This window comes from Bos mutus, chromosome 13, assembly GCF_027580195.1.
Source record: "Bos mutus isolate GX-2022 chromosome 13, NWIPB_WYAK_1.1, whole genome shotgun sequence".
NCBI lineage: Eukaryota > Metazoa > Chordata > Mammalia > Artiodactyla > Bovidae > Bos > Bos mutus.
This window is the reverse complement of record NC_091629.1, coordinates 38,240,034-38,300,981: the sequence shown is the minus strand read 5'-3', so window position 1 is coordinate 38,300,981 and position 60,948 is coordinate 38,240,034. Positions and strand designations below refer to the sequence as shown.

The 60,948-nt window shown below is 59.1% G+C and overlaps 5 protein-coding genes across 11 annotated transcripts; 2 read left to right on the top strand and 3 right to left on the bottom strand.

Moving 5' to 3' along the window:
- Positions 1–1,384: 1,384 nt before the first annotated feature.
- On the top strand, positions 1,385–8,862 carry TCEA2 (transcription elongation factor A2). 3 transcript variants are annotated; one of them, XM_070381357.1, is made up of 11 exons: positions 1,479–1,615; positions 2,140–2,297; positions 4,427–4,489; positions 4,799–4,904; positions 5,624–5,714; positions 6,721–6,866; positions 7,079–7,135; positions 7,476–7,630; positions 7,699–7,845; positions 8,419–8,490; positions 8,666–8,862. In XM_070381357.1, exons 3-11 carry the CDS (start codon positions 4,436–4,438, stop codon positions 8,672–8,674), a joined length of 837 nt encoding a protein of 278 aa, XP_070237458.1. In that variant the 5' UTR covers positions 1,479–1,615; positions 2,140–2,297; positions 4,427–4,435; the 3' UTR covers positions 8,675–8,862. The 3 variants fall into 3 exon arrangements, with proteins under 3 accessions (XP_070237456.1, XP_070237457.1, XP_070237458.1); XM_070381355.1 differs by lacking the exon at positions 2,140–2,297 and having other exon boundaries at positions 1,385–1,615; XM_070381356.1 differs by lacking the exon at positions 2,140–2,297 and having other exon boundaries at positions 1,387–1,615; positions 6,736–6,866.
- An 807-nt stretch (positions 8,863–9,669) lies between these two features.
- Positions 9,670–15,847, bottom strand: RGS19 (regulator of G protein signaling 19). Of its 5 annotated transcripts, XM_070381351.1 has the most exons (7): positions 15,720–15,790; positions 15,142–15,218; positions 12,516–12,622; positions 12,186–12,307; positions 10,865–10,939; positions 10,534–10,786; positions 9,670–10,462 (listed from the first exon to the last, which is right to left on the bottom strand). In XM_070381351.1, exons 3-7 carry the CDS (start codon positions 12,543–12,545, stop codon positions 10,271–10,273), a joined length of 672 nt encoding a protein of 223 aa, XP_070237452.1. In that variant the 5' UTR covers positions 12,546–12,622; positions 15,142–15,218; positions 15,720–15,790; the 3' UTR covers positions 9,670–10,270. The 5 variants fall into 5 exon arrangements, with proteins under 5 accessions (XP_070237452.1, XP_070237453.1, XP_070237451.1 ...); XM_070381352.1 differs by lacking the exon at positions 15,142–15,218 and having other exon boundaries at positions 15,720–15,847; XM_070381350.1 differs by lacking the exons at positions 15,142–15,218; positions 15,720–15,790 and adding an exon at positions 13,090–13,313.
- A 1,968-nt stretch (positions 15,848–17,815) lies between these two features.
- On the top strand, positions 17,816–34,472 carry OPRL1 (opioid related nociceptin receptor 1). Its single transcript, XM_070382080.1, has 5 exons — positions 17,816–17,944; positions 22,856–24,021; positions 26,172–26,427; positions 32,052–32,407; positions 32,506–34,472. The coding sequence occupies exons 3-5, from the start codon at positions 26,195–26,197 to the stop codon at positions 33,027–33,029; spliced, it is 1,113 nt and encodes a 370-aa protein (XP_070238181.1). The 5' UTR covers positions 17,816–17,944; positions 22,856–24,021; positions 26,172–26,194; the 3' UTR covers positions 33,030–34,472.
- LKAAEAR1 (LKAAEAR motif containing 1) lies at positions 18,030–20,218 on the bottom strand. Its single transcript, XM_070382082.1, has 3 exons — positions 19,734–20,218; positions 19,491–19,613; positions 18,030–19,403 (listed from the first exon to the last, which is right to left on the bottom strand). The coding sequence occupies exons 1-3, from the start codon at positions 20,124–20,126 to the stop codon at positions 19,344–19,346; spliced, it is 576 nt and encodes a 191-aa protein (XP_070238183.1). The 5' UTR covers positions 20,127–20,218; the 3' UTR covers positions 18,030–19,343.
- Positions 34,473–37,745: 3,273 nt separating the features above from the next.
- On the bottom strand, positions 37,746–39,074 carry NPBWR2 (neuropeptides B and W receptor 2). Its single transcript, XM_005908551.2, has one exon. The coding sequence runs from the start codon at positions 39,072–39,074 to the stop codon at positions 38,064–38,066; it is 1,011 nt and encodes a 336-aa protein (XP_005908613.1). The 3' UTR covers positions 37,746–38,063.
- Between the last annotated feature and the right edge of the window lie 21,874 nt (positions 39,075–60,948).

Here is a 60,948-nt window from a genome sequence, read left to right as displayed (position 1 = left end):
ACATGGAACAACAGACTGGTTCCAAATAGGGAAAGGAGTACGTCAAGGCTGTATATTGTCACCCTGCTTATTTAACTTATATGCAAAGTGCATCATGAGAAATGCTGGGCTGGATGAAGCACAAGCTGGAATGAAGATTGCTGGGAGAAATGTCAATAACCTCAGATATGCAGATGACACCATCCTTATGGCAGAAAGTGAAGAACTAAAGAGCCTCTTGATGAAAGTGAAAAAAGAGTGTGAAAAAGTTGGCTTAAAACTCAACATTCAGAAAACTTAAGATCATGGCATCTGGTTCTATCACTTCATGGCAAATAGATGGGGAAAGAGTGGAAACAGTGATAGACTTTAGTTTTTTGGGCTCCAAAATCATTGCAGATGATGACTATAGCCATGAAATTAAAAGACGCTTGCTTCTTGAAAGAAAAGTTAGGACCAACCTAGACAGCATATTAAAAAGCAGAGACATTACTTTGCCAACAAAGGTCCGTCTAGTCAAAGCTATGGTTTTTCCAGTAGTGATGTATGGATGTGAGAGTCGGACTTTAAAGAAAGCTGAGCACTGAAGAATTGATGCTTTTGAACTGTGATGTTGGAGAAGACTCTTGGAAGTCCCTTGACTGCAAGGAGATCAAACTAGTCAATCCTAAAGGAAATCAGTCCTGAATATTCATTGGAAGGACTGATGCTGAAACTGAAATTCCAATACTTTGGCCACCTGATGCAAAGAACTGACTGATTTGAAAAGACACTGATGCTGGGAAAGATTGAAGGCGGGGGAAGGAGACGACAGAGGATGAGATGGTTGGATGGCATCAGCGACTCAATGGACATGAGTTTGACTAAACTTCCGGAGTTGGTGATGGACAGGGAGGCCTGCCGTGCTGCAGTCCATGGGGTCGCAAAGAGTCGGACAGGACTGAACGACTGAAGTGACTGAGTGACTGAGGCCTCCAGGGTCCCCGAGACCACAATTCCGGCCAGAGCGCTCAGGGGTTCCGCGCAGGACTGGGGTCGGGCAGCGGCCCCCTGGACTGAAGAAGGTGGCGAAGGAGGGCTCAAGGGGTGGGGAGAGGGGACCGACCCCAGCGTGCCTTAGCGGCCTCTTGCAGTCGGACTCGGGTCGCCCCCGCGCGGTGTCCGGAGGAAAGTGCAGCGTTCGGCGCTGCGGCCCCTATGCACGGCCGGGTCCCGCGCTGCCGCAGCGCCCTCCTCCGACTAACCGGCCCGCGCGTGTTCAGGCCTTGGGCGGCGGCCCGCATCAGAACTACACTTCCCAGGATGCCTTGCGCGCCTACCTGGCTCCTGGGAGTTGTGGTCGGGAGCGGGGCCGGCTCCTGCAGGGTGGGCGGGAGCGGGAACTACATGTCCCAAGATGCAGCGCGGCGTCGCGGGGGCCGGGGGTTTGAACGGAGGGTCTCCCGCCCGTGGCGGGGCTGCGTCTACTGCGGAGGGTGCGGGAGGCTGCGGCTGCCGGGGCCGGGGTCCGGGCCGGGAGGCTGAGGCTGGCACGGCGGGCACTGGGGGCCCTGCCCCCAAGGCGATGATGGGCAAGGAGGAGGAGATAGCGCGGATCGCCCGGAGGCTGGACAAGATGGTGACCAAGAAGAGCGCGGTGAGGGGCGCGGGCCGTCAGGACCCCGGGACCCCCGCCCCGCCGAGCCCCCGCCGAGCCTGCCGAGCCCCCGTCAGGGTCGCGGTGACCATTCGAAGGGCAGGACGAGGCTCCGCCCTGGCAGAGACTCTCAGGACGCGGGGAGACCCCCGCCAGAGGCCGAGACCCCCATCCTGGGCCAGCCCTACCCTTCACCTCGCACCCACGGCAGAGGCCGCGATCCGACCTGGACCTTGTCCCGGGAACCACCCGGTTTGGACTCAGACCCCAACTGTCAGGCTGAGACCCCGCAGGCCTGGGCTTCGCCGCTTCCACCCCTCACTCCAGACCCCCTTGGGAGGCCGGGCTGGCGGAGACCCTCCTCGGCCCCGCCCCTCCAGGCCTCGCTGAAGTCCGGGCCTGTACAGCCCTGACTGGCCGCCCGCCGCCTTGGCCTTCCTCCTGCCCATCCTAGGCATCCTCGGAGTCCCCCAGAACTCCCTGCCAAGGCCCACCCCGACTCAGAGCCCTCTGTCCCACCTTAGGTCTCCCACATCCTTTCTCCGCCTTCAAGAGTTTGGAGTGTGAGATTGGACCCCTTGTTCCCTGGAGCTGTGGCGCCTCCCCTACCTCTGCCTGGTCTGGGGCTGCGGCGGCCCCGACGTCTCATTTCTCCAGCCAGCCGGCCAGAGGGCTTTCTTGGGTGGGAAGGCCTTTTTTTTCCTTGTCTGTTCAGTCACCCAAGAACCAGGTTGCCCAAATAAATTCTTTCCCTTCCATAGCCATGGCTCAGCCAGCAGCTCCTGGGGAGTGGGTAAATGCGTAGGCACCTCGGGAAAGAGCCCTTGGAGGCCCTGAGCCTGCCCTGGGAATCCCGGGGCTGCGGACTCCAGCCAGCCATGCTCGCTGTGGGGCTGGTCCTCCGTTGTCCCTAGGACAGTGAATCTTTGGGAAAAACTGAGCTGGGGCTCAGAGGGCCTAGAATTGGGCCTCCAGTTCCAGGCCCCTCTCAGTTTTGGGCCTAGGTGACCCGCGTACCCTCACAGGAAGCATCTTTACTCAGTGGTACCTGCCTCGAGGGGTGGAGGGGGTCCTGCTGCTCCTAGAGAGGCTCAATAAACAAAACGTGCTCTCTCCCCAGACTCAGCTCCTGGGGTGGGCGAGTGGTGGTGGGAGTTGTGGGGGAGGTTCAGCTTGGAGCTTAAGATGCCTGCCCAACCACCCCAGGGCTGTGTGCCTTCACTGGTGGTTTGGGGCTGGCTTTTGGGCTGAGCATGGTTGAGTTGGTCTTTGGACAGGGTTCTCCACCCAGGCGGTGGAGGGGGCTGGTCCCCGTGCTGTCATTCATCCATCAAGCAACAGCACTGCCTCATCCCCAAACCCTGCACCATGTTCACACCCCTGGGAGGCAGTGGGCAGCCCAGAGCAGGGGTGTGGGAACGTCTATGGCTGTTTCCAGAGATGCCAAGAGAAAAAAGTTGCTTTCCCCAGAGGAGACAAAACAAATGTCCCCCAGGTCGGGGCAGAGATGGGTCAGGGGACCCACGGAGGACTGAGTGGGGCCAGGCAGGGCTAGGGGAGGGGATACCTAGGTGGAACACCGCGTGGATGGAAGCCCAGGGGAAAATGAGGAGGGGGGACAGGTATAGACTGGGAAGGGCGTGAGGAGGTTTGAGGCACCATGGACCGGTGAGTGAGAGCCGGCAGAGACTTCTGGTGGGTCCCAGTGCCTTCAAGGCCCCTTGGGGAGTAGGGGGCCATGACTGGGAATCCTGTTTTATGCCTCCCTGTTCCGGAGGCATCAGAAAGCTGGTATCCTGCAGCCTGGGGCTCCATTTTGGGGAAGATGATTGCTAAGTTGCGCTGTGCCCTTGTCTCTGGTGACCGTTTGTCCCCTGTGAGGAGCTTACCATAGGGCTGGACTCTGCAGCCCGAGGGGCAGGACTTGCCAAGGGTGATGAGGGGGAGGCTGCAGCCTGAGCAGAGATGCCATCCAGTTTGGGGAGGGGCAGGTTGTGCCTCTCCCACAGCTAGGCTGCCTTGGGTGGCTGCCTCCCCCATGTCCTCAGACACACACACGTGAAACCTCACTGGTGGGTTCCCTGAGGCTTCTGTGGAGGAAGGCAAAGCCCAGAGCGGGTGGGGTGGTGCAAGGCCTCCCCCTCACTACAGACCTGTGGTTTCAGCAGAGCTCTACGAGGAGATGGGGGCAGGTGTGTTGCTGGTGGTGGGAGGAGCAGGGCCAGAGGTCCTGAAGGGCCCCAGGGAGCTGTCTGCGTGGCGTCCTGTGGCTCGTGTGTGTGTGTGTGTGTGTGTGTGTGTGTGTGTGTGTGCGTGTGTGTGTGCGCGCCCTGGAGGAAGCAGACGTGGGCGAGAGTGCTGGTCAGAGAAGGGAGACAGGGCTCTGTTGGGCCAGGCGAGGTGACACAGCTGGAGGGAGTGAGTAGGGTGTGGGGGTTGATGTGAGGAGAGGAGAGGCCCCTGAGGTCTTGGCCTCAGCAAGGGGCGCTGAGGAGAGGCTGCCAGAGTTACGTGGGTGGAGGACATGGGACCAGGCAGGAGTGGGCACTTCTCAGGGCTGTGTTTCTTCCTGGTATGGCGCCCCTGCCAGGGAGGGCTGGGGCCCTTTCCCCTGTTGGCCCTGCGGTGGTGGGTTGGGATTAAGTGCAAAGCCGCTTCCTATATCATGCCTGCGTTCCCGGGGCATCTGACCCAGGTGGGTCTCCAAATTGTCACTGCCTGTGTTTGTTCCCCCAACCCTCATGTGTAGGATGAGGTGGGCTCGCCCACCGAGAGTTGAGAGTCATTTACGTGGGTCCTCCCTTCTTCCAGGAGGGAGCCATGGACCTGCTGCGGGAGCTGAAGGCCATGCCTGTCACACTGCATCTGCTGCAGGTAGGGCCCCACGAGCCCCCCAGCTCCCAGCACCTGGCGGGGCTTCCTGCCCCCGCCCTGCTTTCGGTTGGCATGAATCCCTGCCCCTGAGGAAACGGTCCCTGCCTTTCTCTGTTGCCCCATGAGATAGGAATGGGCATTCATGAGAAACCGACGGTGTTTCTCACTGAGACTCATGCAAATGGAACGGTCACCCTCAGGAACGGCGCCCCCTCCCCTCACTGGTCCCCAGCCTTGCCCTGTGGGAGTCACCATGGGTCTGTGGGGAGGGTTTGCCCGCTGCCCCCAGCCTGGCCACTTGCCTTGCAGTCCACCCGTGTTGGCATGTCCGTCAATGCCCTGCGGAAGCAGAGCTCGGACGAGGAGGTCGTCACACTAGCCAAGTCCCTCATCAAGTCCTGGAAGAAGCTCCTGGGTATGGGTCAAGCAGCCTGGGCTGAGTTCGGGGGCAAGGGGCACCCAAGACTCTGGCCCTTCGCTGGGCAGCATTGGGTAGGGTGCTAGCTGTGCTGTCCTGGAGCAGGGAGTGACCAGTCTAGGAAGCACCAGGAGGAGAGGGGCCCCATGAGGAGGGAGGGGAGAGGTGGAGGGGGACTGCTCTGAGCCCTGGAGGGGGAACCTGAGGGGGAGCTGGGGGAGGTCACGTGGGGAAAAGTGTCAGGGCAGCCAGGGGGCAGCCCCGGACCTGAGGCAGGAGAGCTTGGAGGGGAGATGGAGGAGGAACAGGTAGGAAGGACATGGGGTTAAGAGGAGGATGGGGGGTGGTCTGCAGCCATTCAGAGGAAGTGGGGCTGTGGGGCGACTGGGATGCCACCACCAGACCCCGAGGTGCCCCTACCTTCCCAGCTCCTCCTGGGCTCTGTCCAAACCCTCAGGAAAGAGAGCTGCATGTCCTGGGCTCCATCTCTGGGGACTGTCACTCTATGGAGAGTTTCTGTACTCAGGAGGCCTTTCCAGGACCTTCATTGGCCGGGGAGAGAGGACCCTGGTCTTCAGCAGGAAGCTGGGGTTGGAGGCAGGGTCCGAGGGCTGGGGCGGTGCCTTGGTGGTGGTCTGCCCGCCTCGCTGGCCCTGCGCTGCCCTCCTGGTCTGCCTTCTCCCGGCCAGCCCTTCCTTCTTTCCTGGCACCTGTAGATGCTTCAGACGCCAAAGCCAGGGAGCGGAGGAGGGGCGGGTCTCTGCCCACGTCGTCCTCCAAGGAGGCCTCCGAGGCCCAGGACCCCAGGTAGCGCGTCCAGAAGGCACATGCCTCCCCTCCATGGCCCCGCTTTCTCGGCAGACCAAGGTGCTGAGTTCTGGGAGCCCTGGGGTGGGGGAGCTGAGGTCCCTAAAACACATTGGTTCTTCCCACTCCTTGGAAGGGACTCTCCCTGGGGTTAGCCTCTTGCTGCACACTGACCCCCTAGAGATTCCTCTGGGTCTTTTCAGCCCCGAGCATCTGAGGGGAGGCTGAGTCTGCCTGGGTGCACACAGCTGACACACACCCTGAGCAGGCCTGGGGGAGCCTGCTGCTCTCATCCCCAGCTCCAGACCAAGTCCAGGGGTGGTTCTCACTGGCCAGCTCTGGATATCCGCCTTGGCCTGGTGTCTGTTGATGCTGGTCCCTCCTTCCCTGGGGATGCCCCAGCCTGTGGCGTGATGCAGGTTCTGGAGCCATGAGGCCTCTCTGCCGCCCTGGTGATGGCTGTGGCTGAGAGGCAGCTGTGCTCTTGACTTCACTGGGCAGCAGTGGCCAAGGGCCAGGAAAAGCTGACCCTGAATCCATGGCATGGCCTTGTAGAGATGTGGGCTCATCCGCCCACCTGCACATGTTTTTCCTCCAGGAAGCTGCCTGCTTCCACTGACTTCCATGGAGATCATGGGGTCACGAGATCCAGGAGTGTGAGAGGAGGGCTGGCTGGATACAGGGGGTGCCCAGACCTGCAAGGGGTGGGGCTACCTGTGTAGTGGTACCAGGTTTTGGATGACCCCTAGCCCCGACCTGGCAGTCTGCTTCAGGCACTGTGGCCCCATGTTCCAGGCCTCCCTGAGGCAGAGACCCTATCTGGGATTGTGCCCCACTCAGTGAGCCTCACTGCCTCTGGCTGGACTGCATGACACACTGGAGCTGACTGCAGATGGGCAGGGTTGTGGGCTGCTGTCAGAGTGGAGCAGACGAGGTCTGGGGGCATCGTGGCTGTGACGTTGGCTTTTCTGGGGACTGCATCTCATGGGGGTGCATGTGGCCCGAGTGGGCCTCTCTCCAGCCGCAAGAGGCCAGAGCTGCCTAGGATGCCCTCGACACCAAGGATCACCACATTTCCCCCGGTGCCAGTCACCTGTGACGCTGTGCGAACCAAGTGTCGTGAGATGCTGACCGCTGCTCTGCAGACAGACCGTGAGTGCTTGGGTTGGGGCCACCCAGCACACCTCAGGGTCCTGGCTCCTGACACACACTCCATTCCCAGGCCTGGGCCCTGCCTGCCTGCAGAGGCCTGAATCCAGCTGGTGGCTGCTGCCCTTGGGGGTGGGGATCCCACACAGGTTGAGGTGTTGGGGTTAGAGCTGGCAGGGCTCTTTCTTAGAGCTTATCAGGGCTCTTTCTTACAGATGACCACGTGGCCATTGGTGCAGACTGCGAGTGCCTGGCGGGCCAGATCGAAGAATATATCCTTTGTATGGGGGCTGGGCGCTGGGTGGGCTGCAGTTTCTGGGGGTTGCAGGGTTAACCAGGCCCAGTTCCCTTGGCAGCCACTGCTTGGTCCCCTTAACAGGGAGTTGGGCAGTCGGGGGCCCTCCTAGACCCTATGGAGTCTGACCACGCCTGCAGTGGACTTGGGTCCCAGACCCTGCGCCTGCAGTTGGGCCTCAGCCAGGAATGTGTCAGTGTCCGGACCCCGTGTTGCTGGCTTTTCTGACACGGTCCCCATGGAGAGGCCCTCAATAGCCCAGGGACAGGTTGGAGGGCAGGGCGTTGGCTTTGGGACAGGTCCTTAAACACCCGTACGTATCTTCCGGGATGTGGGAAACACAGACATGAAGTACAAGAACCGTGTGCGGAGCCGCCTCTCCAACCTGAAGGATGCCAAGAACCCCGGCCTGCGGCGCAAGGTGCTGTGTGGCGCCATCACGCCCCAGCAGATTGCTGTCATGACCTCAGAGGTGAGCCTACCAGGGGCACAGGGGGCTGCCCTGGGGGCTGCGGGCTAAGCATGTGCCCCTCGCCCTAGGAGATGGCTAGCGATGAGCTGAAGGAGATCCGCAAGGCCATGACCAAGGAGGCCATCCGTGAGCACCAGATGGCGCGCACAGGTGGCACACAGACGGACCTGTTTACCTGTGGCAAGTGCAGAAAGAAGAACTGCACCTACACGCAGGTAAGCGCTGGTTGCCTCTGGGGCCCTGCCCTGCCCTTGCTGACAGCTGGGTCCCACTTGCATAGACGCATATGGGGTACGCTGTGTGAGAGATGCTGAGGTTCGGGTCTGACTTTAGCCTCTGACGGGGCTGGAAGCTGCCTTCACCCTTAAGGCCTCCTCCTTGCCAAGGTCCCCAGTAAGCAGCCTTCAGTGGTGGGTATAGTGTGCTCTGAGTCACTAAAGTTGGCGGGGCCTGGCCCAACTGTGTTGCTGCTGGCAGGGGGATGGGTGCCCGGTAGTGGCAGTGGGAATACACTGAGTCATGGAGGTAGACACTGATGGGGCCCCAAGAGATGTCAGGGGGCCCTGTAAGCAGAAAGCAGTTGGGGTGGCTCCAAGGTTGGGGTCGCTGGGTAGGCTCAGCCCAGGTCATCCAAGAGGGCCAAGGTGTCATGAGGCCAGTGCTGCCTGAGGATGTAGGGGGTGCTCCCCAGGTTGTGACTCCAGGGAAGTCCTGCTCCCAGGGCCCTCCAGCTGCCAGTAACTGAGGTCCTGGGGCTGGGTACCCCGCCATCATGACCCTCCCCACAGGTGCAGACCCGCAGCTCTGATGAGCCCATGACCACCTTCGTTGTCTGCAATGAGTGTGGGAACCGCTGGAAGGTAGGGGTGAGCCCAGGCCGTCCTGTTCTTTGGAGGTGGTTGTCTGAAGTGTGAATTCGGGGATGGCCATGCCGACCAGTCTCTTGGGAGCTGTGAAGGTGGTGGATAGCCCTGCCTCCTGCCCTCCGGGGTCCTGCAGGCCACATGGATGCTGCCTCTTGTCTGTTTCTTGCAGTTCTGCTGAGCCCTTGTGCACGTGTGCCTGCAGCCTTGGGCCATGGCCAGTGCTGGCCAGTGCCCTTTCCCCATCCTCTGCTGACAGATACAGACACAGCTTCTTGGAAACCTGCCCTCAGAAGGCAGCACACCCTGCCCTCTGTCCTACCTGCAGTGCACCTTTCCCCTCAAATCATTAAATGTTTCTTTTTGCCACCGTTTTGTCCCTAGCCATTGGTCCTGGTGGGCCACGCACAAACTTGGGCTTCAAGCTGGGTCCCCATCCCCTCACTTCTGGTCTGTAACCCCCACCACCCGCTGCTGTAGGAACAGTCCATCTGGGGCCATGTGACACAGGCTTGGCCTGGTGGGACAGCCCTGGAGGGAAGAGCCAGTGTGTGCCCATGGCGGGGCAGGGCTGGGCATGCATAGCATGAATGGGGGGAGGGGTCTTGGGTGCACAGAGGACCAGGGTCTCAGGATCTCTCCAGGTACTGCAGCTTAGGGTCAAGGGATCATGCAGGGAGGTGAAATCTGGGCCCACAGCTGTGCCTGCCTGCAACCCTTCAGGATGCCCCTGCCCCACTGCTTGTGGAGGCAGTGTGGATGGGGGTGGACCCCTGATGAGGGTCCTGGGCCCTGGTGCAGCTCTGAATTGCTTACCAACTGGAAATTCAGGGATCAGAGGGGCAAGCCTGTGCCTTGTGGGGCCTCTGACACAGTATAGGTGCCACTGCCTGGCACCCAGGTTCTCAGAGACGTCACCTCGTCAGTGTCCTGCCCCGGCCTCTGGAGACAATCTTTGATACCTGCCAGGGACCTTGCCTGCTGAGGACCTGGCCAGTACCTCTTGTGTTGCCAGCTTTGATGGCAAGGTGCCTTGGGGGCTGCACTTGCCTGATCACAGGCCCTCAAATGGGGAGGGCTGAGCACCTGGTCCCTGCACTGGGCAGGGCTGCTCCCCTGCTGGGGGTCCCAGACAACTCATCCTCTCAGAGAGGAAAGACTTTTGCTTTAAAAATATCTTCAATAATATTCTATTTTGGGAGTAAGAGGAGCGGAGTTAAATACGAAAACATTTTCTTTTTTTTATAAGACACACAGTGCCATATTTCCTGGTTTAAACTCAATGACCATATAAAAGAGAAATCCGGTCCTGCTGCCTTGAGCCTAGTTCTGAGGTCCTCAGTCTAATCCCGGGGTGCATACGGCACCAGGCAGAGGTCTCCTTGTATCACAGAACTAAACAGAAGGCCTGCTGTCCACGAAAGGGTTTCCCAGGGACCCTGTGAGGTTTGTGGCTCCAGGATGCTTCCAGGGAGGGTACCTCCTTTCCCCACGTGCGAACCCCAGCAGGAGGACTCCGTGGCCAGAGGCAGGGGGTGGTTGATTCAAGAAAGGTCGCCTGGGCCCAGAGGCACTCACGCCTGCCTCTCAGCAGGACCCTGGTACACTGCGTCCCCCAGGTGGGCAAGGGGCCTCTGGCGCTGCACCTGCCACTCTTGCCTGGGACCACCCCGGGGTGCTGGGCCCGGTGGGTGTTCCTGACACCTGCTGAAGCGCTCCCGTGAAAGGAGTCTCTGCCGCGGGAGGCGTCCCACATCTGGGCGGCCACGTGGGCAGCCTAGGCCTCGCTGGAGGACTGGGAGGCCCCCTGGAGCAGCAGGGCGCGGTAGGCGGGGGAGCTGAGGAAGCGGGGGTAGGAGTCTCGGTGCATCAGCGTGTAAATCTGCAGCTGTGCGTCATCGAACGTGTGCGCCGACGGCTCCTGCATCTTCTTGTTGATGCCCTCCCGCACCCGGGAGTCCAGGCTCACCTGCGGGACGGGGCCACGGTCAGGGGGCGGAGACGCCCCCACCCTCCCACCCTGGGCCCGACGCAGCGCACCTCCTTGGGGGACAGGATAGACACGTAGTCCTCGTAGATGAGCCGGGCCTTCTCATCTACCACATGCTGGTTGGCTTCAGCCTTGAGCTCCTCGCAGGCTAGCCAGAAGAGCATGTTCTCCTCGCTGTACTCCGTGCGCAGGAACTCCCGGAATACACTGCGACCCGCGGGGCTGTGCATCAGCTTGTCAAAGGACTGGGCCCAGCTCCGCACCTCTTCCGGGGTCGGGGTCGGCGTCGGCGTCGGCGTGGCGCTGCGGGGGGCATCCGGGCATCAGCCGGCTTCGTCAGGCTCCACCCCCTCCCGCGCAGAGCCCCAGGGGCAGACTCACCAGACTTCACAACTGGGGAGGGGCTGCAGCCTGCTCTCCCGGGAGGCTCGCCAGGCCCGCCTCCGTTCTTCGTTCCTGCGGGCAGAGGGGAAGGTGGCACTGCCCTCCAGGCACACGTATGCATGCAGGACACTCCGCACACAGGTGTTAGAACGGGCAGGAGGCCTCGGGTTCTCAACACACGGGTGAACCCGTCGCAGGTGGGTGTGCTTCTTTCCCAGCCTTTGGTCCCGCCTTGGGACGTCTTCTTGCCTTCGGGGCTTCACAGGCCCCAGGTGTCTGCCTCCCTCCCTCCCTGGCCTGACCTAGACCCTTGCTGCTTTTTCCTACAGACCCCACTGATGTGGTGAAGGCCCAGCCCGTGTGTCTGACCCCTGACTCTCCCCAGGCGATCTGCTTCCCTCCTTAGCTCCGGGCGCAGCATCGGTGATGGCTTCCAAGTCCACACCTCCAGCCAGACCTCTCACCAGGGTCAGTGATATGGCTAAGGACATCTCAGACTCAGGGTTTGGACAGAACTCAGTTCCCTCCTTACCCCACCTTTCAGATGCCATGCCAAACTCCTCTCCTGGTCCCTACAGGCAAAGGTTAAGTGGGTCCTAACAGTTCATGGCCTCCCATCCCTAACCCCAGGCAGTTTCTCTGTTTCAGGCATGGGCTCAGGTCTCAGTTGTTCACTGGTTGGCTGATCCCCACTTGGGTCCCCTCAGCACTGTCTACTCAACAGCCAAGGACTGAAAACCTGTAAAGAGCCATATGCCTCTGAGCCACAAAACCCCCAACAGGTTCCCTATGTGCTTAGAAACTAGTTCACCCCTGGAGGCCCAGTGCCTGCCCCCACCCACCGACTGTCCCAGGGCCAGGTTTCTGCTCAAAGCCCCTCCACCTGATGCTGTCTGTAGGACCTGCTTTTGTCTTGTTGTTTTAGTCCCCAGGGCCAGTCTGGATGAGTTTACAGAGACAGACAGAGACAAGACAGACACACATACCACCCTAACTTACAGCAGAGACACACACGCACATGCACGCTAGATGCCTGCATGTTAGACACACACACCCAGCTTACAGTAGACACACACACACAGCTAGCTTACAGTAGATACACACACATGCATGCACGCCAGGTGCCTGCATGTGGATACCACCTGCACTGACCACTAGTCACCAAGCCCCTGGATAAGTGCTGTGGGTGGCAGGGGTACCCTACTTGGAGGTGATGCCTCAAAAGCCTCCTAAGGACTAAGGAGCAGGGTCCTGGATCCTAGGTCTGCTCAGCGCCCCCTCCCCACCAGGCCTATCAAGCATCCCCAGGCCCACGTACCAAGAGCAGCTGCAACAGCAGCACCAGCACAAGCAGCAGGGGTTTCGCCTGGGGGGAGCCGGGGGAGCCGCATCATGACTGGACATCGAGGGGGGCTGGTCCGCCTCCTCTGGCCCTGTTTGCTGGGGGAAGACAGGGCTGCCTCAGCCTCCAGGCAGAGCCCATGGTTACCACCCGCTTTCCAGCCCCAACTGCCCACTGGACGCCACGCTCCCTCCCAGGACTATGACCCTTGTGACCTCCCAGATGTCCATGGGTCTCTGAACTCCTAGTCATGCCCTTAGCCCCCCCACCCCCCAAGGGGCGGAGGCCAGGGTGGGGGCAGCCCACCTGCTTCTCGGCCTCAGGTGGGGTGGGCATGGATGGGTGGAGGAGGTTGCCAGGGCTCCGTGGTGCCTGTTCCAGGACACCTGTTTCTGTCACCACAGCCTGGGGGTCTGAGAAGAGAGGCCGGGGTTCTCACTGAGAACCTTACACCTGCCCTGGCTGGCACCCTGCCAGGCATTCTGAATCTCTCCCTACCTGCCTCCCCGGCCTCCCACCTCAGACTACTCTGCCCAGGCCCCACCCCCACTCTAGTCTACACAGCAGTTGTGAGGGGATGGGGATCAGGAAGGAGGAGACCCCAGACAAGATCTCCACAGGAGGTTCTGGGACACCCCCATCTGCTCACTCCCTGAAAGCCGGAAGCAGGGGTTCCTCTTTCTTGGTTTCCGGCTCCTGGCCCCTCCCAGGGGGCTGCAGGCCCCCAGAGACTGAGGCTCTCAGGGGTGGTGGTAGACATTTGGAACCTCCATCCCAGCTCCCTCCATCCCAGGTTTTCCAGGGGATGGGTGGTGAGAGGTGGGGAGGCTGCTTCCCACCAGGAGTTGGGAAGGGTTGCGGAGCCTTGGAGGACTCCCACCTGCTCCCAGGGACTCCGCAGAGGGAGCAGACCAGGCCTGTGGCACGGAGCACGGGAGTAGGACTTGGGGCTGAGGCAGGACGTCCTGAAGGTGCGGGCAGTGCAGCAGGCACGGCTGAAGAGGGCTGAGAGCCGCCAGGCACCACCGCCTTTTCAGCCCGGACGCTGGCTCCGCACCCAACCTTCGCTCCGCACCCAGCCTTCGACTGGCACCTCCGGGTCTCCCAGCCTCCCTTCCCCTCCCCACCCCCAGGCTGCGGAAACCGCTGCGGCCCCAGGCCTTGCCGCAGGCGGGCGGTGGCGCGTCTTGCTCCCGGGCGGGTAGGAGCCGCGGGGTCCCTTCCGCTCGGAGCGGCATCGGGCGAACCTTCCCCTTCCGCAGTGCGGGCGTGCCGGGGGTGCCCAGTCCCACCCGGATGAGCGGCCCCTGTTGGGAACGCGGGGACCGAGGGCGGCCAATCAGGCTCCAGGAGGCAGTTTTGAACGCTTTCCCACCTGCCCTCACCCCACCCCCACCTCGGCCCAGGTGAGGCATCCGCCCCCTTCCCCGGCCCAGGGGCGGCCCCTGGCGTGTCTGGGGCGCGGACCTTCTGAAACCCAGCCGCGAGAGGCTCACGACTTGGTTTCACTTTATTTTCTCATTAAATGAACATTCTCTCTGCTGCACCCCGCCCCCCCCCCCCACCCCGCTTCCATTCCTCAGCTTTGGCCTTTCAGTGCCTGTTTGGTTCAGTTGGCCTCTTGGGGTCTGCGATGGCAGGAGAGGAAAACGATGTTGCAGGATGGGCCCCAGGGCGGTCACTGGCTGGGCAACCCCAGCGTCCCGTCTCCTGGCCAGGTGCTGGTGCCCAGAGGTGACAGCCCGAGATATGCACGCTGAGGGCACCCCTGTCTTCAGTCTAAGCATGCAGAGGCCCCTGCCCTGACCCAGATCTGGGGGCCAGGTGTAGGGGCCCATGGGGTCTTGGCCTGGCTTCCCCTGGATCATGGGAAGGTGGACCCTCAAGCTTCCAGCAAACAGACAAGATGGGGAAACAGCAGCCCCACAGCTTGCCTTCCCGCAGGGGTCAAGTTTCTAGGGAAAGGAAGGGGTGTGGCAACCTCTGAGGTCTGGTAGCTGTACCCCAGTCGGGCTGTGACTTCCCCAGGCAGAGCGGCTCTTCCTCCTCTGCATCTCCACCCACTGTGAGTGGGGGCAGGGCCCCAATTCCCCCCCACCGCCCCCTAGCTCCCTGAAGATTAAACTCCCTAGGTTGCCTTCTCCAAATCAGCTCTGAACTGGAGGAGGGGACCTGCCTGAGAGTGCAGCGCCCAGGTGCTGGGGGCTGAGTTTGTGGCAGAGAGAGGGAGAGGCCGCCCCTCTGCCCTGGTTGTAGGCCCTGGACGTTGTCGCCCACCCCTGGACCTGGCTCCCTGCACCATCCCCAGGCCGGCTGGGACCACTTATGCCTCTGGGGCACCTGCTCTCTCTCCTGGTGGGGTTACAGGATCAGTATCAGTGCTCCTGCCCCTCATCCAGGCATGTGCAAGGGGGCTCCTTCTCCTTCCCCAGCCCCATCCAGGCTTTGGCCCCTAAGTCTAGGATGGGAGAAGCTGGACGGGCAGTAAGTCTGGCCTCTGGGGACAGAGGTTCCCTCGGGAGCAACTGCTGCTCTGCTCCACAGAAGGAAAAAGAACGTCCCCGAGCCCGCCCAGTCCAAAAAAAGAATAAGAAAATGTGACAATCCCAGGAAAAAATGCCATAACCTTTGTGAGGGGGGTTGCCAGAGGGGCTCCATTCTCTTCTCATCCTCCTCAGCACCTTTCCTGTCTGCTTCGCCCCCGCCCCTCCACCACTGGGCTGGTAGGGAAGTCCCAGCCTAGCGGCTCCAAGGCAGACCAGTTTTCCTAGCCCTGGTGACCCTCGCCCCAGCCCACCTCTGCGATGGCAGGGGCAACCCACCTCTCTCCCTCTCTCGGCTAATAGGGTCTGGCCTGGAGAAGTCTGCCCCTTTCTCCGGCCTCTGACGCCCCCACCCTACCCTCAAGGAACTCGCCACGCGCCCCACTCACCAGCGACCCAAAGGCGAGGTGGGGGCGGGAGGGGCCAGGTCGCTCTGGGCCCCACCCTGGCTCCGAAGGGGCGTGCACTGCAGCAGCAGGACTCAAGTCAGACGGCAGGAGGTCCTCCTGCGCGTTCTGGAGCGAGGCTGGCGCCAGGAGCCCCCGATCAGCTCGGGCCGGGGGCGCAGCGCCTCCCCTCCGACTGGCGGGGATGACTGGCTGCCAGATCCAGCGGGGTGGGGGCGGGGGCAGTACGGGTGTCCCGCCTCGGCCCCTCCCCACCAGGCTGAAGGGGGGACGGGAGACGCGGAAACCTGGGTTCTTCCGGCCCCCCCCCCCCACTTTGAGCAATCACTTCCCCAGGCTTTGAGCTGCAGAAAAAGGGGAACCCGCTTGCAACGCCCCCTCCCCCACGCGCGGGGACTGCATCCAGTCCCGCCGCGGCCCAGGGTCCACGTGGACCCCGCGGCGGGAGTCCTTGGGGCGCGGATCTGGGCGCTGGTTTCCGAAGCTCCCGCCCCACACAGCCCACGGGCCCCGGGCCGGAGGGGCAGGGCCGCCGTCCTGGGCGCCGCGCGCGCACTCACCGGCCGCGCTCCCGAGCCGCTCGCGCCTCAGCCGCCGGCCCGCGCGTTCCGAGGTCCGGCCGGATCGTCGGGGAGCGGGCGCAGGCTTCAGTGCGCAGGCGCCTCGGCCGCACTTCCCCAAAGCGCGGGGCCGGGACTTCCTCGCGCGGGGAGGTGCCCGGCCCGGCCCGCCCCGCCCCGAGCTCTGCCGGCTCCGCGCCCCACCCGCCCCCTCCCCACCGCTCCGCGCGCTTCTGCGCGGCGCCTGGGTCCCCATTGTCGCTGAGTGGCCCGCGGAGATGAGGTGCTGATGCTGGGGCCTCTGGCTCCCGGAGCGGCTGAAGTGGTACTGCGGCAGCTGGGGGTGTGGCCGGGCCTCCAGCTCTTCTCGGCGGGGCCAGTCCAGCGTTGCAGTTACTGGGGGAGTGGGGGTGTGTGTGTGGGGGGGGGGGTGGAAGGGGGCGACTGCATAGGCTGCTTGCCCCTCTTAAGGAAGGGAGAGGCGGCTCGAAAGGACTGGACCCCGTGGTCACTCCTGGGCCGTCCCTAGGCTCTCTGACACTGAGTATCCTTAGCTGTGAAACGCGGTTAAGGGCGTGCTGTCAGTCACCGTGCTGTAGGGCCTTCCCAAGGAAGGCGGTTCCTGGGCTGCAGCGCCACTGGGGGTGGGGTGGGGGGCAATGGTTCTTATATCCGGGCTGTCCTTATATCCAAAGTCCCTGTCCATGTGGCCAGCTGAGTCCCTTTCAACCCCTCCAGTTGCCCCAAGATGTTCTAAAGTTTAAAGCCACACCCTCGCCTTTGCCAGGAATGCCTGTCTCTTCTCTTTGGCCAAATCTCGTATTTTATGACTCGATGAGTTAAATACCTTATCCCAGCATGCTTTGGGCCCGTGTTTGGACGGCCCTGACCCTGCTCTGGAAGTGGTCTGCAGAGTGTCTGAGTCCCCTAGCCTCAGAGCGTGTACAGCTCCTGTCCCTTGGTCCCCGGGCCTGCTCACAAAATGCCTTCCAGTTGCACAAAGTTGTACATGCTCACGTTTTTCAGCGCTCTTGGGGATATAAAGGGAAGGGGGGAGTTTACAACTGTCTTCATCCTGTGAATGTCTGGGTGTTCTCTACGTGTCAGCCTTGGGACCTGGCAGTGGGCAGGACAGACCAGCCGTGGAGCAGACAAGAAATAGACTCGCAGACTGGGTGAGAGGTGAGGAGGGCTAAGGAGAACCACAGAGCAGAGAGCGGGTGTTTCAGACCTGCATCTTGCTTGGCAAAGGATAGAACTGGAGCCAGTAGGGCAGCTAGGCAGAGCTGAGCTGGAGAGTGCAGGCCAAGGCCAGGGAGGAGGGAGAGGCCCCGCAGGCTGGGGGCCCTCTTATGCTGTGTCCTCAGAGGGCTTGGCTGTCATGTTGACAGGCTGGCTGGGCCAGAGCAGAGGCCAGAAGCCTACCCAGGTGGGAGGTGGCTGCTGCTTATATAACCTAGATAACAGTCCCAGGAGGTAAGGCCTTCAAAGATGGGCCAACACTTAGTCCAGGCCACACAGCCATGCTCATGCTGTGATGCTTGACATGGCATCTCCACCTGCATCCTGAGACGTGTAGGGCAGCTGGATGTGGTGGGGGTTGGTGTACCTCTCTCCTGGGGTAACACTGGGGGTGCGATTTGAACCCAGGACCCTCTGTCTAGAGCATGAACTCCCAGCCCTGGGGACCCCCCCCCCAACCCAAATCCCTTATAGCCTCCAGTCATTGGGTTGTGGCTTGCAGTCTTTGCTTTCTCATAGCAGAAGCCTCCTCCAGGCCCTGCAGCAATGTCCTCGACCACTTTCCCAGGTATTCTCTTCAGACCAAGGCCGCCTTCCTGGTGGGATGATCAAAGTTACCCCCTGTCCCAGCCCCCACCTGGTGCAGAGCTCCAGGTGAAGGGTGGAGCCTTCATCTGGATGGCTCCTCAGGGCTGTGTGCACCTCTCTCGTCCTCTGCCCTTCAGTGCCTGCCTGTTTAGAGTGACCCTTCTCTTATGGAGCACTTACCTGGGGCCATAATGCCATGTGAGGTCATTAAGGCTTCCTTTTTAAAGATAAAGAAATGGAGGCTCAGAGGAGTGATGAAGTAAAATGTGCTTTTACTAAACAGATGAAATCATTCCAGTGCTTGGCACTTCCCCAGAGATGGAATGCTGGGGTTCAGACGCAGGGAGCTTAACCAGGGGAGCCAGGGCTAGTTGGCATCTTGCACGTGTCAGCAGGTAAGTGGTTGTTGCTCTGTCCCATGCCCAAGTCACCCTCTCTCCCTTGTTCCTTATTCTCTCTGCCTACCCTTCTGTAGAGAGCTCCCTCCTCTCTCCTGGAGCTTCCAGACTTCAGTTCCACACAGTTCTGGCTTGGATCAAGGCTAAGGGTGCAACAGCTCAGAACTGGCCAAGTGTCCTGGTTGGGGTTAGGGCTTGCTGGGGACACAGAGGGTTCTGGTCCCCATCCTGAGTCCGGTCAGGGGCTGCCATCAAACAGGACTCCTTGCTGACCCCAGCTCTGGCCTCTGTTAGTAGAGGACACACCCCTCTAGGACCAGTTCTCTGCTGCAGGTTGGTGACTCTGCTGGAGTCTCCTGGCAGGGGATGGCCTTGTGTGAGGCCCCCACCTCTGTGATAACCCATTGGACTGCTGAGAGGGAGGAAAAAGGACAGCCGGCTAAGAGAAATCCCAGGCTCTGCAAAGAGTCTGTGTTGGGGAGAAAAGTAAATTCTTGAAGGGGAAATCTGTCCAGAAACTTTATCCAGATGTTCTTTGGAATCCAGAGGTTTTGCAGGATGTGGGTTTGTCAGAGTGGGACAGGGGTGGTGTCCTTCCTGTCCTCTGTGTGTGTGTTCCAGTAAGGGGGAATCAAAGGGGCAGAGAGGGACTATCAGGATGGAAAGGAAAACCAAGAGTGACTTTCTATCTGGGTGACTCAATGGACATGAATTTGAGCAAACTCATGGAGATGGTGGAGGACAGAGGAGCCTGGCGTGCGGCAGTCCACAGGGTTGCAGAGTCTGACATGACTGAGTGACTCAACAACAAGAACCAGAGGTCTGCCTTAGGAGATCTCCCCTTCCCCAGTCTCCCTGTCTTCTGAAGACCCTCCTAGACAGAGCTGACTGTCCGAAGGCCAGCGTTGGCTCTTGTCTGAAGGTCAGCGTTGGCTCTTGCAGTCACTCTCCTGCCCAGAACGTCAGCTTCCTCTCTGACCCTCTGATGGAATGGCCTGTGGTCTAGGGGTCCTGCTTTCTCCCTGAGGTTGCCCTCACTTCTGGGGTTGCAACTCTTGCCCAGCCAGGCTCTTCTTCCTGGCACAGCCAGACTGGAGACCCCCACGAATTCACAGGGCACCAGGTTGCCTGCTGGGGGCAGCATGGGATTTGGGGGGTTAGGAATGTCCCTGCCCGCTGTTAATCTGATGTCCGCCAATTTGCATCTTTCCACTTTGTTGAAGGAGCCGCACCCTGTGTACCCTGATGTCCCGTGTGGGAGATCCAGCATCCATCCTAACCCCTTCCCTCCACCGCCGGGGGACTTAGAGAGGGGAAGCGTAGAGACCAGGGGGTGGTTGGGAAATGAGACTTTATGTAGGAGGGTGGGGCGCGGTTTCGCGCTGTGGGGTCGCTGTCAACGTGGGAAGATGCTGCCGTGGACTTTCTCCTCCAGGATGGTCTCCACGCGCCTCCTCTGCGGGGGAAGAGGGGCTTGGGACCGGTGTGTAGGGAGGCGGGCGGGCGGGCCTTCCCTCCCGCCCTTTCCCGGGCTCGCGGGCACCTCTTGCCGGTCCAGGGGGTCTGGGATCCTCGTGGGCTTCAGCTGCGGCGGCAGGAACAGCTCCAGCCGGATGGCGGCGCGCGCGGACCTCTGGCACTGAATGAGGAGCGAGATCTCCTCCGCCTGCGGGATCGGGGTCGGGGCCGGGCTGTTGCGGAGCCTTAGCGACGACGGGTGCCCCCCCTGGCCTGTAGCGCTCCCGTCCTGGCAGTTCCCCCCGCCCAGGCCCCGTCCCTGCCTCACCCGCATGCGGGCGTAGCGCAGCCGGAGCGCGCGGACTCGGCCGCGGGCCTCGGCGGCCTTAAGGACGCCGAGGAGCCGGTCCTGGCGCTGCGCGGGTGGCTCAAGCGGCAGCGTCCACGCACGCGAGTCCGGCATGCGGTACCCCACCTCCGCTGACTCGCACGGGAAGAGGCAAGTGGCCGCGCCCACGTCCTCCAGCAGGTCGCCGAAGAGCAGGTGGCTGTGGCGCTGCGCGGGCCGCATGGCCGCCAGCCCCTCCAGCGTGAGGGCCCAGCCCGGCTTGGGGGGCTCCGCCTGGGCGCGCCCCACGCGGGCCCCTGCTCCCTGCGCGCCCTTGTTCGCTCGCTCCCGCGGGCCCCTCCTCCTGGTCTCCTTCGCTGGCTCCGGCTGCATCCTCGAGCCTTGTGGAGGGAAGACAACATCCAGCCCTTGCCCCCTGCCTCTTTGGCCTGACCTGGACCCACCTTGGGCGCCCAGCTCCGGCCCCTCTGGACCCTGCGGAACCCACTTTAGGGCCTGGACCTGTGATCTCTGCACCTTTACCCCAACCTCGCACACGTCCCAGTCAGCTCAGCCTTCCTACTCACTCAGGCAGTCCGCTAGAACTTTCTGATCCACTCCCTTCGGACTGTCTCTCTGTCCAGTGAGAAAAAGCTGAGACCCCTGAGTTGACCTCAAGCACTGACCAGGGGTGGAGACGGCTTGAGACTGCTCTGGATGAGGCTTGGTGGACACTCCCCATGCTGGGACCCTCTTTGTGTTTAGTCCCACCACCTGCGTTGGCCTTAGGCCCATCTGTTTTAGTGTTAGGGACTGGAGATACAGGTTGTGGGTCTTCCTTGTATCTGAACAGACGACTCATGCTTTTCTGGGAGAGAGGTGTGTGTGTGTGTGTGTGTGTGTGTTTTTGATTTTCTTATGTGGGTCAGTTTGTCTGTAAGAGGTCTCACTTGTGTGCGGTAGAGGCTCAGAGTCCAGTGGACAGCTGGCTTGCTGTGGGGGAGATGCCATCCTCCCAGTCTGTCCCCTCTGGGTGTAGATGGGGTAAAGGAGAGTGGAGCCCAGGGAGGAGATAGGGGGTGGGGAGGGAGGGCCCACGAGGTGGGAAAGGGAAATACCCAGAAAGTCCCTTCAGGGCTCCTTTCCTCACCCAGCCCATCCCACAGACCCCAGGCCAGCTCCCGGCCCACACTGGGACAGAGGCTGACGGCCGCTCCCTCTCTCACCCCATCCTTAGCAGCGGGCAGTGGAGTGCCCCTAGCCCTTGCATCCCGTCCCCACACCCCATACTTTCCACCTTCTCGGATCTGAACCTCCAACTCAGCCCGGACTCTCAGGGACTTGTTGACGCGGTTGCTGGGTAACCAGGAGACCCGCCCCTCCCCCATGCCAGCGGGGGCGGGGCGACCCCTCGGAAGGTGCGCAGTTACAGCATTGGTCCAAGAGCGAAGATGCCCTGGACACCTGCGCTGAGGGACTTCCTAGGTGTAAGGACCCTGGGGGAGATGACCACAGCTTCTCCAGACAGAGTGCGGGCTCTGTGTTTTCCGAGTAGCCCCAGAGTGCCCCAGGGCTGTGGGCTCAGCTTCCTGGCTGGAGAGCTGTCTGCTGGCCAGTTTTGGGGTTAAGGGGCGCAGCTCTGAGGAGACCTTCCAAGTTGAGCCCCTTTCCCCTCTACGTGGCCCTAGAGGCCTCCCACAGCAGAACACGGGGTTCTCCCCTCTCCCTGGGCAAGTTTGGGGTCTAGAGGTCTAAGACTAAGACTCAGGCTTTGATGAACCCTGAATCTCTGGGTCCTGGCTCCTAGATTCCTGTTATCTATGTATTTATGAGTTTCATAACATTTTATAACTGATTCACTTAATTTGATTCTTTAATTTGTTCATGTACTCATCAATTTATTCCAGATTCATTAATCCATGGACTCATTCCAGTTTACCTTAGGCCAGAATTAGTGCATTAGATCCATAATTTGTTCATGTATAGGTGGTTCCCACAGTGCTGACATGCCTCTCCCTTTTATTCCTGGTTGTCTACTTGGGCCCGTGGATGGTGCCCTTTTGGGAGCTCATGACCTGAGCCCCTGAGGGGAGGGACTGTCTTGGCTTTGGGGGGGGGGTCTCAGCTGGGGTTCTGGCCTTTTGGAAGGAGGCTGTTGACCATTCCCATTGTTTTTTGAAAGTTTGCTCTGGCTTCCGGTGAGAGGGTAAACTCTGATTCGGTAGCCCCGTATCTCCAGAGCTGGCATGCCATCCACCCCCTTCCTGAAGCTGCATGGAACAGTCCATCCTTCCCACCCCCAAGTTATGAGAAGCTGTCCCTGGGACTTTCCCCTTCCTGCTGCTGGGCTGGTTCCTTTAGGATAGGGCTTCCCTGGTAGCTCAGATGGTAAAGAATCCGCTTGCAATGCAGGAAACCTGGATTTGATCCCTGGGTTGGGAAGATCCCCTGAAGAAGAAAATGGCAACCCACTCCAGTATTCTTGCCTGGAGAATTCCATTGGCAGAGGAGCCTGGTGGGCTACAGTCTGTGGGGTCACAGAGTCAGACAGGACTAAGCGACTAACAAACACACTAGGCCTTGGGATTCAGCTTCACCTGGGGGCTGCTGCTGCTGCTTTTTTAAAAAAGAATTTTGTTAGGGTGTACTTGATTTAGTGTTGTGTTAGTCTCAGGTGTACAGCAAAGCCATCAGTTATACGTATACATATATCCACTTTTTTTTTCTAAAGTGGTGTGTACGTGTCAGTCCCAATCTCCCAATTTATCACCTCTTCCCCTCTTATTCCCTGGTAACCACAAGTTTGTTTTCTACATCCGTGACTCTACACCTGCTGGATTTTGAAGACAAACGTCTCTGGGCTCCAGAAGAAGCAGTGAGGGCTTAGGCAGGCTGACCTAGCAGGCTGCCTCCTTCAAGCAGTCCTCCTGGACATATGAAACCCAGGCTGGGACCACCTCTAGCCCTTACTTGGTGCTCCCCCGGGAGGGAGTTCTCTGAGCCAGAAGTCTGGGCCCTCTTCTCAGCTTCCCTGGGTCCAGGCCAGGGAGTTATGGTGTGGATGTAGGGTGTGGAGAATGGGCACAATCTCCTGCAAGAAGGGATTCCCTCTGTTTTTGTAGGACTGAGAACCTTGGACACTCTCTCCTGATTCCCGAGGGGGCCCGATGCTGGCAGAGCTCACATTCCTGAGTGGAGCTTCTTCCTGCTTCTCCACCATCTTCCCCACTCTCCTGGGATGGGAGGTGCTCTCGCTGTCTGGGCCAGCCACTGTGAGATACCTTGCCACATCTCCTGCTTGTTTCTGTGTCTAGGTCTTGTGTTTGTCAAGGGCAGATGGAACTGCTGAGGTCTAAGGCCTGAAAATAAAACTTGGAAATAATATTAATAAGTATTATTAAATGGCTGCAAAATTTAACATGATATTGCAAACCTACAATTCTCTGTCACTGTATGTAAATATTAAGAAGTTAAGATCACAAGGGAAAAGTAATATTTTATGAAGAAGCCCAGAATTATGAAAATCCTTTTACCTTTTAACAGCACAATTAGTCTGGTGACTGAATTCCCTGGGGATGGCTGAATTCCCTGGAGGCTACCAGCAACTGTGCTTCGATTCCTGTGCCCTGCTCAGGGGTGGTGAGACATGTGGGGACCAAGGGGCAGCAGCCAGTGTGCCATCTGGTGTTGATGGGCCTGGGGCCCTGGCGCAAGAGTGAGGTGTTTGTGGGTATCAGTGGCACTTTGGGACCTGTGTCCTGCCCCAAATGCCTGTGACCTCCACGTGCATCCCTGGTCAGGCTGTCACTTGTGGACGTCGTGTGTCTTGGGCTATCCCTGGTGCCCCTGTGTGTTCTGTTTTGCCTGTGTGTTTGGGGTTGTCTTGCTTTGAGGCAAATGCTCACGTGTTCCCTGCTGCCCCACCTATGACACATACATTTTGTGTCTCATCCTGGCTATGCAGGGGTCCAGAAAGACAAGGCCATTTCCTGGGCCAGCCCCCTTTGTGAGAACACTCCAGAGTCCAGCGCTGGGGGGCTGCCATCTCCAGGGGATGTCATCAGCACCCCAGCCTGGCCACCCGCCACCCTGTCCTTGGACTGAGACTGCCCTGTGAGGGGCCGGGTGTCAGCCTGCAACCACCCTCTGTGCTTTCTCCATCTGATTCGCCTTCCTGGGAGGTCTGTCCAGACCGGAACTCACATTCAGCCTCACAGCAGCCTTCTACTCAACCCCTACCTCACGCTGAAGGCCATTAGGAAATGCATCTCCAGAAGCTGGCGGCCAGGTGGGCCCAGACAGTGGGGGGTGGAAGGGGATTGGCTACTCAGACCTTGGGGAGTCCAGTTCAGTTGGGGAGGCTGCAGGAGGCTGAGCCCCCCTGGCTTCCTGCCCTGCCGGGCTCCCACGGGCTTCAAGCTTCGCCTGGAGAATGTGATGCATGTACGTGTCCCGGGCGTCTGAGGCCTTGATCTGTTTCTTCTCCCGTGTCTACCATGTGCTTCACATGCACCCTGGTATGGGTTTGCGTGGCTGTGGCCCATGTGTTTGTGGGTCAAAGATGTCTGTGCATCTCTGAGCACTTAGCTGTGTCTGTGCATTTCCCTGGGTGCCTGTATGGGCATCTTTGTGTGTGTTTGTGAGTCTTTGTGTCCTGATTGCCTTTGTGGTTGTGCCCTGTGTCTCCACACGTGTCCCTGAGTTGACTGCAGTGAAGATCTAGAGAGAAATCCTGGGACAGCTTGGGATGCTGAGTCCTAGGGTATCTGCTGTGTCCTCTCCTGATTTGCCAGGTATCCTAGCAACGTTGCTGCCAGTTGCCTAGCAACCACATGCTCCAAGCAGGGTCCAGGCTGTGTGGGCAGAGCCTGGGTAGGAAGAACGACCCCATGATTGGGTAGAGCTGGCAGTTCTGCTCAGGGGTCACCCGTATGACATGTGACCCCAGTGCTGGGAAGGAGGCATGTTCAGTGGTGTGGGTGCTGGGGGCCAGGCTGTGAGGGAATGACGCCCAAATGTTTCTCTGGAACTCAGCTGTGGCAGAGTTGCCCTTGGTGGGTCTCTAAGTGGCAGACAGACCTGGGTTTGAACCCTCTCTCTGCCACTTCGACAGGTGGCTTCATACTGCTGAGAAGCTGAGGCTTACTTCTCTTGTGGGCACACAGGGATGCTGAGAGCAATGGTCAGGGGTAGTGGGGATGGACCAGCTTGTGCTCATGATGGGCTTGGCACACAGGAGGCCCAGGGGCACACTGGACAGTCAGACATCCTGCTTGTTTATGAGGTTCTGATCTGCTAGGGGCTGGCTGGGCAGGGGCCCTGCCATGTATTCACCCACCTGCCAGCCCACTCTGGCTCACCAGCCCTGGGAGCCTAGCTGAGGGGCAGTGTTCTGGGCACTGAACTCCAGCCAGGGCAGGTCCAAGTCCATGCAAGTCCCTGTGTCTGTGTGAGACGAGACTCCATGTCTGTCTGTCTGTGTCCGTCCCCCTGAGTCTCTGTTCCATGTTTTTGTGTTTCTGTGTGTCCTTGTGTGTCTGTCCCCAAGTCCCTGTGTGTCTTTGTGTGTGTGTGTGTGCGCGTGGCCATGTGTCTGTGTTCCTGTGTGCAGCTGTATTCTTGTGTCCGTGTGTCCAAGCCTGGCTCTGTTCATCTCTGAGGGTGTACCCTGGTCCTCGCATCTGTCCTCCGCCAGCCTGGGGCCCCCTCCTCCAGCCTGCACGGCCCCTCCCGCTGTGGAGCTGCAGCCTCCTCCCCTCCCCCAGCTCCGCACCAGGCTGCTGCGTCTGGTCTGGCGTCTGAGAAGGAGCAGGAGCAGCTGCCACTGTGCGGCAGCCACAGCCCCATCCGGACCCAGGGCTGAGTCAGGCAGGCGCTCCGAGCCCTGCTCTGCTGTTGGCCAAGGGAGTCAGGGTCTCTGGGGTCCCAGCTTCCACGGAGGTTACCGAGGTAAGACTGAGCCGCTGAGGGCTGGTGTGGAGGGGACCCAAGGTGGCTGCGGCTCTCAGACAGGGCTGGGGAGGGACGGGTGGAGGCCCTGCGCTAGTTGCCCTGTGTCCTGTGTTCCAGGTGTTTCTGGGTGTGTCTTCGTTGCTTTTGTGCCTGCATGTGCATGAGGGTGGGTTTGTGTGTGTGTGCGCACTATGTATCCGTGAGCCCCTGTGGCTGGACATTTGTCCCTGGTGTAACCACCTCCACGCACACCGTGAGAGAACCGCAGGCCAGCTGAGACTGTGTCCCTGAGTGTGCACATGTCGCCTGTGTTTGCGTGTCCCTGTCTGGGCATACACGTTTGCATGTCTCCAGCTGCTACTGTGTGTGTGTGTGTGTGTGTGTGTGTGTGTGTTGCGCGCGCGCACATACGTGTATCTCCACGTCTGTGGCCTGGGGCTGGGTAGGTGTGGGGTGCTGTGCTCACGTGTCCCTGTGCTTTCCCAGGGCTTTTTGTGCGGGGTGTTGGCATGGAGTCCCTCTTCCCTGCCCCGTTCTGGGAGGTCCTCTACCAAGAGCACCTGCAGGGCAACCTGTCCCTCCTGAGCGCCAACCACAGTCTGCTGCCCCCTCACCTGCTGCTCAACGCCAGCCACGGCGCCTTCTTGCCCCTTGGGCTCAAGGTCACCATTTTGGGGCTCTACCTGGCTGTGTGCATCGGGGGGCTGTTGGGAAACTGTCTCGTCATGTACGTCATCCTCAGGTAAGCTGGGTGTCCCCCCCTCCCCCAAGTTAACTGCAGGTGAGTCCTGGGCAGCTCCAAGGGGCATAAAAAGGGCCTGCTCTGGGTGGGTCTGGCAGGGGGGCTCTGCCCCTCCCCCTTCAGTTCCTGGTCACCCTGTCACTGGGCAGGGTCAGTCCTTAGGCCCTGGGTGCTCAGTTCCTTGGGGTGGAGGCGCCTGACTCGGGGAGGGGGTAGTCTGGGTGAGGGAGGAGGTGCCACTCTGCCCCAGATGGTGTGTCACCCTGACTTCTGAGAGATGACTTCCAGGTCTCAGCCATGGGCCAGGCTCCTGGCCAAGCTGCTGAGCGAGTATCTCATGGGCCCCCCAGTGATCCCAGGAGGCACCTCTTGTCAGGGTGATCCAGGGCCCATGCCAGGGAGGTGCACGAAGACCCTTCCTCCAGCTCCAGGGCTGAGTTTACTGCTGGTGTCTGGGCTGGTTCCAGCATTTGCTGGTGCTCAGAGTGGGAATACTCATGGGGTCAAGAGTGACAGCCAAGCTGCTAGAGGACATCATAGGTGGCAGTGTGGGGGCAGCGTGGAAGGATGGCTGAGACAGCGTGAGAGCACAGCATGGGGAACCGGAGTGGTAAGGGCATGGGGGAAGAGTGTGGGGACAGGGTGGGAACAATGTGTGGGGATGGCATTGGGACTGCATGGAGTCACACATGTGTGTGTATGTGCATATATGTACATGCACATGTGAGCATGTGACTGACTGTTCACGAGTACATGCATGAGAGTGTGTGCACATCTGGGTGTGTGCATACTCAGTGTGTACTGCACCTTGTACATGCATCTGTATGCATGGCTACAATACATGTGAGCACACACGTTTGTATGTGTGAGCATGGACATGAATGAGCTTGAACACATGCATGTGTGCACAGGTGAGTGTGCCGCACAGTGCAAGTACACATGACCTTGTGTCTGTATCTGTGTCCATATGTGTGCATGTGTTTGAGCATGCCCTTGTATGTTTGTATGTGCTGGTGTGTCTCACTTGTGCACTCAGACACAGACCTGCGAGGAGCAGCGCCCCTCCCTCATTGCTGAGACCATGGTACCAGACTCACATGCCTCTTGTGGCTGGAGGGTTTGCTGTGGGTGAATGTGGCACCTGGGGGTGGGTTTGTCCCTTCTTTTTTTAATTGTATTTATTTAGCTGTACTGGGTTTTCGTTGCTGCACGCACTTTTTCCTCTAGTTGCAGCAAGTGGGGGCTACTCTCTAGCTGCGGAGCATGAGCTTCCCATTGCAGAGGCTTCTCTTGTTGAGGAGTATGAGCTCCAGGGCGCGCGGGCTTCAGCAGTTGCAGTGCACAGCTCAGTAGCTGCAACTCCTGAGCTCTAGAGCACAGGCTCCGTAGTTGTGGTGCAAGGGTTAGTTGCTCTGTGGCATGTGGAATCTTCCCTGATCAGAGATTGAACCCGTGTCTCCTGTATTGGCAGGTGGATTCTTTACCACTGAGCCACCAGGGAAGCCTGGCCCTGCTCTTTTTAAAGGCAATTTTTTAGAATAGTTTAGGTTCACAGCAAAATTGAGCAGAAAGTACAGAGGTTTCCCATATAGTCCCTGCCCTCCGGTCCCCAGGCCTAATCTCCCCCATTATCAACATCCCTCCCAGAACAGGACGTTTTCACGACTGATGAACCTACATCAACACATCATAATCCCCCCAAATTCATAGTGTGTGTTAGGTTTCCCTCTTGGTGTTATACTTTCTGTGGCTTTGGACAAATACATAATGATATGTATCTACAATTATGGGGCTTCTCAGGTGACTTAGTGGTAAAAGAACCTGCCTGCCAATGTAGGCGACGTAGGAGGTGTGGGTTTGATCCCTGGGCTGGGAAGATCCCCTGGAGAAGGAAATGGCAACCCACTCCAGTATTCTTGCCTGGAAAACCCTACAAACAGAGGAGCTTGGTGGGCTACAGTCCACAGGGTCACAAAGAGTTGGACACGACTGAGCTTGCACACTCATCTACAGTTATAGTATCATGCCAATCTATAGTTTCATTGCCCTAAAAATCCTCCTCAGCCTTGCTACCTCCCAACCCCTGGCAAACACTGATCTTTTTACTCTCTCCATAGTTTTGCCTTTTCCAGAATGTTGGCATCATGCAGTCTGTAGCCTCTTAAGATTGGCTTTTTTTTCATTTAGCAATATGCATGTAAGTTTCTTCCATGTCTTTTCATGGCTTGATAGCTCATTTCATTTTATTGCTGAATAATATTCCATTTTCTGGATAAGCCACAGTTTATTTATCCATCCACCTACTGGAGGACATCTTGGTTGCTTCCAAGTTTTGGCAACTAGGAATCATGCTGCTGTGAACATCCATATGTAGGTTTTTATTTGGGTGTGTTTTCAACTCATTTGTGGAAATATCAAAGGGTAGGTGATGCTGCATCTTATGGAAAGAGTCTGCTTTGTAAGAAACTATCAATTGTCTTTCAAAGTGGCTGTACTGTTTCATGTCCTCACCAGCATTTAGTGGGTCAGAGCTCCAAATGCTGGTCATTCTAATAGGTATGTGGTGGTATCTCGTTGTTGTTTTAATTCCTATTTCTCTGATGACATATGAGGTGGAGCATTTTTTCATGTGCTTATTTGCTGTCTGTATATATTCTTTGGTGAGGTTCTGTTAAGGTCTTTGGCCCATTTTTTAACCAGGTTGCCTCTTATTGTTGAGTATTAGCAGTCCTGTATCAGATGTGTTTTTGGCAAATCTTTTCTCCTGTCTGTGGCTTCTCTCCTAATTCTTCTGACTCACTTTTCCCTTTATCAGCTCTATGGCATTGAGAAGGCCATTTAGATCCTCTGAGCCTGAATATCCTCATGTACAGAGTGGGCATCAAACTAGCAGTTTTGAAATCTTAAATGAGATAAAACTCAAATGAAGAACTTGGCACAGGCATGTGCCATCATCATTATCATTGTTATTCTGTCATAATTAAGGCCTCTTTGGGATTATTCTTAATCCCTCTCTAAGATGCAGAACTAAACCCCAGATTCCTTCATGGTAGCCTAATAGACATGGAACCTTGTTGCCTCTGCTACCACCATCACCACCATCACCACCATCACCCCATCATCACTGCCACCAGTAAGAGTAGCAGCAGCAGCACCACTGCCATCACTACCACTACCACCACCATCACCACCACCACCATCACCATCATCACCACTATCACTGCCACCTCAGTTACCACCACCACCATCACCACCACCACCGCCATCACTACCACCACCACCATCACCATCATCACCACCATCACTGCTACCACCACCACCACTACAACCACCATCATCACCACCACTGCCATCACCACCACCACTACCATCACCACCATCATTGCCACCACCACCATCACTGCCACCTCAGTTACCACCACCACCATTGCCCCACCATCACTGCCACCAGTAAGAGCAGCAGCAGCACCACTGCCATCACTACCACTACCACCACCATCACCACTACAACCACCACCACTGCCATCACCACCACTACTGCCATCACCACCACCATCACTGCCACCATCACCATCACTGCCACCACCACCATCACTGCCACCACCAACATCACTGCCACCTCAGTTACCACCACCACCATCACCACCATCACCCTCACCATCACTGCCACCAGTAAGAGTAGCAGTAGCAGCACCACTGCCATCACCACCACCACCACCGCCATCACCACCACAACCGCCATCACCATTACAACCACCATCACCACCACCACCGCCATCACCACCACCGCCACCATCACCATCATCACCACCATCACTGCCACCATCACCACTACAACCACCATCACCACCACCACCGCCATCACCATCATCACCACCATCACTGCTACCACCACCACCACTACAACCATCATCATCACCACCACCGCCATCACCACCACCACTACCATCACCACCATCATTGCCACCACCACCATCACTGCCACCTCAGTTACCACCACCACCATTGCCCCACCATCACTGCCACCAGTAAGAGCAGCAGCAGCACCACTGCCATCACTACCACTACCACCACCATCACCACTACAACCACCACCACCGCCATCACCACCACTACTGCCATCACCACCACCATCACTGCCACCATCACCATCACTGCCACCACCACCATCACTGCCACCTCAGTTACCACCACCACCATCACCACCATCACCCTCACCATCACTGCCACCGGTAAGAGTAGCAGTAGCAGCACCACTGCCATCACCACCACCACTACCGCCATCACCACCACCACCACCATCACCATTACAACCACCATCACCACCACCGCCGCCATCACCACCACCATCACCACTACCATCACCATTACAACCACCATCACCACCACCACCTCCATCACCATTATCACCACCATCACTGCCACCAGTAAGAGTAGCAGCAACAGCAGCACTATCACCACCACTGCCACCACCACCACCACCATCAGCATCATCACCATCATCACCACCATCTTCACCATCGCCCTACCATCACTGCCACCAGTAAGAGTAGCAGCAGCAGCACCACTGCCATCACTACCACTACCACCACCATCACCACTACAACCACCATCACCTACCATCACCACCACCACCACCATCACTGCTACCACCATCATCACCACCACAACCACCATCATCACCACCACCGCCATCACCACCACCATCACCACCATCACTGCCACCACCACCATCACTGCCACCTCAGTTACCACCACCGCCATCACCACCATTGCCCCCACCATCACTGCCACCAGTAAGAGTAGCAGCAGCACCACTGCCATCACTACCACTACCACCACCATCACCACTACAACCACCATCACCACCACAACCATCACCACCACCATGATCACCATCATCACCACCATTACTGCCACCAGTAAGAGTAGCAGCAACAGCAGCACTATCACCACCACTGCCACCATCACCACCACCACCATCAGCATCATCACCATCATCACTACCATCTCTACCACCATAATTACCACCATCATCAACACTACTACCATCACTACTCTCAGAACTGTTAATTCATTCAGCAGATATTAAGCACCCACAATTTCCCCAGCCCTGTGCCAAGTTCTTGGATACAATCAGACCCCATTAGCATCCATCCCCTTCCTGTCACCATTTTCTGTCTCAGTTGCTAAGCAACAGTGAGGCCTGGTTTAGTGTGCTCTTACAGATTCTGGAGTCCCTGGAAACCTTTGATGGTGGAAGGCCAGCATTTTGGTCCAAGAAGGGTCTTAGGGTAGCCTTAAAAGGGAGGAGGACAGGTTCTTTGTTTTATGAGTTCTTCCTCTGCTCTCATGCAGGGTCAGGCTTATACTGGTCTGCCCACACACTCATCTTTTCCAAAGCAGACCAGTCTTTAGTTTATGAACTGTTTTGTATACTGTAAGTACTTGAAAAATTTGTTAAAATATTTGCCTCCAGGCTCCATATCACTGGGCTGGGCCCAGGAGCCTACATTTTGACAGGGGTCAGAGTGGTTGCCCCCTGTGATGGCCAAGAAGAAGGGCCCCTTGCCCTTTGCTGCCAGGTCTCACAGGCCAAGTGAAGCCTTCTTTCCTCTCTGCAGACACACCAAGATGAAGACCGCTACCAACATTTACATCTTTAATCTGGCCCTGGCAGACACTTTGGTGCTGCTGACACTGCCCTTCCAGGGCACAGATGTCCTCCTGGGCTTCTGGCCGTTTGGGAATGCCTTGTGCAAGACAGTCATTGCCATCGACTATTACAACATGTTCACCAGCACCTTCACGCTGACTGCCATGAGTGTGGACCGCTATGTGGCCATCTGCCACCCCATCCGCGCCCTCGACGTCCGGACATCCAGCAAGGCCCAGGCCGTCAACGTGGCCATCTGGGCCCTGGCCTCCGTTGTCGGTGTTCCTGTTGCCATCATGGGCTCGGCACAGGTTGAGGATGAAGGTCAGTGCAGTGGCCTTTCCTCCCCAGCTCCCTGCTGCCCTGGCTCTGGGTGGCTCCCTCCCTGCCCACCTGCCCTGACTCCGCTCTTCTTCTTGCAGAGATCGAGTGTCTGGTGGAGATTCCCACCCCACAGGATTACTGGGGCCCTGTGTTTGCCGTCTGCATCTTCCTCTTCTCCTTCATCATCCCCGTGCTCATCATCTCCATCTGCTACAGCCTGATGATCCGGCGGCTGCGTGGCGTCCGCCTGCTCTCAGGCTCCCGGGAGAAGGACCGGAACCTGCGGCGCATCACACGACTGGTGCTGGTGGTGGTGGCAGTGTTCGTGGGCTGCTGGACGCCTGTCCAGGTCTTTGTGCTGGTCCAAGGGCTGGGTGTCCAGCCGGGCAGTGAGACCACAGTGGCCATCCTGCGTTTCTGCACAGCTCTTGGCTATGTCAACAGTGGCCTCAACCCCATCCTTTATGCTTTCCTGGATGAGAACTTCAAAGCCTGCTTCCGGAAGTTCTGCTGTGCATCAACCCTGCGACGGGAGATGCAGGTGTCCGACCGCGTGCGCAGCATTGCCAAGGACGTGGCTCTCGCCCACAAGACCGCTGAGACAGTGCCGCGGCCAGCATGACTAGGCGTGGACCTGCCCATGGTGCCTGTCAGCCCGCAGAGCCCATCCACACCCAACACAGAGCTCACACAGGTCACCGCTCTCTAGGCTGACCCACTGTCACTGTGCACTACCAGCCTCCATGGCTTGCCCTGTGGCCTCGGAGGGTCTGCTGCCATCATGGGACAGGTCAGAGCAGGACGGCCGCCCTCAAGGCCCTGGTCCTACTAGTGCAGGGCAGGGGGCAGATGCATGGACTCAGCTGCCTGCCAGAGGTGCGCTGGCATTGTCAAGCCTCATGGACCCTTCTGGTCTCTCCCTCAACATCTTGCTGTGGATGGACACACACCCGGAGGTGTAACTGCAGCTGTACAGACCCATGTGCCCTCACGCTGTGTGCTGTCTGCTGGGAGCCTTGCAGTGTCTCCTCTGGGCAGCTGGACAGGCATGGGGCTGCCTGGAGAGTCCAGCGGGCATCCCTGGGCAGTGGGACTTGTTCTGAGAGTGGAACTTCCTTTGGAGGTTTCTTGGCAAGCCTGTTTCCTCCAGAACACATGAACCATTGCACCGCAGACATGGCTGTTCAGGTGTGCGAGGTGCCCAGGAGGACCACTGCAGGCCTTTGTCATTTGTGGAGCAGCCCTTGTGCCTGGTCTCAGCTGCAGGGAGTGGGGAGGGCTCTGTGGTGATCTTTCTGGTGTGCCCGGGCCTCCCTCAGCCCCCCTCAGCCTCCCCCTCAGATCCCTCGTTTCAGACTCCATCCGAGGTCAGCGGCTGTGCAGCCAGCAGAACCCTCTGCCCTGTCTGTTCTGGTGGCCTTGGAAGGATGGTAGTGGGCCAGGTTCTGCTCTGCATCCCCAGTGACTGATCACTACTTCATTTTCAGGCCTCCAGGTGTCTGTGGGGGACCTTCCTACTGTTACAACTTGTCTTAAGCAGTGCCAGTTAGAGGACAGCTTCGTATGCAGAGCTGGTAGGAGAGCTGGGGCAAGGCTGCAAGGACTCTCTGGGCCGTGGGGACCCTGCCCACCATGGCCACCTAGAGAAGCACCCTCCTGGTCTGTAGATGAAGCCTATAGGTCAGTGACTCGGCAAAGGCTCTCCATGCAGACTGGCTGCTGAAATAGCTGCCAGGTGAGCTGCAGACCTGGCCAGGTGACCTGAGGCAGAGAGGGGGCAATGCTGACTCTGGACTGGCCTCTCGTGCTTTGGGGTTCTGGGCCCTGTGGGGTTGTTCCTGGGGAGGGTGGGGCTCTCTGTGCCGCCAGCAGCGAGAGGCTGGGAGGACCAGAGCCACTACAACTGTGGCGTTTTCTCACCAATGCTGAAAGATGTGTCAGCCTGTTCCTGTGTAACATGTCTCCGTGTATCTGTGCATGCCGAGAGTTTGATTTCCCCTGCATGTAAACTGCCCTGAACTGTCTCCAGGGTCATGACAGAGGGTCAGAATAAACCCCTGCATGCTGGTCAGAGCGCTCTGCCCACAAGGTGTTTCTGACCCTGCGGCGGGGTTTGGGAGTAGCTTTTCTGGGGTTAGGGCATGGGATGCCAACCTGCTCCTCACCTGCCCAGGCTCTGTGTGTGACGACGGTCTTCCTGGGAGGCCTCCAGTCTGGGAAGGGGTCGAATAGTTCATGATGTGCTGGGACCTGTCTCCTTTGCTTCAGCACAGAGTTGCTCCCCAAACAAGCACTGACTCTGTGCCGCTGCAGCCAGTGGTTCCTGTGGATCAAGTTGGTGGGCGGTTCCCCACAGGGGGCCGGGTTCTCTTCACCTGCATTTAGTCTTAGCAGACCCCCACCTCACTCTCGCCCCTTCCTCTTTCCTCAGGTGGCTCCAAGGTAGTTTGATGACAGACAGACAGCACTGCTCCTTTGGTGGCCCTGAGATTCAGAGATCCTCCTGGTCCTTGCAATGGCCCAGTACCACGCAGGCTGAACCTGGGGCAGAGAGCCCTGTCAGAGACAGGGCTGGATGGCAGTGCTTGGGCACAGGCAGAGGGGCCAATGTCTGGTTTTACATATGTTTTAATGACAAGCAAATAGCAGTTAACACAAAATTTTAGCAACAGAGTAAAGTTTAGGAGGGAGGAGCCACTCATTGAGCGTTAGCGAGGGGGCACTCAGGTCCCAGCGGAGGCGGCGGCTCCGGGTAGGCCCCTGGAAGCTGCGCTGATCCTGCCTACTAGGCCCACGCCACAGCGATCGGATCGTCTGCGCTCATCCAGTCCTGGGGGCGCTGAGGGGTCGGCCAGGAGCCCGAGGGGCCTCGGAAGGGGAGGGGGGGCCCTGGCTCGCTCGCTCTCCCCACCTGCACCCCGACCTCACCTCGGTTCCCCCACCTTCCTCCAGCCCCATCCGCGCTCCCAACCTCCCCCCAGCCTGCATCCGCACCTCCGCCCGGTCCTTGCCCCGCCCCCACCAGCTGGGTAGGGTCAGTCCCCCAGCTTCTGCGAGCCTTGGTTTCCTTGCTTTCGCAGAAGGCACCGCAATCCTCCTCACGGGATTGTCGGGGAAGGCGGGACTGGGGAAGGGTCAGCTGATGGGCTGGACCGGGGAAGCTGCGGGCTCACCTGGCGCTCCGGACTTTGACCACCAGGGGCGCTGTGGCCCGCGGAGACTCTACCCACTAGCCCTGCCGGGCGGTGCTGGGCCGGGGTCCTGGCAATGGGGCCGGGCGGCGGGGACGGTTGTCTGGGGACTGGAGGAGAGGACCAATTCTCTATGGGACCAGGAGCCCAGAGCGTGGGGACACCCCCTCCCTGCTCCCCAGCCCGTCTCTGGCGTCACGGTGGAGGGGGGGCGGCATTTTCCTCGGGGGTCCGTAACTCACTCTCCCCTCCCTCTATCTTGGTTGGCTCCCCCACCCTTGGTGTCTGGCGTGAAGACCCTCCCTCCTATCGGCTGGGCGGTTCCTGTGGGCCGCCTGGCCGGCCCGATCCGCCTCGGCTGTGGGAGTCGAGGGGCCACCTCGGGGAACAAAGAGTGTGGGGTCCGCTGAGGAGGCTTGGTTGGCCCCTCCAGTGCTGAGGAGATGTTCTGCTGGGGACGGGGCGGGAGACCCTCCGCGGCGCCCCTCCCCCGTGCTCCCGCCGGCTTCCCGCTGACACAGCCCGGCCCACGCCCTCCGTGTTCCCGCCGAGCGCATTTACACCTTGGGGCGCCGCTGGGGTCTCAGCTGGGGTGTGGGAGTCTCAATTCTCCTCTCAAGGAGCTCACAAGGTGCAGGATGAGCGCAGACGAGGTAATTACGGCTGCTGCTTGGGGAGGTGTGACTGCGAGGCTGTGAGGAAGCCGATCTTCCTGGAGAACAGCTGGTTCTTCCTGGAGAGGCTGGGAGCTGGTGGAGGCTGGAGAAGGTCACAGCCCCTGAGTGTGTGTCGGGGGGGGACTTGCGGACTCGCTTCTAAGGAGCAGAAAGTAGCGGAGTGGCTTCCCAGATAGGCCTTGATAGTGTGGAGTTTCCCCCCTGGCTGTCTCTCCGATGCTGCCCTGGAGACCCACCTGGTGCCATGTGTGGGAGATGCCCGAGCTGCCTGTGGACAGTCCACCTGGCCAGGAAGTGAGGCCTCTTGCCAGTGGCCTGTGAGGAAGCCGCTTCTCCAGCCGCAGTTCAGCCTTCTGGTGCCTGGGTCCTCAGCTGAAGTCCTGCCTGAAATCTCAGGAGAGACCTTGAACTGGAACCAGCTGAGAGCTGCCCTGGGGTTCCTGACCCACATTCTTTGTGAGCGAATAGAGTTGCTCTGAGCTGCTAATTTTGGGGGAAATTTTGTCATCAAGCAGTAGCTTCTAATACGATGTGGTCGGGAAGATGAGAGGATGGAGGTAACCGCTGACCTGTTTCAGGCTGGAGGGCGGTGGTGTGCCTGAACTGTTTCACATGCCTGGGTTGGGGGAAGTGGGTACGCACCCTGGTAGCCACCTCATGGGGTGTCGAAAGGTGGGGCCTGCTTGCCAGCTGGACAGACCTGCCAGAGCCATATCACAAGGACCAAAGCCAACCTGAGGCCCCACAAGGGCCCAGGTTACTGGGTTCCAGGCAGGCAACTCACAGAATGGTAAAGCTGGAGCCCCAGGCATGGGAGCACCTGGGGGCTTTGGGGCTGAGAGTAGGGGGTCTGGCCAAGGCCCACCAAGGCTGTCTTCAGAGACCTGCCGTGTCCCCCTCCCCAGTGGCAGAAATGGTCTCTGAGCGGCCAGTCCATGAGTGTTCCACTCCATCCCCAGACTCAGCACAAGTCTGCCCCTCAGGCCACACGTCAGGGAGGAAAGGGTCCAGGTGCCAGCCCTTCTAGGTTACAGATGCCCCCTGTTATTGGTGGGGTCCAGAAGTCCTGGCAAAAGAGCCTTGGGTCCCATAGCAGGACAGTAGGGGGTCACAGTCAATGGTGCAGAAAGCACAAGGGGCATGGGGTTGGGGGCCCCTGAACCCTCATCTGGGAGCCAGAAAGGGATGCAGCACAGGCCTCATGGTGGAATGTCACCTGGGTTTCGGGCTGTGAGAGCTTCGTGGCCTCCTTCGATGTGTGTCTTTGGCTTCTGCAGCAACCCCTGACTTTAGAAAAGACCCTGATGCTGGGAAGGATTGAAGGCAGGAGGAGAAGGGGATGACAGAGGATGAGCTGGTTGGATGGCATCACCGACTCAATGGACATGAGTTTGAGCAAGTTCTGGGAGATGGTGAAGACAGGGAATCCTGGCATGCTGCAGTCCATGGGGTCTCAAAGAGTTGGACACAACTGAGCGATTGAACAACAACCTGGCTTTGTTGCCTGAGGTGTCCCCCAGGATATCTGTTGTGCCAGGATCATCTCCTGGGGTAGGCAGGGTGGGGGGAGGGTTTGGTAAGACCCGAATCCCCACACCTGACTGCCCAGGGGCTGTCCAGGGGGCAGAGTCACAGGTCTAGAAGGTCCATGGCCCTCTCTGCAGGCTCAGTGGCCAGGCTTCATGGGTGTTTCTTTGTCTGGAGGAAATAATGATAGAGGGTGAACAGTGGGATGGTCCTTGAAAGGCACAGAACCTTTCTACTGTCTGCAGGCCATGAGGGGGGCGCTTATGCCCCCTGGCACCGACATGCGGTGCGGAGGCTCTTCCGGAAGCTGTGATCCAGGAAGGCATAGAGGAAGGGGTTGAGGCAGGAGCTGGTGTAGCTGAGGCTGGTGACCACATAGGAGACGATGATGACCAGCGGTGTCTGGGGCAGGTCTGTGGTCAGGGCCACAATTGAGGCCAGGTGGAAGGGCGTCCAGCAGAGCAGGCCCACGGCCAGCACGGCCAGGACCAGGAGGCTCACCTTCCGCTTGGCCTTGCCCAGAGCCTTGGCTCCGGAGTGGAGCCTCAGGGCCCTTAGCCTCCGCAGCAGGTCTGCGTAGAGCACGCAGAGGGTGCACATGGGCACCACGAAGCCCAGCACCAGCGTGTAGATGCGGCTTGCCTGGAACCAGGCCCTCTCGGGCCGCGGGAAACTCAGCCCACAACTTGTGACCTGCAGCTCATTGTTGTACACGCCTGCGAAGGTAAGGAAGGGCAGCACTGCGACTGTGACACCCAGCCAGACGCACAGGCTGGCGACCTTCGCCCTGCGGACGGTGCGCCGGGGCATGCGGCGGGAGCGTGCCGTGGCCAGAACCACCAGGTAGCGGTCTATACTCATGGCGGCCAGGAAGTAGACACTGGAGAAGATGTTGCAGTGGTCAATGGCCAGCACCAGCTTGCAGAGCACCTCCCCAAAGGGCCAGCGCTGCAGCAGGTGCTCAGCAATATTGGTGGGCAGCACCAGCGTGAAGAGCCCGTCGGCGATGGCCAGGTTCAGGATGAACACGTGGGTCACTGTCTTCATCTTGGGAGCCCTCAGGATCACACAGATGACGGCTGCGTTGCCCACCAGCCCCACGGCACAGATGACAGAGTATACCACCGGCAGCAGCACGTAGAGGGCAGGCAGCGGCTCGGGGAAGGTGGCATTGTGTCTGGTGCCATTGTCCCATGAGAGGCCGGTGCCTGTGCTACCTGGGCAGGGGGAGCTTGTGCTTTCCAGGCCTTCCAGCCCGCTGGCCTCCATCATGGGGCGAGGCCGTAACGGTTTGTGACCTGGAAGGTGGGAGGTGCTTCCAAGCTGGGGTTCTGGGCAGGGGCCTCCTTGGGCTGGATCTTGAGAAAGAAAGAACCAGAATCTCTGGGACCTGACTGTCAGCTTGGAACAACAGGTGCCTCAAGTTTTCTGGCTGAGGCTGTGGCCCCTTTGCCAGGGTCATGGGCACATGGGATCTCTCTCCACCCTGTCCAGTGGCCTCAGAGAGCTTGGGCGGGTGCTGGGGATACCTTCTCCTGGGCAGCGCTTCTAGCTGATCAAGCTCCCTCCCCACGCCCCTTCCCTGTTGCAGAGGCTGCCAATAACCCTTCTGGGAAGGGCGGTCTCTGATCTGCCTCCACCCCAGCCCCTGCTGACCACATCCCTCAGAAGGGGAGGGCTTGGGTTTGCCCCCAACCCCAGCCCCTGTCCCAGCCACACCCAGAAGCACAAGCTACTCAAGGCAGGCCTTTGGAAAATGCACCTCCCAGTATACCCCTGGCCCCCTTGGATGGGGAGTCCTGGAGGGGTACCCTCCCAGTCACACTGTAGACCCTCCATGTGTGGCCATCTGCACTTTTACTCACTGACCTGTTCGGAGACACGTGGCTGGAAGTTGGTGTCCTTGGTGGGCACTGGTGGTGGCCAGCTCAGGCAGCGTCAAGGGTGGACGGGGGAGGTGTGGCTTCCACCAATGGACCCCAGTCAGGGTCCCAGACCGTCCTTAATCACCTGGGGAGTTTTCAGGACCTGCTCACTGGCAGCCTCAGCAGTAACTGGCTTCCCGCAAGGTTTCTAGCCCGATGGCAGCGCAGCGCTGCTGCATCAGTGAGGGAGAGAGGGAGGGAGGGAGGGAGGGAGGGAGGGAGGAGGGGAGGGGGGAAGGAGTGGGGAGGAAGGCGGTTCGGCTGGCTGTTGTGGAGCCCTGGGTGGGGGAGCCGAGGCAGCGCTCTCATTCCCAGGATCACTGTGGGGCTCACTTGTCTGATTGGACTCTCCAGTGGGCGGCCCTGGGGTGTGTGTGTGCACGAGTGTGCACGTGTGTCGGGAGGTGTGCGTTGCAGGGGCCTCCTGGCATGGGTGGGTCCGCGGGCTCCTGTGAGCGCATCTGTGTCTCTGTCTGTGGGTCCCTGTGGGCCTTGGCACCCTTTCCTGTATGTGTGTGTATCTCGGTGGGTCTCGTGTCTGACCTCGTGAGTGTGCATGTCTGTGTGCGTGGGCTTTCTGCGCTGATCTCTGTACCTGTGTTTGAGAGAGTCTGTTTAGGTCCCTGGCTGGGTGTGGGGGTCGGGGGTTCTGTGGGCCTTCACATGGGTATAGAATCTGTGGCCCACACACAACCCAGCCTCTTTTCTGTTGTTCAAAGAGGAACGTGTGCATGTGAACAACCTCGCAGGTGGAGGCACCGTCTCACCTGGTGCTGGTCCCTCCCGGAGAGGCGCGCTGTCACCAGCAGGGCTCCCAGGACCCCGCACAGGTGGTGAGACCTGCGTGCTGCTCCGCTTCACGTCTGTTGCCCGGCGACTCTGCTGGACACTCCTGACACTGGCGTGTGGACGGCTGGGCAGTCTCTGGTTGTGCTTTTGCCGTGACGTTGCCCTCGTGACAGTGTCTAGTGCCTTCCCAGGCAGTTCCTCAGGTAGACGTCTGGGTCGAAGGGTCTGTGAGCTGCCAGCTCAGGGGGGCCTGGTGGCCTGTTGCTGGCAGGGTTTTGAGGCCATCACGCCACCCTGGCAGGCCTGCTTCCTTTTCTGGACTGTGGTCCCTCTGGGCCCGTGACCTGGGCCTGTGGTGGGCGTTCTCACCCTCAGGCCCCTCCTTCTCTTTGCCCCAGTTCTGTGAGTCACTGCGTGGCACCCCAAACTTGCTCCAGACTTGAGGTTTCTAAGCAGGTCTCCCCTCAAGCTGCTGGAGGCACAGTGGTGTCAGAACCAGGGGTACCTCCCTGGTGGTTTCCCACCCTGACCCTGGCCTCTTTGAGGCCAACCATGATTCTGGGGTCCCTGCTCACCCCACCACTGAATGGCTGGTCTGGGGCTCTGAGCCCTTCTCAGTCTGACCTCTGCTCTCCTGAATCTGTGCTGGGGGCCTCTGGCTCCCCACCTAGCCTGTCACATCTGAGGCGGGCTAAGAGTGGAAGCTGAGAGGATGGGGGGCCCTGGGGCAGTAGGGGTTGGGGGGTTGAGGAGGAGGTACTAGGCCTGCAGGTATGGGGACCCCCAGTTGTCCATCACTCGGAAGTCCCTCATCCCCTGGTGCAGCAGTGGGGAGGGGGAGGGGTGCCCCAGCCTCTGCTTCTGGGTCTTTGGAGCAGCAGGGGGCTTTTTCTGCACGTGGGCCAGGCATTGTGTACGTGTCTCTATGGGGAGAGGAGCTCCATTTTCCGAAAGGAGTCGGCTGTTTCACTTAGCCTATGAGGGCTTTCAGGCTGTAGAGGGAGAGGTGGGGAGGTGGCCGACTTGTTGCCGGGGGCTGGGGGCCTGGCCAGGTGGTGGGAATCCTTGGGAGTCTGCGCTGGCTTTGTTTGTGTTCTGTACAGCGGCTCACTGTGGGTGGGGAGAAGCAGGTCCTTGCGAACCCTACCACCACCTCACCAACCCCCAGGGAAGGGAGGAGGAGTAAGGGAGGAGGGAGAGGGTGCAGCCGCCCCGGCCCCTGCCCAGTGTGGCCAGAGAGCAGGAAGACCAGACAGTGTGAGTCACAAGCAAGCTCAGTCCAGCTGCTTTCTCAGTTGTGTGTCACTTGTCTGGTTTGGCCGCCCCCTTCCACCTGACCCTGATGGTTCATCTCACGTACCTGCACACACAGACACACGCAGACACACACACACAAACCGTTCACACACACAGACGTGCACACGCACACACACGCATGCATGCACTTAACACACACTCACAGCTATGTCCTCAGGCAGAGGCGAGTATGTGCTCCCCCGTGTGCCTCTGTGTGTGCTTTGGCTACCTGGGCTCGGCTCTGTCCAGGCAGGCAGGGGCAGATGCCCTGCGCCGGAGTCCGGGCCCGTCCCTTCTCCTGATGTCAGGTTCAGGGCTCAGAGAGGGCCTTGCAGGCAGTGCTGCCTCTAAGGAGAGAGCCGGGAGGCTTGGCTCAGTGAGAAGAGACAGGTGATTGGGGCCCATTTCCAGGGAAGCAGAAAGAGAACTCGCTGCCTCTCCCTCTTCAGCACTTCAGCACCAGTGGGCACCAAGCCGCCCCAGGGGCAGGGCACGCTCGGTGGTTGGGTCAGGCTGGGAGGGAGATCCTGGGCTCAGGGCTGGCGGGACAGGCCAGGGGCAGCCAGGCTAGGGTTCTATGGGGGCTCTGCTCAGGCAGTTCGCACATATCCCAGTCCTCAGCCCAGAGTCATTCATCTGCCCTTCAAGTGTTTGTCCAGGAGAAGAGCAGTGAACAGGAGGAGAACACCCCTGTCCTCCCAGGGCTGACCCTTTAGCAGGAGAGGCAGTAAACGACAGTGTGAAGTGCCGAGTGCAGCGCAGGTGTAATCAGAGGTAAGGAGTTAGTGGAGGAAGAAAGCAGAGATGCCGTCCATACACAGGGTGGTCTTGCTGAGAAGGCGATACCTGTGCTGAGATCGAGGAGGTAGGAGAGGCCTGGCAGGTCAATGCTGGGAGGCACAGGATATGGGGGGTCTGCTGGGAGGCACAGGATATGGGGGGTCTGCTTGCAGCTCCGGCTCGGGCCTGAAGGGAGGCTGCTGGGGGGGAGGGGCTTAGTTCTCCCTTGGGGCACTGGCTCTGGCCTTCCTGACAGTTTTGAAGAGGGGAGGATGGGCGGGTCAGGTCCTCAGGCTGAGAAGGTCTGTCGGGTGAGGGGTTAGGGGAGCAAGGGGCCTGGTCAGGAGCCCTGGCCTGGGAGTCAGGTGGGGCGGGAAGGTTGGTCAGGATGGGTCCAGAGTCCAGCTGGCTGTGGGCGCCCACCCCGTCCGAGACCTTCAAAATGCGGGGATTTGAAGGACAGCCTGGGCTGGGGTGTGCTCAGAGGCCCCCAGCCTGCCCTGCCCACCCACCCCACCCCATGCTGAGAAGCAGGATACAGAAAGGAGGCCCAAGGCTCCCTGGGCACCAGCCCTCTCAGCCTGAGGGGATTGTTAGGTGTGTTCGCAGGGGACTCCCACTTCCTTCCCCAGGGGTGGGGGTAAGGCCCTGTCCCCTCCCTCCTGCCCAGACTCCAGCAACCAGAGAGAGGCCTTCTGGGCCGACCAGAAGGTGCTCCCCGTGATGTGAGTGCAGGGCCATCTCCTGGGAAGTCTTCGTGCGCATGGAGTGTTTGTGGACCAGTTCCCTGGTCACTCAGTGCATAGGCAGGACTGGGAGGGAGGGAGCAGGTGCCTCTGGTTCTCAGGCTGGAAGGGTCACAGGCATGGCTGGGCCTGTGGACGTGCATGTGGGTGGTGGGAGTGTGTGTAGGGGGCGGCAGAGCGCTCTGGGCCAGAGCCAGACTCAGGAAGGACGTGTCCATGAACCTGGCCTCCGGGTTCACCTGTGGTTCTTACTGCAGGTTGGTGGGCAGGTGAGTCAACAGGAGGCCAGGCATCTTGATGACGCTGGAGGGGGCAGTGCTTGTCCTCTCACAGAGGCCACACAGCTCAGCTACTCTCTGGGCCCAGAGGGTCTGGGATGCTCCGGAAGCTAGACTTTCTGGCCTCAGACGGTGCCCTCTGTCTGTGGGACGGGGAGGATGGATGAAGCTGGTGGGGCCAGGGCACTGGGTCCTGCAGGGCCGGGCCTCTGGCTTTGCTTATTCCCTCCTCCTTCACACTTGCCTGGTACCATCCCCAGGCTTGGACACACAGACACAGATAGACAGACACACGTGCCCTCCCAGCACACAGACCCTAGCGCCCAGCCCTCCATCCCCAGCGGCTGCGTGAACCACCCATTCATTCCAGATTGCACGCGGTTGTGTCCTGCCTGTGCCTTTAGATCCATCTGGGCTGTCCAGGCCACTCACTGAGAGACTGGGCCTCCTCAGGAGGGCTGGGCGCGGGCAGGGGGGCATCTCTGGCAGGGGGATCCGTGATGGGGAGGTAGCAAGGGCAGGCCGGAAGCCCCACGGTCGTGTACCTGTCGCACGGGTGTGGTGAACACGTGTGTGTTCCATGCCCCACGTTTGCAGCGTGCTGCCGGCACATGCTGTGTTTGCATTCTCCCCTCAGGCTGACACACACACGCACGTGGCTCGTTAATGCACCTCTGGGCCCCCTTAGGTCTGCACGTGGCAGCAGCCCTCCGCCCTGCTGTGTCTCGTTGGCGTGTTCAAGGCTCTCCCACAAGGTTCAGAACCTGGGGAAGGACCCTTGCCAGGGCACTGCCCACTGCCAGGCCCTCTCTGTGGCCTCTGGGGTCCTGCTGTGAGGGACCCTGGAGAAGCCTGGTGTCTGCAGGGCTCTGAGGACCTGCCAGACCCACGGCTGGGAGAGGTTCTGGGTGTCCTGTGGGAGGATCTCAGAGCAGCATGTGGGAGTCTTGGAGGGCCCACGCCTAGGGTTGGGGGGGCGGTGCAGTACAGAGGGGGAAGTGCTGGTGCGCTGGGAAGGAGGAGGGCTTGGCTGAGGGTGCCCAGGGAGGGGCATCCAGGACTCTAAGCAGGGCTGGGCCAGTACCTGAGCGAGGGGTGGGGGTGGGGGTTACATCCAGGATGGGAAGGAGACAGCCTCAGCTGTGGGTTGCGGGCCTCCTAGGGGTGGGGTTGCCCTGGACCTCCACTTAGCCCTGCTAGTCCACGGAGCAGTGATGCCCTTCTGTGGGCCTGGCCTGGGGGCAGAGCCTTTGTCTAGGGCTCTTGGGGGGGCCCTTTTGTTATCACCCTGGCAGTGGTGTCAGGAGGGGCTGCTGTGACCCACTGGCCCTGATAGGGCAGTGACTCTGCCCAGCCGGGAACCTTGACTTGGGGCGGCGTGGGGCTTCTGTCCAGGGACTGAGCTGGTTGGAGCTGTGAGTGATGACTTGGGTCTGGAAGCCCTTTGTCTGGGCCCTTTTGGCCGTGTGTCCTGTGGGACGCACATCTCTCCTCCCTGTCCACCCTCCAGAAAGCGCTGGGCTGGGGTCTGGGGCCATCCCGTCAGTACCACAGTGCACTCAGCTTCATGCGTCCTTAGGGATGGCGGTGAGAGGAGCTTCTAGCAGGAGATGAAGACCCAGAACAGGTTTGCAGCATCTGGAGGTCGCTAGAGCACAGGCCTCCGCAGCTGTGGGCATGGAGGCCATGAGGGTGACTCTGGGCTAGTGCAGGGCACGGGTGAGGCCTGGGGCCTGGACACAGCTCAGCTTCCCTTGCCTGGGACCTCAGCCCCCATCCACCTCTAAACGTGGGTCGCGGTAGGGAGGTAGGGATAGCTTGCTGACCCGGTTGGCCTGGCCTGCGGGGTCCTACAGCTCTGTGGGGACAGTCCAGTTTCAGGGCCCTAGGCACTGTCTTGTTGGTGTCGGGAGAGGACAGAGGTTTGAATCCAGACAGGTAGCTCCCCTTACCTCGCCCACCACAATTTTAGCTTCAGCTGGCATCAGCGGGGAACACAGGGGTGGGTGGGGCTTCACCTGTGCAGACTGCTCCCTTGCATCGCAGGTGGTGGACTTGGCAACGGGAAAGAGGAGGTCAAAGGCCAGGCTGGGTGAGGGTGTCTTGGGAAAGCCAAGGCTGTCTGGGAGGGCCCCTGAGGGGAGATCAGGGTCAGCAGGGGCTGTGGGCACGGCGTTCATGGCTCCTACCTTGGAACAGAGCAGAGCCCAGGCCAGCCTGGGGATGGAGGAAGCAGTGGACGTGTGGGGGTCAGGCGGGACCCGACTTCATGGTGGCCTCTCGCCCTGATCAGGGCCACCTTCCTGTGCCCGGGGGCCCTGTGGGTGCTCCATGGACTTCTCTCTTCTCGCTGGACTGAGGCCCACAGAGCGAGCAGTGTCCTTGGAGCTGCAGGTGAAGCCCAGGCCCTGGGTGTCCGTCCTTCCCAGACCTATTCTTAATGCTCCAGGAGCAGCCGGGTCTGGAGGAGGCGCGGGCCCCATGCCCAGCCCTGGTGAGTCAGCGTCAGTGCCAGCTCCCACCTGCCCCTGCCCACGTGTGGGTGCTTCTGTCACCATGGCGACCCTGTCCCAGCAGTTCTCACTCAGGCACATTGCCTGGTGTCCACTTTATGCCCTCTCGAGAGCCTCTCTGCCTGTGACTCTGTGACCTCCAGTGTCCCCTTTATGGAGGGCGGCCCTCCCAGATTACCTGTGACTGTCCACGTTTCAGCCCTGAACATCCGCATTCCAGGAAACCCCTTGGTCCTGGACGAACCACTTATCGGGGGTGGGGTGGCTTGCCCGGGTGGACATGAGAGGACACTTTCCCTGGAGGGAGGGCTGCATGGTGTGGCCAGAAAACAATCCTGTCCCCCACCTCCACCTAGCCTGCCCCTGTCACCATGGCGACCCTGTCCTAGTAGAGGCCCCTCTGCTGATACCCTTGGTCTGTCTCCTCTGGTTTCAATGCCGGCTGTTGCCAGGCGCTGGTGGAGCCCCGCGAGTATGCGCTTCTCCACTGCAACACCCCCCACCACCCCCCCCCCGCCCCCGCCCCTACCACCTCGCTGACTACTTCCCAGGTGAGGGCAGGGACTCTGGCGGACATTCCCTGGTGAGTGCTCACTGTCCTAGCACAACAGGCAGGTTAGCTGCTAGTGGAGCTGCCGCCATCAGTAGTGTCCATGGGAGGACATCCAGGGTGCTGGCCCCAGTGCCCATCCCCACCAGTGCTCCCAGGAGCCTGGCAGATCCTGGAGCAGCTGAAAACTCACAGCCCAGCTTTGTTCCCAGCACGGAGGAGCATGGACTTGAGCAGAGCTGGTGCTCGTGCTGTGGACACAGGTCTCTCCTGATGTCTGTCCACACCTCCAGGTGGCAGTTGGGAGTGCGGGTGGGAATTAGAGTATCCGAGCCTCAGTGTGGAGAGGTTAGCTGAGATGATGGGGTGAGGGCTCTGTGATGTTGGAAGGAACCCCATCCAGTTCCCCCTGTCCCTGTTGCCCTGGGCCTGGTCCGGGGTTCCAGCCTTGGGCTCGGATGGCCAGGTGGGTGCTCGGAGTAAACGCTGGCTTTGCGTCAGCTGTGAGGGAGCAGAGGCTACTGACAGGTCAGGAGCTGCAGGGGAGAGAACTCCCCAGTGGTCTCAGGGTGCGGGGAAATCACTGCCTATACAGGGAACTGGGAGACCAGAAGGCCAGCCACTGGCCCGAGCTGTGGAGCTCTGTTGTAAGGGAAGCCACTCGAAGCCCCCTTCTTCCAAGAGGCCCTCTTGGATCAGCTTTGCCTGGTGGCCACTGGAGCAGTAACCATTTCCCCAGGGCTGGGTGGATGGGTGGGTGGGAAGGGTCTTTCTGTTCCCCGCAGCGCTGGGTTCTCTTCATGCAGCTCAACCCTGACCCCCAGTGGCCAATTCTGAGCATTGCTGCAGAGGACTTGGGACCGATGGCCTGGGGGCGACCCAGGGGGAAGGTCCTGTGGCCCTAGCCCAGGAGCCCAAAGTCTACCCTGGACATACCCAGCCAAGGCCCTGTGGTGGAACCCCAGGCTTGGCGGCAGGGCTTCATTCAACACAGGTGTGAGCTCCCGTTGAGGGACGTGACCCTGGGGGTTCCGGGGCATGTGGACCCACCCCAGGAATTCCCATCCAGAGTTGATCTTCCTTGCTCTAGAGGCTTGTCTGGATGGGCCAGCCCTGAGAGGTGGCCTTCGAGCTGTGGTCCTAGGATTGGGGAGGAGTGGAGGAATGTGATGGGGAGCAGGTGCGGCTGGGGGTGGGGGAGGGGTGAGACAGCTGAAAGTAGAGACTGCACTGGAAGGAGACTGGCCCGGTGGGCCCTTTCTCATCCTGTGGGGACCCTCTCTTTGCCCACTCTCATAATCCCCCCGCCTGAGCTCTGTCTGTGCCAGTGGAGCCCCAGGGACTTGGCCACATTTCTTCCCTGGGGTCCACGGTCATTCCAGAAAGGGCTGTCAGCCCGACCACACAGAACCAGGCCCAGGTGGCCCTGACCTGCCCCACAGGTCCTGGGGACCCCCTCCCTGTATCCCCAGACCTCGGCTGCCCACTCAGCCTTCAGAGGGATTCAGTGTCTCTCCGAGTTTGCCCTTATGACGGCTGCCACGGTTCTTGTTGGAGTGAGTGGAAGACACCCACAACATTCTCAGAAGGGCTGTCCCCAGCCCTGGCCCCCCAGCGTTTCAGAATTACTTGGGTGTTCCCACCTGCAGGCTCCAGGGTCAGAACCTCTTGTCCTGAGTGGATACATTGCAGGATTGGGGATTAAACAATTAAATACTTTAATTTATTTTATTATTACTTTTTTGGGAGGGAAACTAGGCCATTAGCGCAGATGATTCAGGAAGAAAAGGGTACAACAAGGAGGGTTATGGTTGAAACAGACCTCCCTCCCCACCTTCTCCACTGCCCCTGCCACCCCGCTTCTCTCTCCCCTACTTCCCCCACCCCGCACTTCTCCCACCCCCCACACCTGGCTCCCCTCCCCTGCTTCTCAGCCCAGGGACCTGTGGTCCCTCCATCAGCGGCCTGTGGACCCCTAGGCTGTTCTGAGCATCACAAACAATAAGGCTGTCCCATCCACAGTGCTGGTTAGTCCTCGTTGACGGACATTTCACTGATCTTTTTTTCGTGGACAGTGATGTCTCTGAACCTGCGCCTTTTCAAGTGGCAGGTGGGCTTCCGGACAGACCCACGTGCGAGTGGGCTTTACTTTGAGGTCTGCCTCTGCCGCCCTTCACAGAGTTCGCCTGATACCTGCCCATGTCATTGGGTCAACTGTTTGTCCCCACACCCTCCCAACATAACCATGTTAGGAAAGCTTTGCATCTTTGCCAATCTAAGAGCAACCCTGCTCTTCAGAATTCCATTTCTCCTACCATGAGTCAAGTTGAACAGTTTTCATGTATTTTAAAGTTGTGTTTTCCCTTGTTCTGTAACAGCTTTGACTCATTTTTTTTACTGGGTGGTTGGATCTTGTCTTAATGATTGGACAGGCTCTTTACATAGTAAGGCTTTATCCCTAAATACCTACAAACACTTTTCCTCACTTGTTATTTGACTTTTGCTTTATTTGTCTGAGTTTTGCCATGTAGGAAATTTTAAATCAAGTGAGGTAAGCAGTCTTTCACAATTTGGGCTTTGTGAACTCGTGGTATGCTCTCCATGCTCCATTCTAGTACTTTTATGGTTATTTTTAAACATTTACATCTTTGACCCATTTAGAATTTATTTTGGTCCAAGTTAGGGATCTGTGTCAGGGTCCAGTTAGAGACACGTCATCCTGAAATTGGGAAATTTGAGGAGAGCTGAATAAAGAGATTAAGATGTGGTCAGGGTATAGAGCAACTACTCAGGAGAAGTGGGGTCCACCCTAGACCTGAGGGGACCTGAGAAGCCTGCCCAACAGAAGCTGAGACCTGGGAGCGAGGCCTGTGCAGGGAGGGCTGTGGGGCTCCTGGGGGCTCCCTGTTAGCCAGTCCCCACCAACAGCCCACTGGCCCACCTGCAGGTCACCCCGGCCTGGGCAGGTGGGACTGGCTGGACACTGGACAGAGCACAGGACGGTGCACCAATTATTGCGCCAACACACTAACTTGGGAATGCGTGGTTTGAAGAGCTCCTCCGGGGCCTTGGACAGAGCACCCTAGGGTGCAGGATGGTGTCAGGGGCTAGAGGGCTCAGAGACCAAGGGAAGGGTCCGTGTGGAATGAGCTGACCACGAGCTGTACCTACCTTTGATGGCCTTTCCTGCTCGGGGCTCCTGGGTGAACCAGTCTTTGGAGCAGTGGGGGCCTGAGGCTGGTGTGTGAAACTGAACAGAGTAGGGTCTCTTGGGGTGGGGAGGGGTCCCTGTTCCTCCCAGGGGGGCAGTGCCCTGTGCTGCCCCTTGAGTCATACTCTCCTTTGTTCATTTGCTCATTTACCACACTTGTGTCGAGCCCTTGCCAAAAAGTTTTGCTGCTCCTTGACACAAAATTCAACCGGAAAACAACGTGAAGCTACAGTCTGTGTAACAGAGCCCTGAGCACTGATAGTTTTCCCCAGGGTGACTGTTTGCCTCTTTCTGGGGGAAAAAAAAAGCCAAATTCTTAAAGCAATTGTTTTGGCTCTCTGCTTTGATGATTCCCTAACACTGGCCCTGACTGTTAGAAATTCAGTGTCTAGGCGAGGACCTCATGGGAGGGGCCGTGAGGTGCAGAAGCTGGGGTGGGAGGAGGAGCCTGGGTCCAGTGATGATGACTGATCACTGGCTGATGACTGCACCCTGGTGTCCCGGGGAGGGGGACCCCAGGGCCATTGGAGGTGGCAACGAGCAGAGTGGGGACAACGTGGGATGTGGTGCGCAAAGGAGTGCCCCCCACAGTTCCCGGCCAGGTCAAAGGAGAAGATTCCCTGGGACGCCCGTGGGAAGGGTCCAGGATCCACAGGAGGCCACCAGTGCCCTGGCTGGGGAGGGGACCTGGGGACAGTGTCTGGTCCTGCAGGTGACAGCTGCACTCGGGGAACCAGAAGGCGGCTGAGGGGCTGACCCTGTTTTGCCGGGGCTGTCCCGGACACCAGAACACCAGGACTGTGAGGCTCCTTGGGGACAAACCTGTACGAGCTGACCACACACTTTGTGTCTGTTCTGATGAGGCTGAGCTGGGTGGTAGCTGCCTACCTGCCCCCACCCTGTGTGTGAGGGCCTGGGTCCCCTGCCCCAGACCAAGGGAGCCATAGACACAGAGGGTTGCCTGCTCCCAGGCAAAGTATCTGCCTCCGTCCTGTGGGCCTACTGCCACTGGGAACCCCCTGGGCCTTAGCTGTCCTCTGATTTCTATGGTGGCCATGGCCCGGTGTTTGGGGCAGGAAGGGTGGGTCACCCATGCGTCGTTTACCTAGAGTGAGGCTCCTAACTCCTTGCTCTGCATTTTCATGGTGAATTTGTTTTCGGAGTTGCTGTTGAAATTCTGGAAGCAGAGAAAATGCATTTGCTCCATCACTTTCTGGATGTGACAAGTCCTATAAAATCTATTAAAGCCTTTAATGAAATCCCTGCTCAGAGCTGCTCTGTGAATGAATGTGGAATCAGAATTTAAATTAAAATGCTGTTTCTGTAGTCTGGAGGCTTTGCCTGGGAAGAAATTAAAGGGACAGCTCACCTTTCTGCCATCGTTCAGGCTTGATGGGTGCTGTGTTTGGTGGCCCTCTGACTGGATGTTGGGGGCCTTCCTCCCACTCTTCCCACAGAGGGGAAGGTGGGTGCACCTGTCGGCTGGTAGCCACATGGGGCTGGAGATAACACCTCTACTTCTCAGCCCTGCACTGACAGAATCCAGCATAGGTGTCAATTCCCAGAAAGCAGAGCGGGAGCATTGCCAGGCTGCAGGGTGGGGGTTGGGGGAAGCTAGGAGGGTCAGTCTGGGGTGGGGAGGACAGGGGCAGGGGTAGGATTGGGAGTGGCTGGACTGTGAGCAGCAGGCACATTCCTTCTCTCCCTGTCAGCTGAGTCCTGCTACCCTGGGGACTCCTAATAGGATCAGCTCCCAGGTCTCTCTCAATCCCCTCCCCACACTCCACCCACCTCCGTGTGCCCCTGCCTGGGGGGAGAGACACAAACTTGCACAGCCCGCCTCAGGACACCAAAAGGTACTTGTTTTCCTGTTTTCTGTGTGGTAACATTGCCTGTTTCCTTCTATGATGAAAAATTCTAAAAAACACCCAGAACACATGCAGCAGCAGAACCAAAGGGCAATTCTTCCAAGAGGAGGCCCAGGGAGCCTGCTGTGCGGGCAGGGGGCCTGCATGGGGAGGAAGTTCAGGGGTTAGGGTGGAGAGTTTCATGCCTGAAGGAAGGAGGGGAGCCCCATCTGAATGTGGACACGCCAACACGAGTGAGTGGATGCTGCCGGGATGTGGATACGCCAACACGAGTGAGTGGGTGCTGCCGGGATGTGGATACGCCAACACGAGTGAGTGGGTGCTGCCGGGAGAGCTTGCCCGTGTACCTGGGCCACTGGAGGTACCCAGGGTCATCGGCTGCACCCAGCAGCAGGGAGACAGGGTCACAAAAATGGATTCATTGTGACAAAAAGTGGACCTGAGCAAGAAAACACAGGTGTGGGTTAATGTGTGGGTTAAAACCAGCCAGGTCAGCCCTGATACACCTCAAAAATAATACTGAGCAGTAAAAGCAAGTTGCAAAGGATTTTGTTCAGCATGATCATATAAATGTAATCTGCAGGGAATGTTATGCGTTGTTCTTGGTTATGTATGTAGGTGGTAAAACAATGAAAACATGCAGAGAGATGATACAAACCAATTTCAGATACGCTCCCTACGCGGAGGATGGCAGAGGCCTGAGTGTTTATCATCATCTCTGTTTGAATATTTTCATGCTCAGAGTATGGGGGATGGGACAAGGAAGCAGCATGCTGAAGGAAGTTGACCCCCAGATGGTGGAGGGAGTGAGCAGTCAGTGGGGGCTGGGCAGAGGGAGGACTTTGGGGGTTCCAAGCAGAGTTAGGAAGAAAGAAAGCTGAGTCCAGGGCAAAGGCATCTGGAGGAAGTGGAGAGGGCCAGGTGGGTTGTGCTGAGTGGATCACATCCAGGCGGAAAGGGCACTTGGGAACCTGGAGCCCAGGCGGGATGTCACGTGCCCAGCACTGGGAGCAGAGGCCACAGGGGCCCTGGGAGGGATCAGTGGCTCTTGTCCAGGCTTTGGAGGTCTGGTACTGCTCAGAACAGGACTGGGCACAGAGAGATGGGTTTGAGAGGGCTGGAGAGCTGAAGAACGATTGCGTTCCGAGGCTGAGAGGGCCCTTAATTATGCATTGTACACAAGACGTTTCACCAAGTAAACAGAGTTTTAAAGGCTGGCTCAGTCATGGAGAGCTGTTTCCTGTGGCTCAACAAGTTTATAATAAACACAGTTAAACTTTTATTTATGGCACAGCTGCTAATTGCACCATAAACATTTTTTCATCAAGCAATTGCTGTTTACTCACTTGCCAATCAGCTCCCTCTCCAGCTCCCTGTCTCCGTGTTCCCAATATCCCTACTTTCCGAATCTGCTGTTTGAAATGTCTGTCTCCAGGCCCACCGGCCCCTGGACCATGCCTCCCCTGCCCCCCCAACCCCCGCCATCCTGGTGGGCAGCCTTGCCCCTGCCCCAGCCCACTCTGTCCTGCCATCCCTGCTCTGAGAGTTTCTCATATCCGTCGGGACCAGGCCCAGTGCAGGAGGCCTACAGAACGGCCATGCTGACCTGTTCTGACATTTCCCCTCTCCTGGTTCCCTAACCTCAGAGCCCCAGGCAGACCTCACCTCTTCTCTGTCCCCGCCCTTATCACAGTCCCCCAGCGTGTCGGGGGTCTCCCCATCCACCTCTCTACAAGACCGGGAATGACATAGCTGACACCTGGGTCCCCAGGGCTTGCCATTTCCTTAAGCAGTGACCCTAGTGCTCGGCTCCTGCCTCCATCCCCCCTCCATCCCCCCGGGAGACCTGCTCACACCTCTGTCCCACCCTGACCACCTCCTGTATCCTGAGCAAGCTGAGGACCCTTCTCTAGGCTGGACTCTCAGGGGCTCAGGTCCCCCCTTCCTGTGGCCCCTCCATAGGCTGGCCCCAGGGTAAGCCTGTGTGGTGCTGAAGCAGAGTGGAACTGAGCTGTAGACCCTCTGGGTGGCCCAGGCCTCCCCGGCAACATGCAGACATGCTGACCCCTGCCCCCACCAGATAGACCCAGGCCTCAGTGTCTGAACGCTCTGAGTGACCTTCTGGGTGGGGTTTCTAGAGTCCTCTCCAGGCACCTCAGGACAGACACTGGCTGGGTACATCCTGTGTGCAGATCCCCTAGGGCCCCCTCTCCATGCTGGGGGCCCAGCAGTGTTGCCAGGCCAAGTTGGGGAGATAGATTTGCATTATTGGAGTCTCTCAGGAGGAAAGGAGTGAACCATTCCCACCCCACCGGCCCCTTCATTTCTTAGGTTCCACATGATTGGAGCACCTGGATGGCTGGGGGGTTGTCCACACTGCAGCTGGTTGGTGGGAGAGGACTCCAGGTCCACTGCCCCCCGCAAGAGGCTCACTCCATTAAAAGGGAAAGAGACAGGGCCTCGAGACCAGTGGGTATATGTGGTGGAGTCATGTGGGGAGCCCCCAGGCTTTGGCTCCATGCTATGCTTAAGCTGATCATAGTCATGACTCCTGGCTCCCCCAGTGGCTGGGGCCGGGTCACAGGGCTGTGCAGGTCCCTAGTTCGACAGGGATGCCTGGTGGCTGTGACTGGGGCAACACTATCTGGGCTGGGGCAGGACTGGCCCTCCCTCGACTGGGCAAGCCCACTTCAGTTTTGGGCAGCTGAGTTCACGTGTCAGAGGAGAGGCTTAGGAAGGAAATCATAGACTGTGTGCTGACAGAGTGTGTGGAGGCTTGCACACTAACTGGGGAAACAAAACCCCACGCCTGTCTTTGTGCTTTGAACTGGTGAGGGGTCATTTCCTACCCGTTCCCTTTCCCACTTCTGTCCCCGTCCCTTCTTTTGGGCTCCAGGGGACGGTCTGGGGCAAGCTGCTTTTCTTTCGTATTTTAATTTTGGCTGTGCTGGGTCTTCATTGCTGTGTGCAGGCTTTCTCTAGTTGTGCCAAGTTGGGTGGGGTTATCACTGCAGTGGCTCCTCTTGTCGCGGAGCGCAGGCTCTAGGGCATGTGGGCTTCAGTTGTTGCTGAGCGTGTGTGCATGGGCTTAACTGCCCCGTGGTATGTGGAATCTTCCCAGACCAGGGATCAAACCGGTGTGCCCTGCACTGGCAGGTGCACTCTTAGCCACTGGACCACAGGGAAGTCCCAAGCTTCTTTTGGCTCTCCTGGTTGGGTGGGGGAGCCCAACTGTCACACAACGCCAAAGTGCCCTGGTGAACAGAGGGCTGAGGGGTCTGAGGGTCCAGAAGCCCTGGTGCTCACCCCTGGGCCTGCGGCTGATGGGTCAGAACTGATGCTTGTCAAGGGAGTTGGTGGATGGGGGTTGGGCTGCATGCGACCCCCAGGGCCTGATGTTTCACCTCAAACCTCCTCGTGGATTCTGTACGTGTAAGGACACTGCGTCCTGTCCTGTCCAGTCAGCCTGTCCAGTCCAGGTTTGAGTCTGACCCCTTCCAATCTGGCAGGGGCTAGGGCTGGGCAGGGGGTCAGGAAACAAAGAGCTGCCCTGGCTGAGGCCCTGGGCAGCTGAGGGGTTTCAGCTTGGCCTGGGGGATGGGCACTGAATTCTCCAGCCCATCCTTCCTTTCCTTCACCCCCCAGGCTCTGTTTTCAATCAGTTCAATTAGTACAACTTTAAAGCAATTAGGGGGAATCAGCTGAATGAGTCCTGCTCGTCCCCCAGCCTGGCAGCTGCTGCGCCAGCCTGGCGGGTCGTCTTCCTCGAAGACTCAGCTCCGGCCTCACATTCTCTGGAAGGTCTGCGGTGGGGTGGGGGTGGGGGCAGACCCTGAGACATGGCTGAGAGTGGGAGTGGGTGGGGGAAAGGAGTAGAAAGGGTCCGCCTTCCCTGGGACCCGGGCCCTGGGCTTGCTAACAGAGGGGCCAGAGTAAGCGTGCTGGTTAGAAGCTCAGCACTTGAGCCAGGATGCTGGGTGCAAACTCAGGGTCCCCTCCTCTTGCCTCTCCCACCTCTTCCTCCCTCCCTTCCTCTCCCTCTTCTCTCTGGCAGTGGGGGGTGGGCACAAGGGGGAGGAGAAGGGGGATTAAACCTCTGCTGAGGGTACTGAGTATGTGACATTCGTGGTCCTCACAGCTGCTCTCACTTCTGTCTCTGGCTGAGGGAAGAGCCTGCAGCAGTTTTCTGAGGAGAGGGGATGTACCAGCCTCTGCTCCGACCCCATGGCCTCCAGGGGTTGCAGCTCAGCACCCCTTGGTGGGGCAGCCTCTGTTCAGGGCCCTGCCCTCTGCCTACAGGGCACTTTCGCCCCTGCATGTGGCAGAGGCCTTCTGGGCTCCAGGGGGGCTGCCTGGAGGAGGTGACCCCTCCCTGCTAGGGACACCCTTCGAAGGAGGCCTGTGCTTCCCCTCCAGGGTGTGGGTGGGGGCAGGCCAGGTGCAGGGATTTGACTTCACAGACAGAGCCCTTTGTGTTGATGCCCACCCAACCCTCCCCCCATCTCCTGACCCCACCCCACCCCCAGCCTCTCAGTAAAGGCCTATCTGGGAGGCCTCTGCTGGGAGACCCCCCACCAGCGCAGCCTCCCTCAGCAGTCTACCTTCTGTCTACAGTGTCCTGTCTTCCTTCACCTGTCCACCTGGCCCAAGACTGGGGCAGGCCCGCAGCTGGGCATTGGGGGAAACAGGCCCCTGTTGCCCCCTCTTCCCCCGGGAGCTGGATTCTGGACGAATGACGACACAATACTCGATCATCAGTGATAAAGGCCCCCAGGAGGAGGGGCCGGGCCCAGGAGAACACTGAAGGTGCTGACCTAGTCTGGAAGCACCTAGGAAAGGAGCTGCGTGGGGAAAAGCCTGGCAGGGGAGAGGGAGCTACCTCCTGTATGTGGCCCCACTCCAGGGAGGGTGGGTGGAGACCTGTGCTTTACCCTGAAGCCCAGGGGCCTGGCGGGTGGTAGATGCTGTTGGCAGGGTGCAGGGAGGTGCTGGGGGTGGGCCAGGAGAGGGGTAACCCTCCACCCTGTTCTCCAGCTAAGGAAGGGCTGATAGGGTTCCCTGTGGACACAGGGATGGTTTGGAGATGAAGGCAAGTGGCCCGCCCCCAGCTGCTAACTTGACATCTATGTCCAGCCACCCCGTCCTGCTCTGACTGTCTGTACCCCCGCTGCCAGCAGCCTTCTCTGGGCCCCATCAAGCAGGGCTGGAACATGTCCTGTGCCCCACAGCTGCCGCTTGAAGAAGGACGTGGCAGCCCAATCCAGCGTTCTTGCCTGAAGAATCCCATGGACAGAGGAGCCTGGAGACTATGATCCATGGGATGGCAAAGAGTCAGACGCGACTGAAGTGACATAGCACACACTGGGGGGGCTCCCCAAAGCAGGGACGCTGAGAGGTGCAGGGGAGCAGAGCTCACAACCCAGCAAAATTCTAGGGAAAAGCTGCGACCACCCGTGGAGCTCCTTTCTGACCTGCTGTGTCTGTTACAGGGTTTAGGGCTTCCTGGTGGTGAAGGGCTGCTTCCTGTTTCCCTCTCCACTCCTCCAAGCCTCCTGCACACACACAGGAAGGCTGAGGGGTCTCCGGAGATGCCTAATGGCCAGGACATTCTCTCCCAGTGCTGGCTGTCCCCATTACAAGGTTTTCACTTCCTGATGAAGCCGTTTCCAACATACTGGCCCCATGTCGCTGGGTGAATGTGAGGAACCATAAGGAGAGGCAAGGAAATGAGACACTTGGGGATATTGTCTGCATAAGGCAGTCGGCTGCAGGCACCTCTGGGCTGCGGCCTTGCATAGCCTCTGCTCAGGTTTGGGGGAGACCCCTCAAGCACAGACAGGCACCCAGCCTGAGCAGAGCAGACCAGATGCCCACCTCGCGTGGCTCCTCGCCCAATGGGCAGTAGAGGCAGTGCAGGGGCCACCCCCCAGGGCAGGTGTGGGGCGGGGGCTCTGACTGGTGGCCTCAGGTTTGCGGCCTGTTCCTTGGTGTGGACAACTGTACCTGTCAGGAGGCACAAGGGCTGCTGGGAGCTGAGACCCAGGACACCTTGCTCTGGGGGGAGCTCATGGCCTGTGTGGAGCAAGGCCTCACAGTCTAAGGGGGGTATGTAGGCAACACGATGGGCCCTAGGTTGCAGGCAGTGGGCATCCATGGACCTTGGCTTGAATCTGGGCGCACACCAGTAGATGGCAGCTGATGGGGGCGGGCCCACACGGGGCCCTCCCATGGTGACGGGCTAGACCTGTAGCTTTTGTGCTTGTTTCCAGCCACTCCCCTGCGCAGGGGCAGGAATTGTGTGTGCATGCAGGTGTGCATGCACACGCACATGCACAGATATGCAAACACAGGTGGGCGCACACACATGCACAGATGCTCACACAGTGACTACCCAACAGGAGGCACACACGTTAAGTGCACACACACTCATAAATGTGGACTCACCCTTGTGCAAGGTGTGTACACTGTCGCATGCCCACTGACATGCCCAGGCAGAGGTGCGCACAGGTGGATACGCACAACTTGTACTTGAATGTCCCTCAGGAAACACACAGGCTCCCAGTGTGGAGAACGCGTGAGCACCCTTCTAGGCATGAGGTACATCAGAGGTTGGGCAGGCCCTTTCCAAGGAGGTGCTGGAGGACAGCGGGCCCTGCCTTGTGGAGGGAGGGACATCCCGTGGGACGTGGTCAGGCCGACACACACAGCTGAGGTCACGGGTTGGGGTGACTGGACAAGTGACAGGGCTCTGTGTGGTCTTAGGACTCTGTGTCTGTCTGGCCCCCACCTCCCAAACCCCAGGTGTGCACATGAGCATCTGTCTTGCACTCCTGTGCCCCGCCGGAGATACTGGGGGATATTGGCATGGTTTTTGACTTTCCAAGGAGCCCACCTCGGCTGAAGCAGGATGGTGCACTGGGCTGTGGCTCCCCCGTCGCTTGATTCCATGACCCTCAGAGAAGCCCTCTGACCTCTATGAGCCTATAAAGCAGGTCAGATCATTCTTACCTGAAGTACAGTGACATTGCACTGAGTAACTGTGTGGGCATCCACTGGGGGTGCTTACTGTCGCTGCTCTTCCTCCTGCCACTGCTGGGCACAAACTAGAATGGGCCCATCGTGGTGTTTTCGTGCAGCCATAGCTTCAAGCTCAGCAGGGATTGCTGTGCCAAGTCACAGCAAGCCCACAGTCCGAGTATCCTGTCCCTCAGCTACGGGGTCTCCAGGCCCAGGGTGGGGACCACAGCCCCTGCTCCTGGGATCCTACTCATCCCTTTTGGGGTGGGGCCTTTGGCCACTCCAAGCATATGGATGTCACCTCAAGGTCTCCAGGGTCTTCCCTGAGGCTGTCCTCCTCCCTGGCCCTCCTCCCCCTGTGCTCTGCGGGATTTGCATACAGGTGCCCCAGCTTGGTGCAGCTGAGGGGTTGGGGGTGGAGCCAGCGGCCATGCTGGGAGGCCAGCAGCACGGGAGCACAGGTGGTGGGACAATGGCCCCTCAGAAAGTGGGTTTTATTCCCTCGCTGCCAGCTCGAGCTGCAGCCGGGCCCCGTGCTGTGGGGGGGAGGTGGGCTCTGGTGTTGGTGGGCTCTGAGAGCCTTTCCACATCAGCCACTGTCCAAGCCTCAGCACCTGGTCAAAAATGGGGCAGGGGGATGGGGTACAGCCCGCCTGGGCTTGTGTGAACTGTCGGCCTGTGTCTGCTTGCAGACGGGCGGGTGTGTGGGGGGGTTCCCTACAGTTGCCGGAGGACCCTTAGCCCAGTCTGCACTTTCACAAAACCTTCCCGTGAAGACTTCTGGGGCTCCCCCAGGTAGGGTGGTGCTCAGCCAGGCTGGTGAGCTGGGCAGGTCTGTGGGCGACAGCATCATCTCGTCTGAAACGTGTGTTAACCCAGCACTTCTCTCATGAGAAAGCTGACTGTGAACTGGGTGAAATGTGAAGGCAGGTGTCGGCGCACACCTTGAGTTTTGTCACATGGCTTTGGCATTCTCTGTCTTCCTACAGCCTGGAGGCTCCTGGTTACCACCCGGGGGAAGGATCCAGGTGGCTCTGGGCTCATGGCGCCCCCTCCCAGCAGCCTCTTCTCTATCTCCTACCCCAGCTGTGCTCCTGGGGCTGGGGGTGGCCATGTTTGCCAGCCTGTTCCTCTTGTCTTGCAGACTCAGGGATGCCTGATGTGTGGGGTTCAGGTTGATGTTGTCACACGTGCTGCTGGCACTGGGTGGCCTTGCTTGGATGTGTCTCGGGCTCTGGAGGTGTGTGTAGTGGAGTCAGGGTCAGGGAGATAGGGGCACCCCGGGCTCTAGGGCCCAGTAGATTGTCACACTGTGGTCCCCAGTGAGATACGTCCCCGTGCCTGAGCTTGCACGTAGCCCTTCCCATTTGTACTGATCTGCACCAGCAAACCTTGTGCTCATCCATCCATCCATTCATACATTTGCTGTCCCCCATCTGTCCATCCATGCATTCACCCACCTACCCACCCATACTTCCATCCATCCACCCACCCACCAACCCATCCACCTACCCATCCATCTATCCGCATACTCACCCACGCACTCACCCACCCTTTCACCCATCCATCCACCCACCCAACCATCATCTACCCACCCACTCACCCACTCATCCATCCATCCACTCACCTCTCCATCCACCCACCCACTCATCTATGCATTCATTCATGCCTTCATGGCAGAAAGGTCAGGGCTATTGACGGACAAATTGAAGCCTCATCCAGTAGGTTCTGGGCTCTGCCCTTGTGTGCAGGGGGGCAGGGAGGACAGTACAGGGTTTGGAAGGTTCCCAATTGCTCTAACCAGTGACAGTCTCTAACCAGATGGAATGTCTAGAGCATGAATTTGGTTGGGGCCCAGGGGACGCTGTGGCCCTGGGACCCTGGGCATAGTTGCTAGGCCTGGCTTAGTCTAGACCACCTGGTAAGTTGGGCAGTCCTGGTTCTTGGAGGCCCTGCAGTCCATGCTCCTTGGGGCTGCCCTTGTGGATTTCCTGCTGGTGCCTGCCCAGCCCCCCTTGGCCATCTCCACTGCCTCCCACCTCTGGCTCTTCTCATGCTCCATCAGATACCTTCTTCTTGCTCCAGGCAGGGACCAGGGTGAGACCTCAACACCACCCACTTTGTCACCCTCTCCTTGCCCCATTCTCCCTTGGGAGACTAAGGTAGGACCTTC

Excerpts from the sequence above, each read along its gene's own strand:
- TCEA2 (XM_070381355.1), top strand. The coding sequence starts at position 1,544 with ATGATGGGCAAGGAGGAGGAGATAGCGCGGATCGCCCGGAGGCTGGAC. Across the intron at positions 1,616-4,426 it reads TGGTGACCAAGAAGAGCGCG|GAGGGAGCCATGGACCTGCT; the intron begins GTGAGGGGCGCG and ends CCCTTCTTCCAG. Across the intron at positions 7,631-7,698 it reads TTGCTGTCATGACCTCAGAG|GAGATGGCTAGCGATGAGCT; the intron begins GTGAGCCTACCA and ends CCCTCGCCCTAG.
- RGS19 (XM_070381352.1), bottom strand. The coding sequence starts at position 12,545 with ATGCCCACCCCACCTGAGGCCGAGAAGCAG. Across the intron at positions 10,787-10,864 it reads CTCCCCAGTTGTGAAGTCTG|CGCCACGCCGACGCCGACGC; the intron begins GTGAGTCTGCCC and ends TGCCCCCCGCAG. Across the intron at positions 10,463-10,533 it reads CTATCCTGTCCCCCAAGGAG|GTGAGCCTGGACTCCCGGGT; the intron begins GTGCGCTGCGTC and ends CCCGTCCCGCAG.
- LKAAEAR1 (XM_070382082.1), bottom strand. The coding sequence starts at position 20,126 with ATGCAGCCGGAGCCAGCGAAGGAGACCAGGAGGAGGGGCCCGCGGGAG. Across the intron at positions 19,614-19,733 it reads TGCGCTACGCCCGCATGCGG|GCGGAGGAGATCTCGCTCCT; the intron begins GTGAGGCAGGGA and ends CCGATCCCGCAG. Across the intron at positions 19,404-19,490 it reads ACCCCCTGGACCGGCAAGAG|AGGAGGCGCGTGGAGACCAT; the intron begins GTGCCCGCGAGC and ends CTTCCCCCGCAG.
- OPRL1 (XM_070382080.1), top strand. The coding sequence starts at position 26,195 with ATGGAGTCCCTCTTCCCTGCCCCGTTCTGGGAGGTCCTCTACCAAGAG. Across the intron at positions 26,428-32,051 it reads GTCATGTACGTCATCCTCAG|ACACACCAAGATGAAGACCG; the intron begins GTAAGCTGGGTG and ends TCCTCTCTGCAG. Across the intron at positions 32,408-32,505 it reads GGCACAGGTTGAGGATGAAG|AGATCGAGTGTCTGGTGGAG; the intron begins GTCAGTGCAGTG and ends TTCTTCTTGCAG.
- NPBWR2 (XM_005908551.2), bottom strand. The coding sequence starts at position 39,074 with ATGATGGAGGCCAGCGGGCTGGAAGGCCTGGAAAGCACAAGCTCCCCC.